Source organism: Pleurodeles waltl, chromosome 7, assembly GCF_031143425.1.
Source record: "Pleurodeles waltl isolate 20211129_DDA chromosome 7, aPleWal1.hap1.20221129, whole genome shotgun sequence".
NCBI lineage: Eukaryota > Metazoa > Chordata > Amphibia > Caudata > Salamandridae > Pleurodeles > Pleurodeles waltl.
The window spans coordinates 930,348,590-930,420,678 of NC_090446.1; the positions used below are offsets into that span (position 1 = coordinate 930,348,590).

Here is a 72,089-nt window from a genome sequence, read left to right on the forward strand (position 1 = left end):
TAGCTTGTCAATACAACTGTCCTGATAATATGTAGTCAGAGAAATCTGCACAGTGCCCATGATTGCATCATACTCTGCCCATCCTGAGGGACAAATCTGATGAAGTGAGAAACCATACACCATCATGCTGCGTTGGGCAAAAGAATGCTTCCTCAGGGGATAACTAAGTCATCAAATATTGTTAGGAAAATGTTGTCACCATGCAAAAATAACACAATAAACATGCCACACTAATCTAAGTAAACACTACAAAAACTGCACAAATGAAGGTGTCTGAGTTAACATACAAATAGGTAATCATGCTGAACTGTGTCACAAATGATGTATGAGGGTCATGAAGACAAGAATACAAGATTGCCAATGAGAACTCATCTTATAAGGGTGTGCATGATCATCACACTGCAGTCAGACCTAAAACTGTTTCTCCAATATCAAGTCTGGAAGCACTGTTAGTGACTTTGAAAACACACTTATCAACAGAAATACATTGGGATCCATATTAACTGTGATTGGTGGTTGCAACAAAGGGTCGACACTTTGCAAGGTATCTCTGGGCTAGCTGCCAATCGTACAGCTCAGTTGGGATTTGTTTGTAGCATAGGACACAGATGTTATAGTACCAAATTGATGTACACTGAATCCAAACCCACGATCAAGTACCATTCAACACATACTATTAAGGGGTAACCAAATATTTATTAAATGCTAACCATAGATGAGGAAACTGAAGGAAAAATCTTACCTACCCTAATCTACCCTGACTACTCATTACCCACAACTGTCCCTAACTAACCTAAGCTACACTTACTTATCACATGTAACAAAACGTTCTAAACATCTACCCCCCACCCCGCTTATGAGACGGGACACATGGAGGACAACACATACTAACCTAAACACATACTATACTATCCTAAACAAATATATATTTTTTGTATTTTTTTTTTTAACACACAAGAACCCCAACATAGCGCCCCAACCACCCACCCACACATGTAATAAGTAAAAATAGAAACAAGCAGGCCCCCCCACCCCACACCCACTAACACTAACTAAACTAACAGCCTATACTAACCTAACACTAAGCCCCCTAAGCCCACTAACTATAAGAACAAGGAAAGAGGAGGGAGTGGAGGGAATCATGTCCCTCAAAAAAAGTGTCTAGAGGTTGGCCCTCCGGAGGGTCCTCTTAACGTCCTTGACCCGCCGGTTAATGTGCCGCACGTCCCGGCTCAGGTGGCTCAACTTTCGCACCACTTTGTCCATCTTATGTTCCATTCTGTTGAAGGCTGCAGGGTCAACAGATGGAGCAGTGGCAGTCTGGGTACCGGTGGAGGAAGTCTGTGTGGGCTGTCCTGCACCAGTGGCAATGCTGAGGCCAGGAAGTCCAGCAGATGTTGGACCAGCAGTGGCAGCTGTGGGTGGGGCCAGCTGGCTATGATTGGTGGTTGTGCTGGTGGTGGCTGTGGTGGGCAAAGTAGGCCCACCCTGTGGGAAGGCTCGCCATGCCCCGGAGGCCCGTTCATGGCGATATCGCCGGGCCATCCTCCGGAACCCCGACTTCACCAGCAGGATGTGCTGATATCGCATGGCCCGACGCTGAAATTCACGGACCTGGTCTGGAGTCATGTTACCAGCTGTGAAGACAAATGCAGATATGCTACATTAGTAACTGCATTGTGTGAAACGGCACAGCAAGTTCATCAGACATTACATCTACTGTACTTGTAACAGCTCATATCACAATACAGAGCATTGAATGTCCCTGATGAAGTATATGGCAGGCCAGACTACAAAGGTCACATCACACAAAGCACATCCATAACCTACAAGATGGGTAATAACTGGCTTTGACTTGCAATCTGAGTTCTGACTGTTATCATCTAAGAATCATGCTGCATGTCCTCCGCCAAGAGCTGGGCTACAAATGTCAGTGTACGGAAAGCAAAACTAAAGCCACATGGTCTGCAAGTTGTAACTGGACTTGCCAGTATAGTACCAAGTGCCAAACCTGAGTGTGTATACTAGTATGCAACCAAACCGTCACTTATTCACATGTATGTGTAACATACTGGTAGCATCAGTACTAGGTACCCCATTCACAAACCCATGGCCGTGTTTGAGGGGGGGCGGTGGACACACAACTATAATTTGCCAACAACATGTACACCGAGGAGTGTATAGGAAACTCCACACATGTTTGTCTCTACAGACACACCACAGGTAAGGTCTATCTACAATTAAGAGTCAGCAAACCCTAGAGCACTCATAGGGTCAGACATGTCAGAAAATGCAGAACTTAGTACACAACATATACTTCCAGTGAGGCCTGACTTACATCAGACACAGAGTTGCTAGAACACCCATGATCATGAATTGCATGCACACCTAGGCCATTGCACTCAGGTTCCACAGGCTTGATGGACTACATGTGGAAGTACATGCTGCTAGGAGGTTCTACCTACTGTTTCAAAATAACGTAGGTAAATAGGGAAGCAGATGTCTATTGGAAAGCTATTAGCTCTACCAATCTTAGAGAATGTGTGTCTGACAGGCTGACTAAATTGGGGCTGACTTCCATTGCGACTCTTGGTGATACAAGTGTCATACACATGACTATCCCCTGTACTAACAGTGGGGCCTACAGGGATGTCCTACAATCCCTACATGATACCATTGGATACGCATTGGCAAACTCAAAACATGTGAGAACTGCATTCCCACTCATGGAACAAGTGAAAAGCTTGCCCAACGCATCACACCTTGCTATGCGTCCAACTCACACGAGTCCATAACCAGCAAACACAACACATAACAGACATATCAACACTTACTGGAGTGGTCGGGGTCCTCAAATGTCGCCACCTCTCCCACAGTGTAGGGTGCCAGTCCACCTGTAAGGTATGGAAGGAAGAAATGTGCTCAAAATGTGTGCACAGTGCAACAATTTCATAAACATTTACAATGTGTAGGCTTAATAATGAAATGGCAGCCATTCAGAGATGATGGTACTGGATCTGATATATCACGGCCAACTTGTACATAGCATGGGTCTCCTGTGACAGTTACACACATATCTGTACGCATACATTGGCCCTAACTATCATGTGGTTGCAAACATGCCCCATAATTGGTGAGCACTAAGAAATATGAGTGTAATCGTCTCATCATGTGCATCCAAGAGAGACATCCAAAGCCTGGTTACTTGAGGACTGCATTACCAGTCAAACATGCCTTATGGCCATGACACATTTATTGCACATAGGCCCAATGTACAGAGGGAGGGGCAGGGACTTTTGTAGGCCATCCTGTTGTTACAGTATAGTCAATTGATGTGGTCCAGCTATGGTGATTTGCACCAACCATGGAGATGTGAAGCCATGTGCATACACTTGGACTGCCATCCATATTTGGATTGTGGCTCAACTAATTCCAACAAACATCTTAAGATGTTAGCTGAGGGCACCTTACACCTTTTCACTATGTTTTCAAATCAAGAACTGACATGTATCCAAAAAGATCAAGGAACACAATAATCCCACACGTTCATAGTACTTCTGTGAACGCTTTCCTTCCACACTCACCAGACTCACATGAGACATATGTCTGAGCCACTTTGCTATTATCAATTGACGTGAAGGCAGCACTCATTTTCTGCATCATGTAGTGATAGTAAAGTCAGTCTAGAAATTGCGTCAACATAGTTGGCCTAAATGTTGGTACATCTGTACTTCTCTGTCAATAGTACCCTATATAGACATGATTGGCTCTTATTTTGTTAGCTGTTCTGACAAAAAGGCCGCACCAATTTCCTTCATGGAAAAGTAACCTGTAAGTTTGCTGAGCACGTGCTACCTGACAGCTAGCAATTGTGATCCTTGCCACAGTGCATCAATGATCCCCTTATATTTCCCCAGCATTACACACAGTCAGCAAGTTAGCTGGCAGACATTGCACTAATCCCCTGATGTCACTACAGAGCATTTAATCGTGCACATTAACATAAGTCGTACTCACCAACAGTGCCACCAATCATGATTCCCAGGTGGTCCAAAAGATCCTGCTCCCTGGTGATGAGGTCAGCCCACCGGTGCTTCAGCTGGTGGTCACTCCTATGGCTGGCATACACACGATGCAGGTGATGCAGCACCTTTCCCCACCGGATTCTGCACGCCTCTGTCGGATACCCCTGTATCACCCTGCCCCCTGCCTGGATCATGAGCAGCAAGAAATGCGTCACCAGCCAGATGAAGCCCCCCAACTCCTCTACCCCCATCCTGCCAAGACGTGGCCTACCAGACATACTTATAAGTGACGATAAGGAATAGGGGTAAAAGAAATAGAAAGGGGAAAAGCGTGAAAGTAGGGGTACAAAGACAGAAAGAAAGTAAACCTAAACACTAAAAGAGCCCAACTATCCCCAAACTAACACTACCCACAACAGACTCCCACAAACAAGAAAAACACAAGATAAATGGACAAATGTAGACAAAACACAGTACTACAGTATACACAAACAATATTTATTTCACAAAAGGACTTTACAGATAGCACACAGGACTAAAACAGCACAAAATATCAGGACAACACTCTCTACACAGCCACACAGTCTAGAAGGATCACCCACTGTACATGATCTGTAAACAGGATATCCTATTACATCACTTACTGTATGAAAAGTCCCGCCTTGGTTTCGTGAGTATGCAATACTAACCAGGGGCACTACCAGTAAGTAAGGTTACGCTAGTGAAGTGATTTATCAAGTCCTATTCCCTTAATATATACATACGGATTTATCTCTATATGTCAGTACTATTTTTACAATTTCACTCTGGTTATAGTAGCACACGATATGGTAACAAATATGCATGATGACACAACGTTGATAACTTTCACATATGGGAACAAACATGCTCTAAGATTCTGCATGACTCTTAAGCCCATTGTGTATATCACAATGGTGATGGTTTCCATTTTTCTAATGCGAATCGAGACTATATTAATGGACACTTACACCACAGTGTGTATCACTTTGGTGGTGGCTTCCATCTTTAATAAATACAATTGAGACTATAATAATAGATATATATGTGATTACATCCCTGATGAAGTCATTGGGAAATTCCCGGACGAAACACGTGTTGGCTGTGAATCCGAAAAGTTAAAACAACACTGACTACGAAGATCATGACTCAATTTGGATTGAAGGATTTGGGATTTTGATTTTGGATCATATCACAAGTTTGGAGCATCAATTCTGATCATTTGACTACATTGGATTCAGACATTGTTACTGTATTGAAGGACATTGACATATATGATTTATACTATTTCGTTTTCTTTCTTTTTTTGTAGCAATATACAATATATGTACATTAAGAGTACTTACTCATGAGCATTCTTTTATTCGTTTCTATAACAAATCCTATACAGTGATTCTATAATATTGAATATTATGTATGAATGAGTGCCTCTTGGAGTTAATGGTATTTACGAGTGCTTAGCACACATCAAGACCTAGGGGTGGGGTCTTTCAAGGGTGCACCATCAGATGATTCAAATAATAATTTTATGACTTTTCCCCATTACCCAGAGCGCCTAATATTCCCTCGGTTAAGTACACCCACACATACTCATACATGTAACAACACCCATAAAGTGTACTTCCAGATTTTAGGGTCACGTAGACACCACATGTGACATAGCATGCACCAGATGGATGGCAGACGCTTGTTCATGTCAATGGTCCACATTTTCTACATCCTATGTCCTAGAGTATTGGTAAGAGTTTCCTAGGCACTACTTGGAGAATCCCACAGTGAGGCATACACATGCAATGAGGAAGTGGGTACCATGTTGTTTGCACAGACAGACAAGGGTAAATCTCATATGTATGATGACACCACAGTTGAGGCCATATAAGTGAGCCCCAACTATCAAGTGGCTGTGGTGGACCAGCATACAAGACAGCACGTGTCCACATATTTCCAGTGATCAATTGCACATAGGTGTCTTGTTCATGTGTGTGGTCCAATGATGATCCTGTAGATTGTTTGGGGTGTAATTTGTCACAGTTGGGTCCAGGACTCATCATGAGTCAGTGGCAGCTATTCCTGTATCTACTGAGTATCCTTGGTTGATCAATGTGAGTAAAGTAGATTTGGACATGTGAACCAACATGTGGATGGTCCCACCCTGTCACTAAAGACGTGTAATGAGACAGTCAACAGGGCAACCTTGGTGTGCTGAGTGAGATAATGTCTCAGGTGTCATGTTCCGGCAGGTTTCATTACAACATTTGTACACAGGTTGGCCTCTGCACTTCCCACTGCATCTGGGAACATCATAGCCTCTGTGTTGATTATTGTCGCAGATATTCACCACACACGGCCCATCAATATGTTGTGCGCACTGTGATGCTGTGTGTGAACTGTCATGGTCCTGACATTTGTGTATTATTCATGGACATTATCAGAGGTTGCTGGTTGTGCTGAAAGCCCCGTACCCAATCCCTGCCTACGGCCCTGGGACACTGTCACACTTTGTCATTCATGCATAAATGCAACCCAGACAAGGGATGGGCCATGAATTTTGCTTTTCCAAGAGAATGTAACTCAAATGGTACAGTTAAAAGGCAGATGATGCTATACAATGTATTTGGGTATGCATGGAAGAAGCCCATGCCCAATGCCCCCTGATGAATGGGAGGTTTGCTAACGCAAGTGTGGTACATATGTAGACACAGGGATACTTTAGTGTGACGCACAGACAGTTCCCAGTCAGGCTGACAGAATGCAAGGTGATTCAGGATCCAGTTACTTGACAAGTTACGTAATCAGTGGTCTGACTGAGACTGTTTTGAGGACAAAGTAGACAGTTGACATATCAAACTGTGTACGTAATGTGTTTTTGAAGGTGACAAATGAACCCAGTGGCTGTGTTACACAGCTTAATTAGTATCAATGGTTGACGGATTATTTGACATAATGGCAACTCCTAAGCTGTTCCAGGCATCATCAGGGGCAGTGCTTTTTTAAATGGGTGGTGTGCATGGAGGTGATCATAGGTGTGGGCTGCAACTGTTTCTCACCAGTCCTGTAGGTGAGACTTGCATTCTAAGGGCCAACAGACATTTGCACAAGGGGAAGCAATCTACATGTGCTAACAGGGCTTTGAAACTAGAAGACAGTGTATAATTTGACCTGACGTCCTTGCAGTCAGATGTACTATGACAATGGCATACCATAGGAAAGGGTGTAGCACACTGGTTTACAAATGTTGGTCCGTGTGTGTAGAGGAGGTATTAACAGGGTACACATCTTAGTATTCCAGGGACCTCTTCCGACAGGTGGGTTGTGACCAGGTGCATGGGTGTATAATGAGTTAGGAAATGGCCTGACATGTACATGGAATTTCATGTGCGCAATGCATGTCATATGTGTGGCACTTGTGCTGTCTATGTTCTGCTTCTATGGAACTCTAGTCACAGATAGTCCTTGCAAATATAGGATGCAGTTGGACTAACTGCTGTCAAGGGTCTGGTCAGGCATTCCTGTTACTGATGCCAAAGCACATTGACTGCCTCATGTATGAGGCTTGTTTTCCCCTTATTGAGTGATGGTGTCTTAGTTGTGTGCCATATGCTGCGTTGGACCTTGCTTTCAACATGTATGTGTGAAATAGTTGTGGTCCTCTGCTACTGGCATTCAAAGGAGATATTTACACGATATATGTCATTAAGAGTGTGTGTGTATGTGACCATTGTATGTTAGGCATCACATTAGCTCTGGGATGTTCCGTGTCCTACTCAGTATCTCAGCAATGCTCCATGAGGCAACACTCTTATTCTGATTAGTAGAGATGAAGGTGTGCAAAAAGGAATAGCCAGACCATGATATGGTGATTAGAATAGGTGTTTATTTAAATTTGTTAACTAAAGTGGTGAAGCATCCTCCTCTTCCTCCTCTTCAGGCATGTGTGGTTCTGGTTCCAGGAGGGGAATGTTTCTTTTGATACAAATGTTGTGCAATATTGCACATGTGAGGATGATCTTACAGACCATCTCGGGTGAATATAGGAGGCTACCACCAGTGATGTCAAGGCAGTGGAACCTTGACTTGAGGATGCCGAAGGTCCGCTCGACAATGCTGCGTGTCCTCCTATGGGCGTCTTTGTATGCACGCTCTGCAGCAGTACTTGGGTTGCCAAATGGTGTCATAATCCATGGCTGGACGCCATACCCCTGATCAGCTGCAAAAGAAAATGAAAGGGGTCATGTTGATGTAGCTGGCACTATTTAAAAGACCTCTCATGGCAGTAGTTGTCTTGTGTTGTCTGTGACTCTTTTGTGTACTAATGTGGCATCCTATGCTTGTAGGCTGTACCATCTGCATTGTGTTGTTTCCTTGGGTGAACGAGTGTTTGTCTGCTAACCGTTTGTCAGCATTATGTTTTGGGATTTGCAGTACAGTGTGCCCTCCCTAGCATTGTGACTTGTGATACAGGTGTCTGTGTGTCTTCACTGGGGGTGAGATGATAGTTCCATGCACAGTTAAAATTGAAAGTGTTGTTGACACGTTCATATCAAAGTACCCTGGACAACCCATACCTTGAAACTTATGCAATGGATTAATGTAAAGGTCATTGGGGCATTTACAAATTGCAAGGTGACATTTAGGCAACCACACTCATTGACGTCTTAACATTAGGCTGTACAGTCATTTCCGATGTGTGACAGGTTCAATGGTGACTTAAGAAACATGGCTAGTGATGTCACGACCTCAGTGTGTTCCTGTTGACATGTTGCTGTTGTGGTGTATGTGTTGTGTATCCTAGAGGGTTGCTATGCAGTGTGTATATAAGTAGGTTTTTGTACTTACCAACAAGTAGTCCATTGCCATACCGTCCATCCTGGAAGTGTTCATGTATGGTGCAGTGACGGAAGATGTATGAGTCATGTACACTCCCAGGATATTTAGCCACGATGTTGGTGATCAATCCCTGGTGATCGACTATGGCCTACACGTTGATGGAATGTGTGTGCTTCCTGTTGCGGTAGAGGTGTTCAGTTGCAGCAGGTGGCACAAGGCGTACATGTGTGCAGTCGATTGCACCAAGGATGTGTAGAACCCCTCTTTTGTTTCCTGCTGCTTCTGCAGTGTGTTAGGGAAGCAGATGTGGCGGGGTGTCAGTCGAATGATGGCATCCAGTACTTTGGGCAAAAAGGCAGAGAATTATGGTTCTGATATTCCGCCAACCAGGGCACCAGTTGTTTGGAAAGAGCCACTTGCCAGCATATGAAGTACAGCAAGCAGCTTTGTTTCTGTTGGGATGGTGCGGGGTGTCACCAAAGTGGGGGCCAACTGCTGCTCAATGTTGCGCAGCAGCTGCTGAATGGCTTGCCAGTTCAACCGGTACCTCTGTATGATGTTGTGTTCCCTGAGGCCCTGCAGGGTGGTTCTTGGGCGGAATATCCTCTCCTGCCTTCTGCGCTGCCTTTGGGGTCCCTGCTGGTGTTGTTGTAGCTGCTGTTGTTGCTGTTGGGCTCTGCGTCTGCGTGCACGCTGGATTAGTATCAGCTCCATGGCTCCCTTTTGCTGCTCTGCTGCTCTGCTGTTTGTTCTGTGTGTTCTGATTAAATACAGGTGTGTTTGCCCCTTTTTAACGCCTGCCCTGACCCAGGCGTTAATTTTTTACGCAAATCGGGCTGTGCGTCATTTTCTGGCTCCGCCTCCCAGCCGTGCGTCATTTTTGCCCGAAAGCATAAATACGACGCACGCCGTTTAAGCCATTTTTGGGACGGGAACGTCTACCTTGCATATAATTAACGCAAGGCGGGTTGCCGCATCCAAAAAATGACGCACACGGTGGAATTTTGTCGTCCGTGGGTTCGGGCGTCAAAGTTTAAATACGGGGCAACGTTTGCGCTGATTGTGCGTCAAAAATTTTGATGCACAATCGGCGCAGACGGAGTATAAATATGCCCCTGTATGTCCACAGGAAGGGGCTTAACATATTCAATTAGGGCCATTTGTGGGTCGGGTATGAGCACTTGTTCTCTCATGTGAGATAAAGTGGAATGAATGTCCTCCCAATGTGATTAGATCAGGACGCAGTACCAAGATAAGTGAGCAAAACCAGTATGTACTGCTGTGCATTTAGGGAAACAGTGTGATCTAGTGGGGTCTATTTAGCATTCGCTTTAGGGGTTGTATAGTCAAAATGCAAATACTAATAATGTAGCAGGTAATAGCTGTGGTTATTAGAAATCAGTTTAGTTTGCATTCCACAATAATACCAAGTTTTATTGGGGATCAGGTACCCCATATCTCGTCCCCAAGCAGCCCTCAACTTCTCTGCATCAATAGGCCTCAGTTGTAGAGAAGTATAATATAATTGGGATATCAGGTGGGTGTTTTCAGGGGCAGAGATAATTAATGTGAGGGGAGAGAATTCCCTCGGTTCTTCAGGGTAAGCAGGCAAAACATCACGCAATGTGCTGTGCAAGCAGTGAAGTATGAACCTATCCATATGTAAGGTATTTCCTCCATCTGTCATGGCAGAAATAGATTGGAGGATGTTATTATCAAACAGGTCACCCACAGTGTGAAGCTGATGGGCGGTAAGCGCGCATTAAATCAATCTCGCTCAGGTAAGTGGGAGCCATGGGTTATTAAGAAGAGGGATATGCAAGGAATAAAGAGTATTGTGACTGTAACCAGGCCATGGAGTCCCTGGTTACTAATGTCAACGCAGAATCGACCATGCGGTATCCCAGGGGCACCGAGGAGCGAGACGACCCAGAAGAGCTTTGCCTAAACCCGGATATCGGGGTTGCTAAGGAAATAAAGAAGAGACTTCCGACACTTGTGGCGTCCGAGAAGTACGCGGAAGAAGAAGGAGGAGCGGAGAAAGAAGACGCGTGACCAAGACTGGAGGACGAACGAGGAGCTCCAGGAGATCAAGACACCAGGGCACTGTAGGCGAAGCAGCAGACAGGAGTATTATCCCGCTACGTCCCTGGAGGGATGTGGCTAACGCAGGTACATACCTACCTTCAAAATCCTTATAGTGCGATATTCGGAAGGGAGGAGAGAGCGGGTGGTGGGGGTTGGGTGCTGGGAAAGAAGTAATGAGAACAACTCAGCACCGCTAGAAGGACGAACGATCTTCAATTGATTCCTTTTATATCTTTCTTGTTTTGGGCATTAGTAAGGGTCTCACTAATAAACACCAGCAGCGGTTGTGACGTTAACAGCCGTATGCTCACACTCAAAGGATAATTTGGATCGCTCGCAGTGAAACACCACAATGGGTGATATTGTGTCACCTGTTAAGAATTGCATGACCCCCCCCCCACCATCCTGCACTTATCCCTCTAACCATAAACTCTGAAGTGCTAGACTATCCCACTTACCTTTTTTTCTGTTGTTTATTTTCCTCCTCCTTCGAAATGGACTTTCCCCAGGGGCATTCCCAACCCTATCTGGACGACAGGGAAGCGTCTCTACAAAGAGAAGGTGCCCAGAGGAAAACCAAACCAAAGAATTAAATTTAATAAAAAGGAAGAGGACGGTCATAAAAGAAAGGCAAAACAAGGGACTTAAAATGAAGAGAGAAAACAATAAGGGAAAGACTGAAAAGTTGACAGAGAAGTACTGTGGACAAAACGAGCACTGAGAGCATAGAACTCATAATAGTTGAAAGTTTTGGAATAAGGAAAAGAAATAAAAATCATCACGTTTCTAACACCAGAGTCCGTCTATTATAGAGTTTGTACATCCTTTCTTCAAGAACGCTACACCTCACCTCCTACAGTTACCTAAATCACGGAGAAGTTTGAACCATGCCCAGCAGGAAGTAGGAAGTGTCTGTATCTCCGCTGGTTCCTGGGTAACCACTGAGGTAGGATGGTAGCAAGGGGTAGAATAAGGGCTTACGTTTTGTCTGGTTTGAGTTACTGGATCCTGGCATCTGAATGGTATCAGTAGTAACCAAAATGTGATTGAGAAACCAAATAACAGAGCTGTAGGTCAGGGACCCCAAAGCAGCCACAATCATTAGGAAGTGTTAATGTGTCCCAACGTACACGGGGGCGGAGGCCAGCCCCTATGAGCTGTGTAAGCAGGCTGCACAGCAAGTTGAAGAAACTATTAGTCAGAGCAATAGGGATATTTAGGAACAAGTATAGAAAACTTGGGAGAACCGCCCTTTTCATTATGGTGATGCGCCCTGCCATTGACAAAGGTAACTTGATCCATCATTCAAATTGGATCGAAAGTTTGTCCACTGTGGGGCCCAATCATCTCAGATCTATCTCTGTGTAAACGGATACCGAGATATTTGGTGGAGTCCGCGCACCATCGTAGGGGCTAATCAACAACACAGGGATGTTGCACACATCAGTGGGAAGAGTTCTGACTTTTTCCAATTAATGGGCAAGCCAGAGAAGGTCCCAAAGCGTACCACCTCTCTTACTGGGGGGGAAGATTGACCGCAGGATCCTGAATGTATAATAATATATCATCTGCGTATATTGAGGCCAATAAAGGACTGTGATGAAACCTGAGACACCTATCTAAGCAAAGTTCTTCAGAGTGATGGACAAGAGGGTCCTTGGCAATAAAGAATAAAAGTGGGGTAAGTGGGCAGCCTTGCCAGGTGCCTCTTGTTAAGGGGAAAAACCTGGATATTGTGCCATTGACTTGCAGATGTGCTAGCGGGGCCTCATATAGCAGTTAAATCAGGTCTCCAGATACCATGGAGATCCCTAGTTTTGTTAATGTAGCATGTAAAAATTACCATTCAAGGGAATCAGATGCTTTGTCAGCATTTACTAGAGCAACTGCTGCAGGGAGATCTGGAAAAATCTGGTTAATAACCACAAACACCATGCAGAGATTAATCGAGGTGGAGCGATGTGGGACAAACCCTGACTGCATGGAGGAAATTATATGATCAATCAAGACGGGGAGGCGTGTAGCAATAACTTTGGCCAGTATTTTATTGTTGTGGTTGAGTAATGGCAAAGGCATTGTTCAGAGAGGGAGGAGTCAGAGGTTTAGAAGCAGAATGGTAACTGCTTCTAGAAGGATGGGGGGCTATACCCAGTTCTAAGGATTTGGCATACACTTCCAGTAAGTGTGGAGTTAAGATAATCTTATATGCCTTATAAAAGTCACCTGTGAATCCATTTAGTCCAGGGTCTTTGGAGCCACTCAGGGCATCAATGGCTTGGGATATCTTCTTGCACGTGATGGGAGAGGCTAAAAATTGTTGTTGGCCACCCTCTAACCACACCATGGCAATTTTGGATAGATAGTCTGCCAAAGCTGCTTCAGTCATACCGGTGCAGGAGGTATATGGTTACTATAACAGGCCATGAATGTAGTCACAATGGTGGTATTATTTTGGTTATCGTGTCATCCACCTGGAGTAAGCTTGATACATATGAGGCTTGGTGAGGCGGGTCCAAAAACTGAGCCAATGTACATCCAAGTCTCTCTCCCTCTGGTGTATTTACCCAAGTATGCAACCTTGTGGGTGGCCAACTCTAGACATTCTTATAGTAGTGTGGATTGAATGTGTAGTGATGAATGGTGCATGGGGGACATGCACTGGCAGTCCAGATCGCAAAGTTTTTTAACCACTTTAGCTATGTTATTTCTTATGCTGGGGAGGTCTCCAGCGTGCTTCGCTGTACATATCCCCTTATGTATGCCTGGAAGGCTTCCCATAGTACTGAGTATTTCTGTGCAGTCCCTGCATTTATCACAAAGTATTCATGAATGGCATCTTGGACTTCATTGCTGAATACTTCATCATGAAGTTAATTTACAGGGAAACACCAGTTTCTGGCTAGTGGGCTTTGGCATGGAACATGTAATGTCACTGGGAAGAGGTCTGAGAGGGTGTGTGGGTTATTTGTAATGTCAGGGAGCCACAGAAGACAGGTGCCAGTGATCTATGCGGGTCCAAACATTGTGTGGGACTAAATAAAAAATGTAATTCTTTGTGTGGGGGTGACGAGTACACCAGGCATCAGTGAGATGAAAGATATCATGGAGGTCAGTATGTGATTGAAACGAATGTGGTTTAGTGATTCTGGTGGAGCCAGTGGAATCAAGGTTAGGGTGGTGTGTAATGTTGAAGTCCCCACCTAGGAGGATATGATCAACCCAGAAGCTACCCATGTGAGCCAAAAGTTCATGGAGTGAATCAATGTTAGACGTGTACAGGTTTATCATTAAAATGGTCTTGCCAGGCAGGACCCCGGACACTAGGAGATATCTCTCCTCTGGATTGGAGATGGAGTCGCAACTCACAAAGGGGATGCTTTTATGGATTCATGTGCACGCTCCCCAAGAGTATGAACTGTAGTATACAAAGAAGCTATTGACGTCCCAAGGTGTAGTATAAGAGACGTCAGAGCAAGATGATAAATGTTTTTTTTGCAGAAATGCTAATTTAATTCCATGTCTATTTAGGTAAGAGAGCAGTTGTTTTCCCTTCTTTGGATTATTTAGGCCTCTAATGTCATACATGATAGGGCAAGAACCGATCCCCATCAATTTGAGGCATCATGTAAGGAGCAGAGTGTGTTTTGCGTGTAGGCAGCATGAAATATCTGGAATGTTATGCAATAAAAGAGTAGCGTAAGTATCTGTGGATACCACAGTTAATTAGTATACTGTTCCAGAAAGGGATGTATCTAAGGGAACCTCAAAGTTCAGGAGCAAGAGCCCTCACACATCCGATAGGATGTCATGCTTCATCATCGGGTTGCTCCTCATCAGACCGGTGCTGCAATGTCTGACAGGTCCCCCGTTAGGGGGCTCTTTGCCGGAGATCTTTTTGTAAGTGGCTGCTGTGGTGGAAAATACTCACTAGAAATAGTACTGGTCAGGCACTTTTTCTGGCAGGAGAGTGGTAGGTTAAAATTAGTTCTCAACCCCACTAAAATCAGTATTGTTTAATAATTCAGAATTGTAGGGTTGAGACCAAGATTAAAAACACAGGGAAAGTGGAAAAGGAGAGTTAATGCTCAACCACTTTCTAACTAGAACTTAGGATGGGAAATTATCACCTATTCCATAAGGTATTGTCAAAATATATAGCATCTATGGATAGACATAGCAAAAACAACAATTCCCATACCCCCTTCCCACATCGGAGTGGACAAACACTGGTAAATCGCATTAACTTCCCAAGAAATCAGATAAACAAACATGATGGTGTACACCTAGTGGGTGTGACGGAGCTCACGGGGGACATCGCCAAATGTATAGTGGGTCTGTAGAAGTGAGAAGTCTGTCTAACAGGGAATACAGTAAAGTTTTCAAAGCCTGCGGAGTTTCCTCATGCGTCAAGTCATCAGATCAATTGCAGGGTCAATTCCACCAAATATGCAGTACACATGTTGGAAGAAAAGTTCAGGGTGAGGGATCATACTGCGAGGGGGTCAGGGAGCCAGCAGAGGAAAGGTGTCCAGGCAAGGACAGTATGAGCTTGTGTTGCTTGCAGAATAGGGCGACGTCCACAGGTGTGTTAAATACATAGGTGGTCATTACAACCCAGACGGACGGTGTTAAAGGTGCGGTAATACTGCAAACAGGCCGGTGGACAAAAAAAGGGAATCATGACCGTGGCGGAAACCGCCAACATAGACAGCCACTTTAACACTCCGACCGCCACGGCGGTACAGACAAGCAGCGCGGCGGTCACCGCCAACAGACAGGCGGAAGCCAATGTACCGCCCACAGTATCACAACCCGCCAATCCGCCACCTTTTCCGGGGCGGATTCACCGTGGATAAAAACACGGCGGAAACAGCTTTTGCAATGGGAAAACGCTCACCTTAGCACACTCCACGAGGAAGGAGGACACCATGGAGCCGGAACTCCAAATACTCCCTGCCCTTGTCTTCCTGCTCATCTACGAACACCAGCAACGGCGGCGCCGAAGACAACGGTGAGTACTGCACCTACGACATAGGGGACGGGGGAGGCAAAAGTCAGGGGGACACACACGCAACACCCCCACCCCCAACCCGACCCTCACCCACTACAACACACACACCAATGCATTTCCAAACAGCACAGTAACAACCCACAACCCCCCCGGAAGAATGCAAAGACAAAAGGAAATCAGTTCAGACATTGTAATGTATCAAAATACAGTTACCAAATATATACAGATATATATACACATTCAAAATTATATACATTACGAGAAGTAGTGCAGGTATTCACATATCAATGTCCGTGCACCACTGGGCCAAAAATGCATGGGCGAGGCCCACACTATGTACCTGTCCACAAAGAGAGAACACTGCAGGGTTATCAGATAGAAATACAACAGGCACCTCAGGGGGAAGGGAAGAGGAGGGGGCACCTCAGCCGGATTACAGCACCACGCCAGATCCACCACGGGGCTCCATGCCCATTGATGTATACTGGGGAGTGCAAAGCCACAGTCTCTCAAGTCTCTACAGTGGGTGGCTTGCCCACTGCTACATCTTGGGGAGTGCAAAGCCACAGTCTCTCAAGTCTCTACAGTGGGTGGCTTGCCCACTGTTCCATCCTGGGGAGTGCAAAGCCACAGTCTCTCAAGTCTCTACAGTGGGTGGGTTGCCCACTGTTCCATCCTGGGGAGTGCAAAGCCACAGTCTCTCAAGTCTCTACAGTGGGTGATTCTGGTGGAGCCAGTGGAATCAAGGTTAGGGTGGTGTATAATGTTGAAGTCCCCACCTTTGGAGGATATGATCAACCCAGAAGCTACCCATGTGAGCCAAAAGTTCATGGAGTGAATCAATGTTAGACGTGTACAGGTTTATCATTAAAATGGTCTTGCCGGCAGGACCCCGGACACTAGGAGATATCTCCCCTCTGGATTGGAGATGGAGTCGCAACTCACAAATGGGATGCTTTTATGGATTCATGTGCACGCTCCCCAATAGTATGAACTGTAGTATACAAAAAAGCTATTGACGTCCCAAGGTGTAGTTTAAGAGCCATCAGAGAAAGATGATAAATGTTTTTTTGCAGAAATGCTAATTTAATTCAATGTCTATTCAGGTAAGAGAGCAGTTGTTTTCCCTTCTTTGGTTTATTTAGGCCTCTAATGTCATACATGATAGGGCAAGAACCGATCCCCATCAATTTGAGGCATCATGTAAGGAGCAGAGTGTGTTTTGCGTGTAGGCAGCATGAAATATCTGGAATGTTATTCAATAAAAGAGTCGCATAGCATCTGTGGATACCACAATTAATGAGTATACTGTTCCAGAAAGGGATGTATCTAAGGGAACCTCAAAGTTCAGGAGCAAGAGCCCTCACACATCCGATAGGATGTCATGCTTCATCATCAGGTTGCTCCTCATCAGACCGGCGCTGCAATGTCTGACAGGTCCCCCGTTAGGGGGCTCTTTGCCGGAGATCTTTTTGTAAGTGGCTGCTGTGGTGGAAAATACTCACTAGAAATAGTAATGGTCAGGCACTTTTTCTGGCAGGAGAGTGGTAGGTTAAAATTAGTTCTCAACCCCACTAAAATCAGTATTGTTTAATAATTCAGAATGGTAGGGTTGAGACCAAGATTAAAAACACAGGGAAAGTGGAAAAGGAGAGTTTATGCTCAACCACTTTCTAACTAGAACTTAGGATGGGAAATTATCACCGATTCCATAAGGTATTGTCAAAATATATAGCATCTGTGGATAGACATAGCAAAAACAACAATTCCCATACCCCCTTCCCACATCGGAGTGGACAAACACTGGTAAATCGCATCCTGGGAAGTGCAAAGCCACAGCCTCTCAAGTCTCTACAGTGGGTGGGTTGCCCACTGTTCCATCCTGGGGAGTGCAAAGCCACAGTCTCTCAAGTCTCTACAGTGGGTGGGTTGCCCACTGTTCCATTGTGGGGAGTGCAAAGCCACAGTCTCTACAGTGGGTGGGTTGCCCACTGTACCATCCTGGGGAGTGCAAAGCCACAGTCTCTCAAGTGGATAACAGTCTCCACTGGTTCTGGAGGGGGACTGGTGCCCAGAGTGCTGCATCCTGTTAAGGACAGACGGAGTGGATGCATGTCTCCACTGGTTCTGGAGGGGGAATGGTGCCCAGACTGCAGCAGGCTCCCCGTGACGGTTCCTGTTCTGTCACTGTCCCAGCTGCACATGGGATAACGATGCTTGATGTAGCGGTGTTTTCCCTGTCCAGCGGTGCTTTGCCATGGCGGTCTCTGACCTGTTCAGCGGTGCTTTGCCCTGTTCAGCGGTCTTCACCATGGTGGTGTTTTCCTTGTTCAGAGGTGCTTTGCCATGGCGGTCTCTGACCTGTTGAGCGGTGCTTGCCATGGCGGTCTCTGACCTGTGCATTGGTGTGTGGCATCCCGGCCGCCGGGGAGGATGGCGCCCTTCTCCACCATGCTGCTCTTACCAGACTGTGCAGACTTCTTCTGGCCCTTCACCACCTTTGGAGGAGTCACAGCTGACTCTGCAATCCCCCTGGGACCCTGATGAGCAGTTTTGCCGCCAGGAGTCTTCACCCTGTCCCGTCAGCCACTTTCCAACTTGAGGTGCTTAACAGGGGGTGGACTGGCAGTGCTTTGGCTCCGTGTCACACTGGCTGCCCTGGTGGCCGGTGCACTCCACACACCTTTAACACGCACCACTGGTACAGGAGTTTTTTTGGCTGAGGTGCTACTACGGGACCTATCAATTGGTGGGGTGGGGGTAGGGGCAAAGAGGTCAGCGTTGCTGAGGAAGAGTTGCTGACGAAGACTGGGATGGGTAGCTGGAGGGGGTCTGGGAGTGGAGGAAGAGGAGGTGGTTGTAGGAGGTGTCACTTTAGGTGATTTGGGTGCAGGTGCAGGTACTGGAGGCTGTCGTGAGGTGGATGGATGTTGGGTGTGTGGGTGCCCACGTTTGTGTACTTTGGGAGGGGGCGTCACAGACACACTGGGAGTGGACACAGGGGACGTGTAAATGGTAGTGGGGGTGGTGAGTGCAGGTGAGCGGGGTGTGGTTCTGGGTGTTCTGGTGCGAGTCCTAGTGCCTGTAGATGTAGTGCATGCAGGTGAGAGTGTAGACGACACTGGGAGGGAGGAGGGAGACGACGAGGAGGGGGGGGACACAGTGGAGGCAGTGGATGTTGCTGTGTCTGTATGTGGGTGATGCTTGCGTGAGTGCCTGTGGGTTGTGTGGTGCTTATGTTTGCCTGAGCTACTTGTGTGTGTTGAGGTGTATGCATGCTTGTCTGATGGTGTGCTTGGGATAGGCTGGGGTACAGGGGATTGGGTCTGGGTGGAGGAAGTTAGAGGGGGGAGGCTAGAGACAGGGACAATGGCTGCCATCAGTGCTGAGGCCAGAGATTGCAGGGTTCGATGAAGGGCAGCCTGACCAGAATGAATGCCCTCCAGGAATGCATTACCGTGTTGCAACTCCCTTTCTACACCCTGGATGGCATTCACAATGGTAGACTGCCCAACAGTGAGTGACCTGAGGAGGTTAATGGCCTCCTCACTGAGGGCAGCAGGGGTGACTGGGGCAGGGCCTGAGGTGCCTGGGGCGAAGGTGATGCCCACCCTCCTGGGTGAGCGGGCACGGGGCGAACGCTGAGGGGCTGCTGGGAAGGCGGTGCTGGTAGGGGAGGTGGCAGCTGTACCTGTAGAAGTGGGGGGCACAGATGGTGCCGCCACCACAAGGGAGCTCCCATCGGCGGACGAGTCCATGTCGCTGTTTGGTGATCCGGTGACCAACGTGAAGCTCCCCTCGCCCTCCGTCCCACTGGTGTATTCTGAGTCCGTGGTGTGGCCCTCCATGGCCATGTGGGATGCAGCTCCCTCGTGCTCCGGTGCCACTGTACCTCCGCCTGATGATGCTGATGCACAAAAGAACAGGGAGAGCAGAAAAAGGGGGGGGCGAAAGAAGAAAGACAGGTTGAGTGCATGGCATTCCGCTACCGTTGGCGGACAATACAGACACAGCAGCCCCCTGCACTACGCCGTGCTCTTGGCCTCTACAGATGCAATTCCTGCGATCTGGCCTACATGGCTATGGTGGACATCTGCACACATGGATGCCACAGGGGCATGTATACCTGTACCTGGCACTCTACTGAGGTGGGGTGCAGTGCCACATGGCCTGCATTCCGGAGGGGCCTAGCCTACGTAACTCGCCCTCGCCTAGGGAAACCCACATCCCTCCTCCCCCACCCAGAGACCTCCACTGCGCGCAAAGTCCCCAGAATGAGAGTGTACTCACCCCCTTGTGTCTGCTGTGATGCCCTCAAGCGCCCATCCAATTCCGGGTAGGCCACCACCAGGATCCGGAACATCAGGGGGGTCATGGTGCGACGGGCACCCCTCCCACGTTGAGAGGCCATCCCCAGCTGAGCCCCCGCCGTCTTCTTGCTCCAGCGGCGAATTTCCTCCCATCTTTTCCGGCAGTGGGTGCCCCGTCTCTGGTGGACCCCCAGGGTCCGGACGTCCTTGGTGAGGGCACGCCAAATGTCCTTCTTCTGGTGGGCGCTGACCTACATGACATGCACAGGGGAAGAAGAAAAGTCATTACCAACTGCACCGTCGATGTGAGTGGCCCCCATCCCTACCCTTGCCATGTGGCACATGCATTCACAGTCCTTCATGTTCCCTGAACTCTGCCCCCTTCCTTCTTACAACCAGCCCTCTCCTCCACACAGGCATAGCCCATACAACATGCTCCCTGTGTACTTACCTTTTGGTCTGGAGGACCGTAGAGTAGCATGTACTGGGGGAGGACCCCGTCGACTAGCTTCTCCAACTCCTGAGCAGTGAAGGCAGGGGCCCTTTCCCCAGACGCAGCAGCCATTGTCTCTTCCAGACCGAGGTCACAGCAGCACTTGCAGTGTAGGTCCTCTCCTGTCGAAGATCAGGTATCGAGTGATTTAACAGATAGAAAATGGCGGTGACGTCCGTGGCGGTGACGTCCGCGGCGGTGACGTCCGCGGCGGTGCGTATCATCACCGCCGGCGCACCTCATCATTGGCTCCTGGGACCCATAGGGTCCAATGATAACCAATGCAGCATTGCGCCGCAGTCTACGACCGCCTACCGCGACGGTGTACAATGCCAGCGCAGGTACCTCACATCCCATTGTCCCAGTTTAGAGGTCAGGCAGCCGCCATTTCAGGGGCCCAAATGGCTTCATTTACTACTGCGTCACACATACCTAGGCCTACACTCAACACACATACAGGAAGAGTTTTGTGTTTGGTGTCGTGTTTTTGTGTATCTGTGGGTACATACCTGGAAATGTGTTGACTCTGTGGTCGCTTAGGCACCGTCAGCTGGGACATTTGAGAAGATGGCAGATTCCTCCGGTGTACCGACCGCTGGTGGACCTGTTGACAATGGAGGAGCGACATTTAATCATCACCTACAGGTTTGACCGTGCCACTATCCAGGAGCTATGTACCCAGTTGGAGCCAGACCTGATGTCACCAATCCGCCATCCCACTGGAATCCCCCTTGACGTGCAGGTGCTGTCAGTGCTCCATTTCCTTGCAAGTGGGTCTTTTCAGACAACAGTGGCCATGGCATCAGGGATGTCCCAGCCTATGTTTTCCAACGTGTTGTCCAGAGTGTTGTCTGCCCTGCTGAAACACGTAAGGAGCTACATCGTTATCCCTCAGGTGGAGGATTTGGCTACAGTTAAAGGTGACTTCTATGCCCTTGGACATATCCCTAACATCATAGGTGCTATTGATGGCACCCATGTAGCTCTGGTCCCCCCCCGCAGGAGTGAACAGGTGTACAGGAACCAGAAGAGTTATCATTCTATGAATGTACAGATGGTATGTTTGGCAGACCAGTACATCTCCCAGGTAAATGCTATGTTCCCTGGCTCTGTGCATGACGCCTACATCCTGTGGAATAGCAGTATCCCGTATGTGATGGGTCAACTCCAGAGGCACCGTGTGTGGCTATTAGGGGACTCTGGTTACCCCAACCTGTCATGGCTATTGACCCCAGTGAGGAATCCCAGGACCAGGGCAGAGGAACGCTACAATGAGGCCCATGGGTGGACTAGGAGGGTGATCGAACGCACCTTCGGCCTCCTGAAGGCCAGGTTCAGGTGCCTCCATATGACAGATGGTTCCCTATTCTACTCACCCAAGAAGATGTGCCAGATCATCATCGCCTGCTCGATGCTTCACAATCTTGCTTTGCGACGCCAGGTGCCTTTTCTGCAGGAGGATGGTCCAGATGGCGGTGTTGTGGCAGCTGTGGAGCCTGTGGATCCTGTGGACAATGATGAGGAGGAAGCTGAGGAAGAAGACATAGACAACAGGGAGTCAGTCATACAGCAATATTTCCAGTGACACACAGGTGAGAACATTTTTTTTTACCATTACATTCACTTTCACACTTCTACCTCTATCCTGTCTGTCATTTAATAGCAGTATTTGGTCACTGAGTTGTACCTTTCCATTACGGTTTCACAAGTGTGGTTACCAACGTGTGTCATCTGCTTGCATCCTTCAAGGACTTGTGATGTATGACATAGGTATGTTGGCTTTACAATTGAGAACGCATTTTGACACTGTCATTGATAATACAAATTTACCAAATCACAGACTGACTCCAGATTGTTTTGTGGTTCAAGGGTGTTTATTTAAGTGCTCAAAAATGGAGGGGGGTTGGAAAATGGTGATGGGGGACGGTGGAGGAATGTCCATGGCATAGTCCAGTCTATTGGTCACACAGGTGCACTGCCCATATGGGCATAGGAAGTGGAGCTGGGGCAGTTTAAGTATGGACAGGGTAACAAAGTGGGACAGTGGGAGGACAATCAGGGTGGTCTCATTTCCTGGCGGGGGTCTTGCCATCTTGCTCTGTCCTGTTCCTGGATCTCAGGGACTGCTTGCGTGGTGGTTGTCCGTCTGCAGGGGGTGGGGTGCTGGTGTGGTGGTCCTGTGGCGGGGCGTCCTGTCCACTAGCGCCGGCGGAGGTGGTGGGCAGTTCATCGTCCAGGCTAGTGTCAGGGGCCCCTTGGAGTGCCACGGTGTCCCTCATGGTCTGCTGTATGTCCTTCAGCACCCCTACGATGGTGCCCAGGGCGGAGCTGATGGTCCTGAGCTCCTCCCTGAACCCCAAATACTGCTCCTCCTGCAGGCGCTGGGTCTCCTGAAACTTGGCCAGGACCGTCGCCATCGTCTCCTGGGAGTGGTGGTATGATTCCATGATGGAGGAGAGGGCCTCGTGGAGAGTGGGTTCCCTTTGCCTGTCCGCCCCCTGTCGCACAGCAGCCCTCCCAGTTCCCCTGTGTTCCTTTGCCTCCGTCCCCTGGACTGTGTGCCCACTGCCACTGCCCCCAGGTCCCTGTTGTTGTTGGGGTGGTGGGTTATACTGGGTTCCCTGTAGTGGTGGACACACCGCTGATTGACGTGTCCTGGGTACAGAGGTAGGGCCCGCTGGGTGGGTGCTGTGCTGGTGTTACCAGAGGGTGGAAGGTCAGTGTTGGGCTGTGCCTGTGCAAGGGGAACCGACTGTCCCGAGGCCCACGATGGTCCGGGCTGGTCATCAGGATCCAGTAGGGCAGAGCTGCTGTCGTCACTGTGGGCCTCTTCTGTGGGTGGAGTGGAAATGTCTGGACCCTCCTGTCTGGAGACGTTCCTTAGTGGTCCTGCAGGGATATAAGAGCATGATTATTGCATCTGTGTGTGTAATGGTGTGCAATGGGTGGGTGTGCGTGTACCCCAGTGCAAGCATTCCTGTGTGTTGGTTTGTGTGATGATGGTTAGGGGGTTGTTATGGGTATGTGCAGTGAGCATGCTTTGGTGAGGGGTGACCATGCTTAGTTGTGTCATGCAGGGCTTGGTGTTGGGATGGGTGGTTTGTGTTATTAGTACATTAGTGAGGAGATGGAGTGATAGGGGAGGGGGTGAGGGTGTGGGTGTTTGATAGCATGCAGGTAGGGTGGGGGATATGATAGTTAAGATTTGACTTACCAGTGTCCATTCCTCCACCGACTCCTCCGAGGCCCTCTGGATGCATAATGGTCAAGACTTGCTCCTCCCATGTTGTTAGTTGTGGGGGAGGAGGTGGGGGTCCGCCGCCAGTCCGCTGTACCACGATGTTGTGCCTGGAGACCACTGAACGCACCTTCCCCAGTAGGTCGTTCCACCTCTCCATGATGTCCTCCCGATTTCTTGGATGCTGTCCCACAGCGTTGACCCTGTCCACGATTCTGCGTCATAGCTCCATCTTCCTGGCTATGGAGGTGTGCTGCACCTGTGAGCCAAATAGCTGTGGCTCTACCCGTAGGATTTCCTCCACCATGACCCTGAGCTCCTCCTCGGAAAACCGGGGGTGTCTTTGGTGTGACATGGGGTGGTGTGGGTGATGTGTGGGGTGGTGTAAGTGTTGATGTGTGTGGTGATGTGTAGTGGTGTGTGGTGTTTTGTGCGTGGAATGTTGTATGGGTGATGGTGTTGTGTGCCTCTGTGTGGTGGGGTTCTTAATTGCTGGGCTCTCTGTCTCACTGGCCTTCGTTCGTGAATTGTGGTCGTAGGGGTTTGTGGGTGATGTGGGTGTGTGTTTTATATTGAATTGGGTGTGTGGGAGTGGTGTGTGTATGTGTATCAGGTGTGTGTATTTCGAATTGTCCAATGTGGCGGTGTTTTGGAGATGTGTGTGTATTTTGAGCGCGGCGGTGTGTACCGCCAATGGAATACCGCATTTGAAAGACCGCTGTATGGATTTGTGGGCCGTGATAGCATGGGCGTGTTTCTGTTGGAGTGACGATGGAGGAATTCTTTTCGCCAGTTTAACACTGACCTTTGGTGTGGCGGACTTGTGTGGGTGTCTGAATTTCGGCGGATTCCGAGATGTGGGTCATAATAGCTGTGGCGGAATTCCGCGGCCGCGGCGGTGTTTTGGCCGTCTTCTGCACGGCGGTAAGCGGCTTTTACCGCCAATGTTGTAATGACCCCCATAGTGTTTGCCGCCCATCTCAAGGCGTAGCCGTGCTGGGTACAGCATACCGTACCGGAGGCCGCATTTCTGGAGGGTATATTTAACTGCAGAATACTTATGCTTTGCCTCCTGGACCATCTGCATAAAATCTGGGAAGAGGGATAGAGCCATGCCTTGATAGTGTAGTGTTCCCTTCTCATGGGCTAAGCGTAGTGCAGTATGGTGTGGGTAAATGCCTCCCTGCCGAACAATTCCACCAGGAGTTATTCTGCAAAAATATCCATGTGCCCTGTGTTGGTGGCCTCCACCACTCTTGCAATGCGAATATTATTGCAACAGTGGCATGACCCAAGTCCTCATTTTGGCGTCAATGGTTTTCAGCAGGGACTCCATTCTATCTAGCCACTTTCTGGTGTCTGTGTTGTCATACTCCATCTCTGATATCCGGCGTTCCGCGCCATCAAATCCGGTGGCATGTCGGTCTATGCATTTATTCATGTGATCGAGGCTTATGGTCAATGTGTCGAAGCGTGAGTCTATGGTCTTAAGGCCAGCTTGCGGTTCGGCCATAATGGTAGCTGCATCATCAAGCGGGAGGCTAATGCTGCGTCAGTGGTGAAATCTATGTCAGCAGGTTCTTCTGGATGTTGTTGTCACACACTCTTAGCAGATTCAAACGATAGCTGCTTCCATTTAGGGTCCCCTCGCTCCATTGCGCCTATGTGGGGAATACACGGTAGCCCATGAAAGCGGTAGGCCAACATCGAATGAAACACACATTGGTGAAAAATCAATGCAACCAGCGCAGCACGCCAGGGTCCTGCAGGCATCATCGCATCGAATGCAGGAATTCAGGGTGACCATTACTATGACCCAGCAGAGAGAAGTCTACAGCCTAGGTGCTGCGTCCGCATAGCGATTATCCGCGAGTGGCAGACGTCTTTGGGACCTGGACGCCAAACAGTAACTCACTGTGCCCCCTCCAGCTCATATATGATCTCTGGGGATACTCGGCAGCGAAGCAGAGGAGGGAGTTGCCAAGCAACGGAAGCAGCTCCATGTAAAGAGGAAGGCACGCAGCCCAGTCTGTGCGCCGCAGGTCAGCTCACTCAGAGGCCAGGTATGCATATGGAGGCAGTGGTATAGATGTGGCTCACTTCCGATCCAGAGTGTGGATATGGTGCAATAGATCACACATCGGGCCATTCCAAGATGTTGTGCAATGCAGCCGTAGGGCCTCCACCTCAGGCCGTTCCCCACGGCCCCGTCCTCAGGCTCACATTCGGACCCTGTCTCCCCTAGGCCTCCGAGGGCTTCATCAGGCCGTGGCAGCCGGCGTATTAGGTAGTGGCTGATCCAGGGGCATTAGCGGCACACAGCTGATAGTTCTAGGCACTGCGCCCCAAAATTAATGAAATCTTGGCGACCGAGCACACCAAGGAGGCAGGATGGCACCCGTAGACAGTGGCATTCAGGCGAGTTCAAGGAGCATCAGAGCCGTGTGGCCATCTTGGTTGCCAGCTGGCCACACCCTAACAACAAACAGAAGTAAGGGCAGACAGAGGGGGTGCACCTGGACTGTCAAAGCAAACTAGAGTGTACTCCTCTACTAGGTCTGTCACTGCTGGTTAGTGTGCCAGATCGAACACAGGCAGGCAGGAGGGGGACCTATGGGCGTCCTGAATGGACACATCCTGAGATATGGCGTTTATGGAAGTGCAATATGAGATAGGAGCTTAGGAGAACCAAATAGGTAGGGTGACCAGAGTTTGAGGAGCAAAAACTGGGACAGGTCAGACATACAAGATATACTTTTATATCTGACCTGTCCCGTTTTTTTGCGTAGCTTTGTGAATGTGTGCCTATACATGTGTGTTTATATATATATACACATACACACATTTACAAGACTACACATATAAAATTAGCTATGGCTTGACCGCTGCAACCCCCCGACCCACCCACCTCTCTCTGCTCCCCACTCCGATGTCTCTGCTGGGAGCAGACAGGGGACAGTAACAGATAAATTAATTTAATTATTGCATACTTTGTAGGCATCTGTTAAAGGAGAGCATACCTTCAATTTATGCTTCCCTAGATAATCTGACCTTTTTCCCAAAAACCGGGACATTTGTGTAACGATCTGACCTTTGTCCCAAAAACCGGGACATTTGTTTGAAAATAAGAGATGCGGCGGGACACCGGGACAGCCCTCTAAAAACCGGGACTGTCCGTAGAAATCCAGGACGTCTGGTCAACCTACACATAGGACACAGCCAGGGTAGGGTATTGCAGTGTTCCCAAGTCAACTGGTTTGGGTGGTAGAGTGCAAAAACTGACAGCAACCCATATTTAGTTCTTAAATCCCCAGTTCTATGAAATGTTCACCCTCTTTTGATTGACTGTGTAGTGTCCAGGTGATCTGCATTAGACTGTGAAAGTTAGACAGGCAACAAATGTAACTGTGACCTAAGTTTGTGTTTCGCAGATGCTCTTATCCAGCCATGGCAGCAACAACTTTTAAAACAAACTACGGAAACAAGGCAAAGGTATTTTCAGTCTGGCATGCCTAGGCGATAACTGTGCTTCCACAAAAAGCCTAGAGCAGGTTAGCCCTCTCCCTACTCCTAGGACATCACTTCATGTAACATAATCAGATTTGCAATCTATATGATGTCAATTCCTGTGAAGTCATCAATAATGCTACCTAATTTTATGGATAACTGAGAATGGGGAATAGGGCTAAACACCAAGGTTTGGAAGACACGTTGCAAAAGGGGACAGATGCTTGTGAGGTCCCTTCCCAATGAGACACAAGCAACAGAATGAGATCAAAGGGGCTTAGAAGCCAGAGAGACTTCCATTCTTCAGAACATTGCTACCGCTACATGAATTGCCTCCCGTAAAGAATGAATGCTTCACAGCAATGATAACACGTTTGCTTTGAAAGTAGTGTACATGACAAAGCCACTCGATACTGACTTCTGAGGGGTCCATTTCTTGAAGGGAAACTGCCATAGGCTTGCCTGAACCACGACCCTCCGGATCCCTGCCTTAACCATTAATTCTTGAAAGAATCCACTCCAATAGTTCTGCCAAGTGACGCTGTGTACCCTGTACCAAAATGAAATTATGCTTGCTTTTATTTTTCAATAAAGCAAGCAACTTGGCAATTTCTAACGATGACACTTTATTAGTATAGTACATATTTACGGTTACTTAATCTTAAAATCATGTAATTGCCAGGCAGTAATCTTACTAAAGGAACAAATTCCTTTATAGGGAACAGAAGCTTTTATTCCGTATTACAGAGAGTGTAAGAAAATGCAAGTTTATTTAAAACAGGTAAGGTGTTAAAATGTTTTTCTTTGAATAGATTCTGTAAGAAATGGCGAGTGAAAGGCAAACAGCCCTTTTTTGACATCCCTTTATTATAAGTGGCACCCTGCTCTTACGTGATGCTGTGGAGTTACACCATGTTCAGGTTATTCAGCCATGAGTCATGACTCCAAGTCTCATCCCCTCATTTCCTGAAGGGCCAAGTATCGGGAGGAGTGGGACTTTGGGGTCTGAGTGGTAGGTCTCATTAGTAGGCTTTTCATGCTCCTGGTGGGGGGGGGGGGGTAAGCCAGAATTGTGGTGGGGGGGGGGAGATGGTGCACCAAACAAGTGGAAGGATAGTTTCAGACATGCAGGGAAGAGTTAGTCAGGCAGATGATGACCGGGTGGAGTGCATGGCTCAGATGTAAATTGTCTCCACCTCTGTGAAGGCTGGCAGCAGTCCTGGCCTCACAATGATTTTCCCAGATATTGTGCCCAAAAGTTGCAAGGATCCTAGGCCCAGCAGGATGAGAATGATGATGGACAGCCAACCTTTACTGTGTACCCCCGCATTGATCATTTTCTCTCCCAGAATTTGTCCCATTGCCTGCCTCTCTTAGCTTTCCCATAGACATCACAGCCTAATCCCGAAAATACATTGATTAAGCATAATGCCGGGATAGTGAAATTAGCAACAAGTACCCTTTGACCCATATATCTCTCGTGTCGGAAACTTTAAGACACACATAGGTCAATGCAATGCTCCCTGTCTCCTTTTTAGCAAAGCCCTCCACTTACCTGGTGTCAGAACAACACATGTACTGCTCAGTCAAACTGCTCTAGCAGGTAAGTGTGGCAATCCGTAGCAGGTCCACCAGCCCCGAGGTCTGCAGTAGTATAGTGGTGCTGCAGCCGTCAGTGGAAAAGAATCCAGAGGCGCTGATGTCAATAAGGAAAATGCCCCCGCCCTATAGTAAAAGACAGCCATAACACGAGCATAGTCGCCCATCATACGGCTTCGCCCCCATGACACTGCACTGACTGCGCCAATGATAGCCACGGTCCTGGCTGCAGTCCACCACCCATGATCAGTTCTTATCTTGAGCAGTTGTTGGGGATGAGCCATCATTTTTGGAGGCTGGGGCTTCTTTTTCATCGTCAGACGTTGACCCAGAACAAGAGAGAGAAAAGCAGAACATGGAGAGGGATGAAGGAAGAGGCAGATAGAAAAATAGTGACAAAGGGAGAAAGTAGGGATGAAAAAGAACCTGCAAGGCGTGAACTGAAGAAACAGAGTGTAGAGTAATATAAGAAAGATGCAGGAGGTGGATTCAAGACGAGGTAGGCTTGGTATTCAGCAATATGAGCGTTTTGCAGAGCCGGGGGCAGGTTTCTAAGAAAAACTTTGGATCCCAGCACTTATATTTTTTATGAATTAAGCACTAACCTTGATAGAGTGCTGGAGGTGCTAGTAAGGAAGATACAGCCTTGCCCAAGATCGGGGAGCCACTAGCAAGCAACCACTGTTGGTAAAAGTACATCACCACTACAAGGTTAGATTCTTATGTTTTATACTGTGCCCTTTACAGCAGGAATCCGTGACTACATTAATGTCAAGTGGCTGATGCATGTAATATGTAACACTTTCAGCCAGAGGAGTTTATGGCCAACAGCATGCGCATTCAGCAAAATATCATTTTGCTTTTAACACTTTCGTGTAAAAATCTGGCTGGAACGTGTCAAACATATTGTACACATATTATACTACAGTAATATGTAACTGACAATTAGTGCTTAATTTGTAAATAAAATGTGCCGGTGCCCAAAGCCCTCCCCTTAATCACGCGGCTGCTGTAATTAAATGCGGGGAACACGGAATACTGAGGCGGCGTAATCCTGAAGCCATCTCAGGCCACTTCTATCTATTTACAGACTCTCCCTGCCCCTTCAGCTCACTCTTGCAGCTTTCTTTCTCCCATTGTGACGCTTTTTCGTTTTTCCCTTCCTCCGTCTTTCCCATATGTGTATTTTGCTCGCAGCAAATGCTTGAGGCAGAAGAATAAGCACCGGCCCCCAAAAATAAGTGCTGGTGCTCAGCACCGGAAACAACAAGCACAAATTAAGCACTGCTGACAATTATGTTAGCCGCGTAATCAAGCACTTGCTGCTTTTGCTGCATAAACCACCATCTGCTGCATAACACGCACTTTAAGATTCAACCTATCAGACCTTAAAAGGAGATACATCTTTTTTGAGATTCTTTCCCGAGTGTTCTCTTGAAATGACTGCTGGTTTGGAAACAGAGGTTTGTATTACAGATTCTGGAGGACCTACATGAATGTGTTTAGAAGTGCTGTATTATTTTGAATTATGGCAATATCTGCCATGTGCTTTCATATTGTACATTTATGAAAACTATGCAGTATATATATTTAAGTATAACATTTTAGTTAGAGAATTTTTGGGGAATCTGCGAGTCCTCTAGCAGGTGGTGTATTATGTGGCACGTGGCAATATACACTTATTAGGAAAAGAGATCAGAATCAGGTTAATTCCACATGTCCTGTGTACACTGCATGATACACATTAGGCGTGGTCCCTATAAAATGCTCCACTGCGGATGGCCGCGGTGGGACATGCAGGTCTCAGTAGTACAATACAGGTGGGAGATGCTGGCACCAAAGAAGGGGTTAAAACTCCACGGGAGTGGCCTCTTTCGCTGCGATCCAACATCCAGGTTAATGCTTGAAACCCTACACTATGAGGTGATGGCACGTTCCTTCACAGACACAGTTTGACAAACAGAAAACACAAGTATCATCTTTCATCTTTTATTGTTCCCTAGCTATTACCAGTGTGATTGGCATCATATAAACATACATCGAGGGATTCGTGACCGCCCGTGTGTGATGGGCCGTGGCAGTGCAGATGTGGTTCAGAGAGCTCCCCTCCTTTAGCAAGTCATCAGTGCTTGCCCTTCTTCTTTTCTCCCTGTGGGATAAAAAAAAATGGAAGATTTACCAGAAGGTGGAAGGTGGAAGGTGCGCTGGCTTTCAAAAACTTCAATCCCCCTCCTCCCCGAGACGCCACATATCACTGCAGCTCGAATACGGCCGTCCCTATTAATTACAATATGTCAGGCAAGAGGATGAAACCCGATCAGGTTAAAGGGATGGAACCAGTGAAGACTTCCTTACACGGGACAGCTGGATTACCTGGTCCCAAACCAGCACTATCATTCTGTACAGCCCACAAACTATTAGTCTGATTGCTAGCAATCCAGTGTAGATTAAATTACTGTTGGCAATTTTAGATTTTTGTATGTGCCATACACTATTTGGTTTTGCTATTTATGCAAAACAAAATGGAGTGCCTTCTTTAGTTGCTGGAGTTTAAAAAAGCCACTTAGGGTGACATTTTGTTACTGTTTGTGTTTCAACATTGATTATAAAATACTTTTGAAGTGCTCAGTACTTTCTCAGTGCCCTGCATTCTGAAAAAAATGCCCCTAGAAGCAGGCGCCTTATTAAGAATTGGGCAGAGAGGGACATCCTCCCAATAGTGGAGGGTGTTCCGTCCGCCATATATTGAGTGGCATTGGCAACAATGGACTCTTAATAGAGAGGATGGGGCTTTGCACTTTTTTGGCAGATGTCCCATATCAGCCCAAATCGAAGTATGGCCCTAGGATTTGAAAATACTCCATGTCATTAGGGCCATGAAGCTGCAATACTCAGGTCCCTCTAACTATTGTAATTTTAAACTATAGTTCACAATTTGTTAAAATGATGTTAAAAAAAGAAAAGCCACACAACGGGTGATTAAATGAAAGCCAGAGACGTCTTTCCATGCTAGAATTGAGTTATCTGGTAGCCTTATTCTATTACAAATGTTCAGCAATAAAACACAGTACAAATCCTTTTATGACAGTGCACAGAGATAACAGCCAGAGTGAAAGGAAGCCGTTGTTGTGAGATGAAACGGGTCCCCAGAGAGAAAGCATCTGGTTTACTCTTGGAAAAGAGCAGCATTCACAATCTTCCAGTCAGACAGACATGAGTTCTGCACACCAAGCAGATTAAAGTAGTGGCGACAATAAAAACATGCGCTTCTTTACCATGTAGATATGATTCAAATAGCAATGCAAGGGTGCAACAGTAACACTCTACATCTCAAGTATGACAACACCTGGCAAAGCTCAAAAACTGCAAACCAAAGTCTTAGGCAAATGTTTTTGTAGCTCACAATTAATTGCCACAAATGGTGCTAAAGCACCTCCCACAAAGCCACAATTAGAAATAACACTCTTGGGCTTTTAAGCGCTTAGTAGTTTGCACTCCATTCCACCAGGGCAGCTGGGGCATTTACTCAGCTGCCCTGGTGGACTGCAGCCTGCTGTATTTAGAGCTCTCCACCTGCCCAGCAGAGATCACTGTGCTTCCAGAGGAGCCCCGGGCACACAGACTCCAACGAAGCCATTCAAGCTTTGCTATGCTGGTGCTAAGGTCAGTGCTCCAGCAAAGCAATGTTTTAAAATATATTCCCAAAGCAGAAGTTTGTTTTTGAAAAATAAATATCCCTGACACGCTGGGAGTTTTCTCCAAGCGTGTGGTGATCCTTTGTTTCCTTGGTCAAGATCGCTAGGCTTTTCCTAGCAGCAGTAAACAGGGAGAATCTATGATGGAACATCCACCCTAAATAGAATGGATTCTCTGAGATACTTTGATTGAAAGGCCAGTGTCAGTCGGACCATCAGCAAAAAGGTTCCCACTGACAAATCCTTATGAGGTTCCGCTGACAGAGACATGACGGTTCGCCGGATGACACCATGTTTGAGCATTTTACTCTGTACGCCTAAATAAAGCTCTCTATCACAAAGCCTTAATTTCCAAAGAGGGAGGGTTCTTGTCTCTTTAGCATTCACGTATGTGTTGTCTGGTGGCAGATGCTAAGTGTGTTACCTCAGAGTCACTGTCGGAGCTGCTGCTGCTGCCATGTTTGTCTCCTTCCTAGCAAAGAAAAGAAAGAGAAAAAAAACTAGTGTTAATGCAAAGTGGTGCTTCTGTACCCGGTTCACTGCCATCCAGCAAAGCAAGAAACAACATCCCTGCAGCAATTAGCATTCTGCCCAAAGCTTGGGGCTTCAGTACAAGTGCCAAAGGCCAGGGCCCAGTCTTAAGAATGCTGCAGATTGTTAAATGTAAAGATTACACTCCTGACTGTTAACTCAGCTTTCATTACCTAAAATGCAGATGTTGCAAGACATGGCGTGACGCTCTGTAGTGCAATGCAGTACTGTGGTGTAGGGGTGGCCATGTTGGTGGGAGTGAGGGTGTAAGGTAGGGAAGGGTTGGGGGAGAGTGTGACCTTGGATTGTTAGATTCTACAAGGCAGCATGGGAGAGAGATTGATTTGTTGTAGCAGATCTGTAAATGATAAGACATGGTGGTATGGCAGAGCATGGTATAATGGGCTATGATGCTAGAGTGGTGCGAGATGGATATGACGGGCCCTGATGATGTTTGATGAGGTATAGCAGGGCAAGATAGGTGTTACAGGGTATAGCAGTACTGGGAGTGTGGGCAATGCTGGAGTGGTTGTGATAGGGTATTGTAGAGCCAGGCAAAGTGCTATATGGTTTAGAAGGGTACACTGGTGTAAGTGGGATATGACAATATCACGTTGGACTGAGTTCTTCTTGCACTTCAGTGTAAGTGGAGTAGGGAAAAGTGAGGGGAAGCATGGAGGACTGCATCCTAGTAATAGTAGCAGAGACATTATAAACATCTACTGGGGCTTGTTGTAATTTGTAATTTTTGCAACTGTATTTTAGTGATTCAAGAACATTACAATTTCTACAAGAACTACTATGCATATTAACCAAACAGTACATATGGTTTGGATCAGGTTGAGTGAATAAATATAGCTGTCTTCAGTTATACCACATTGACAGAAGAAGAAAATCTGCAAAATCGAGCTAATTTCACATTGTATAAGAACTTCAGTCTCTCTGGACAAAGGAACATTTAAGTGCATGATTCATACTCATTGGGGCAAGCACAGGAATCAAATGAGGCTATGGGGGAGGAGGGGATAGACTTAATAGAAGTATTGCCAGTGAGGTGATGAGTGACTAGGTATGAGAAACAGAAATATTACACATGGTGTCTCATGATTTGGAAGGAAATAGCACAGTGACCTGGAGTGATAAGGAGCCACCAAGATTTCTGATATATAATAAGGTTTACTGATCTCTAAATACAGTTTGCCTCTTAAAATACAGTATACAAAAGTAAGAACAGGTGGAACTATTGAAATGTATATAGAGCAAACATAATGAGCGAGAATGTGAAATAAAAGACCTTCACCTATAATAGCTTTTCCAATCAAAAACACAATGTATAACCTGTGTCAGCAATGTATTCTTCTAAAATGCGGTGTATCCTATTATGTATATTGTGTATCTCTGCTGTGAGAAATGTGAGATGCTCAATTTCTCATCGTGTGATTGCTGTAAAATTGTTATTTTATTCTTCCAAGGGTGAAATACAAAACAATTAAAGCATTTTAAAAATAAATATTGTGTATCTGCTGGAAATACAAATTTTTCCCCTGAATCACTGTATAGTTTCATGCAATGTGACCACAACATGATCAGCTATTTCTGCATTATATAAATCCAGTGCTTTCACTTCAGGCTATAGTGTAATAATCTAAAAGTTCATTGAATCTGCCACTGTGTTGTAGGCTGCCAAAGCTTTTACTGAAGGGAGGGCTCCATTTTGATTGCTGGTCAACCCATAATCACACACTGAGAAAACATACACAGTAATTCATTTACAATGGATGGTTGCACAAAGTCCCATGTGTGTCATACAATATTGGCTCCATTCACACAGTGACCCATCAAAAAGCCAATATCACAAAGTGGAAGGGAAGGGGAGCCGGAATCCCCTATACCCAACAGGTCTTCAGAGGCTCTGAGAAGCCAATGTCTATTTGGGGTTTAGAAAACACCCAGTGACAGCCTCAGCAGGGCCTTGTTGTTTTTTAAGGGGAAGGTAAATGGGGGTTGTTAGAGGGAAGGGATAAAAGAGCCACTCAGGCAGCTCTCAGCATGATGCCCCACCCTCTTCTCACACTGTGAATTTGTTTAGATTGTCAGGTAGGATCGACCAGCATCTTTCTTAAACATAAAACATTTAGATCCATGGCCAGCTAATCAAGTACTCATAGAAAGGTATTTTTGTTGCTTTTCATGCAGTTGCGGGAATTAGTGATGTAGCTTACCTTTATAATTGGTACCAACATGAAACTTTGCACTGGGCTTAATAATAAGGTAAAAAAAATGAATGATAATATAGACCCCAAAAATTGTATGGCTTCTTGGCCCATATAACGTCATAAAAGAAAATGGCAGCCGCTATTATTTGTACAGCGATTATGAATCTAATGTTAGGCATCCATCACATAATGTCACAAGTTTTTCTGGTCAGGAATGCCAAAAGTAGCACAAATTCTGCATTTCAGTTGACCCCTGTATGAAGTATGAGAAATTTTTAATGGGTCCAGTAAGTAAATACCTTATGATGTAAATAAAAGAGTATGTTGCACTGCCCTTGTAAACTTACAAATATTTTTTTTGTTGCAGGTTTCTGAAATTGTGAAAATATTTTCTGCTGTAAGTGAGTAAAAATATCTACCAAAATGTAAAAATGTCTACCAAAAGAAGAAGTGAATTTGCGAATAATAATGATGAGTTTATATCTAGTACACAAAATTTTGGAACTGAGATTGATTAGGATCTGTGTCAACAAGATTTACCAGAAGATTTAGTGTGTCGAGCTAATAAACGTTCTGATAAAGGAATTGAGTACAAAAGTTTGCTTGACGATCTGCTAGCTTTTGACAAAATAAAAGGACTTCCACCAATCATCAAGACAAAATTGTTAAAAAATCATGAGGTAGTTGAACAACTGTTAAATGAAAACTGTGGAAAATTCCATAAACTTGTAGAAACATATTTGACAAACAAAAACTTGCAAGGTTATAAAAAAAACGAAACTATTTCAAGACAGTTTTCAAGAGAGTACTTCAAGGTGTACGTGTGCTTCATTTATAGTTGAATTGAAAAATAAGTGTTTCTTCTGTGATGAAGAGTCAGCGGCAGAGCTTATAAATGTGCATAAACTTGAAATAATATAAATATATTCAGTATCTGTGAACAAAATGCTCTTCAGGATGGTGTCGGCCTAGCCAATGCAGCTGCTATTATTCAAAAAGAAATGTTTCAACATGAAGTAGATGGATTTAGTGGACAGTTTGAACAAAATTGCCAAGAAAAGTCAGTAGGGACTGCTATGCTAAATCTAATAATAATGGTTATGGAAGGTTATAACATTTCAAATGACAGCACAGTAAATGATAAGATGAGTGCTGTTTTGTCAGTCTCACAGCTTGTCCAGTAAGTGTAAGAAGGCAAATCCTAAAGGAAACATCCGCCACAAAAAAGATAATGAAACTCCACTACTTCTTTATATTGGATTAATGGTGCATGCTAAAACTCAAAAACGGGAATTAGTTGACAAACTGCACAAATTGGGCATATGCATGTCATAGGAGTGTGTTCAAGAAGTGTCAGCAACAATAACTAACACACAATATAAGCAATTCTGCAATGACAGGGTTGTGTGTCCAACAGGCCTTCAACTCTCCACTTTCACTTGTGCTGAAATAGACATATTGATCACATTCCCTCGTCATCTTCATCCACTCAGTCATTCCATGGAACAGCCATATCTCTGATACAGAGAAAATCAGATGCACAGGGTACATTATCCTTCTTAAAAATTGAAGAAAATGAGTGGACCATGAAATGTACTTCATCCCCACTAGAGTTGTATTTGCAGTTACCATGTACAATAAAAAAAATCCAAATGTACCTGTACGTAATATCAATGCCTTCCAGCCTCCTCCTATTCATAATGAACCCATGTCAGATGAATGGCTGATGATGATTCAAACTCTTGATCTCCATAATGTAACCAATATAAGCCACACCAGTTTGTCTGCTTTCCACTCCGACCGAAGTGGTTCTGTCACAAAAAGCCATAGTGTATTGCTATCTTTATTAAATGAGACAATAAATTATCTTTCTATGGTACGCCACTGCTTTGATATTCTAAAGCGTACACTGGCCATAATTAATCCTAATCAGACTCCTGTGGTGACGTGATCAACCAGTCTATGCAACAGCTAAACAGTTACAGTGGTTACTTCCAGAATTGGAGCCCTTGTATGGAGAAGACAAAATAGTAGCCACGATGGGAGCATTACAAATTGAAATGTCATTCCTTGCAGTCTTAGGAGATTGGCTTGATGGCTGTGGCCGGGCCGATATTTTAGCTGAAGCCAGTGTTACCAGTGAAGGTAAAGTTGGACGATGTCTAAAAGGGCCTCATGTAAAACGATCATGGTACATTCACGAAGTTAGTGTTGCATCACTGTATATACTTTTGAAGAAGGTTTATGCTGTATCTACTGATGGGCAAATATCCATAATCCAGCAAATTTAAGTTTATTTTAACCCTACAGATGATCTGTTTTTGCTTGTTTGCTATGGACCACACACACTATGCCAGGTGGATGCCAGTGTTCCATAAAAGGTTTGTCGAGCTGAAAACATGAATTCCAGATGTTTATGAAGAATTTTCAAACAGATATTTTGTTGCTTGTAAAAGTGGTAGACCTTATTCCTGCAAATCTCATGGTCCGATGCATGAGCATTGTAACAAGGATATAAAATCAGATGACAGGGCAGTTGATGTTCTTGGTAATCCTAGTGCATTGATGAAATGGATGGTGTCTGGACCTCTAATTCCAAACTTACTGGGACAATTCGATGAAGAAATGGGATTCAGTGAAAACTAAAATAACTATGTTCACCATGAAGACAACGTCTTTTGCAACACTCAATTTGTAAATGATGTTAAGGAACTTACACAAGTGTTTTCACATGATAACAGAAATCCTTATGCCTATGGTATTGGCGAAAATCTTATGATTATTGCAACCAACTTGATCATGAGTGATAATGCAAATAAATATGGGTGCATTGCTGATGACGTGGGGAGAACTCAATATGAAACGTTTGTTCAAGAACGCCTGGCACACGGCAAATAACCTGTTTTTTAACCTGTTCCTAGAAACAAGCTATGTTTATTTCATAAGGTAGTCACAAATCTAGACATTTTTTAATGAACCATGATTTTTGTTTGAAATTTCTATCTTTAGCCGTTCAAAAGTTAAGGAGGTGAGCAAGTTATGTGGAACACTTTGTATATCTACTATATATCTACATACTTATCATAGTGTACTATGAGTCAATTAAATTGCAACATTTTTTAAATCCTTGGCTAAAAAACATTAAAATTATATGCTGGAAGACTAATATTACATTTATGATAACTTACTGGCTTTTGTGGCTGCCACTTTGTGTTATGACATCACACGACTAAAATGGGAGGTCAGATTTTTGGGGTCTATATAAAAAATCAATGTTCATATGACAACCTAACACTGTGCCAAGTGCCATATTGGTATCACATTTTGCACGATTACGGTGGTTTTTGAGTCTAAGCTACCTCACTAAATACTCTGTGAGAGCTTGCACTGCAGGGCAAAACACTTGGATTGGATACTCAGCGGGTAAATATACTAGAAAGCTACTCCCTGTGAGGTTGGAAAGAGAGCAGTTATTCTCAGAAGGATAATGGGTGAAAATGGATGTACTGAGGAGAACTGGTAAGTCCTGTGGCCAAACAAAGGCAGAGAAAATAAAAGAAAATACAGCAACGTGATGCATAGAATTAAACCTGTGACATTTCAGCCCTCCAGGAGTGACCCGAGTGCTCTCTCACTCACCTTCTTGTCCTTCTTTTTCTTCTCCTTTTTGTCTTTCTTTCCCTCATCTTTTTTCTTGTCTTTGTCATGATCTTTGTCCTTATGTTTGTCTTTGTCATGATCTTTGTCCTTATGTTTGTCTTTGTCTTTGTCATCCTCTTTTCCAAAGACTAAGAAACACAAAACAAAACAAGAATTAAAAAAGTCTGTGGTTTTGGCTTTTGTGGAAGCAAAGCTTTCATTTGTTCAAGCACATCCTTTTTTATCTAGGGGGAGGGAGGATAGCTGGAGGTGAGGGCAGCAGGCTGAGGTATCAGAGTACATTTCGAAGCCACCTCTGAGTAACTGTAATAAGCTCTCAACATTGGCTTCTATTGGAATGATGGACATGAGGGGCATCTCTAAACGGAACAAAGCTATTGTCATTTTTGTACATAATAGATGTATATAAATTCATCCCTCCATGAGGGGTCCGCTGCAAACTGCCACACAATAAAAAGGTGTACACAATGTGAAAATAAAAGTAAGATGTCAGGGAAAGTAATAATCAATTTGTAGTGGAGTGTCCATGTCTGTGTAAAGACTGCATGTTAGCGTTAACCTTATGTCAATTACAATTACCCTTTTTAAAACTTTTCACCCAACATAATTTCTTCCTAGTACTGCCAATTCTACCATTAAAAGGATTTTTTTTTACTTTCTCTGACCCTCTCGGTATCTTGACCACATTTATGCAGATGCCTGAACCATATACCTGCTATTACACAAATCAGGTATGATTTCTCTGAAGTCACAAGTTTTCCTGTTCTTCAGCTTCCTAACAGACAAACAGCTTCAGCTAACACAACTGCATATTTCTTACGATTACTGAGAACATGATGATATCTTTCGACTGCTTTTCTCATTAGCTATGACCTAGCACACCAGTTCTTTAGTAACTAAGCAGATTGCATTACAATCTCAATTTTCTGGACAAACCAATTACTCTTATTTCCTGCCCCACAACGCAGTAATAACTCTATGTTCTGGAACATTACTTCCATCTTTTTGATCACTGACCCTACACAGTCACAGGCACCCCACCACAAACTGATTATTATTTTCCATGACTTCTTGGTTTAATTGTCACTTTGTGTACATCTTTTTATTGGGTGGCACAGTTTGCAGTTGACACCTCACTGAGTGATGAGTTTATACTTTGTTTGTTACATTTCTCTTCTGTTATTTTATTTTTTCCAATTTGTTTTTTCTTCCATGTGTTATGATTTACTCCTACATTCCTGTTCACTGTATGTCTTTTTTACTTCTTGATATTGATGAATTTTGTGTGCAGCCTCTAGAACAATATAAAGCCTTGAAAAAGCCCCAGGCTTGCGTTTCATACAAGGGGCGAAACACATGTTTTCTGAAGAAAAACCAAGTGTTGACCAAAAATTATTTTTGAGGGGGGTGTGGTCGAAGCTGCAAGATGGCGGATGCATCTTGAAGACATTCCATGGAATTCCTCTGTCACCCACCTACATTGCTAACCTGGGCCCTCACACAACGGCAACTCTGTTTAGGACCCCGGGCACCGGTTTGACATCGGTGACCTGGCCTTTCAGGCATGCTCTTCTCCCCTCCCTCCTTATTGGGGCCTATCCCCTGGAGATCAAAGATGTCAATGGTGGGTGGTGACATGCAAACAAGGGTCATGGCTGCTACTTCCTCCAGGCCTCATGTTGGAGCTGGTGCCGGAGATCCCTGATAGGAGTAGTGGCCCCGATCTCCTCAGGTGATACCTGCTTTCCTGATGGCCCTGTGCTGAACCAACACCACCCCTACACCCCATTTTTGTCCAGAAATCTACGGGCACTGGGGTGCCTCTGCAGGGTTTGGGAGTGGTGGCAGGGGGGGCCAGGCTGCTCATGCTGCATCTCTCGACCCTGAAAGGCCAGTTGGCCAGGGCTTGGTTTTGGCAAGATGTCCCCCCACTCCGATACACCTGTCTGAGGCCTTGGTGTTGCCAAAGACAGCCAAGAAGATGCAACATGCCATTACTTCAGACGGTGATGAAGTGACCAGCCCTGGACGGACTCTTTTCTGTGACTGCCCTTTAACACCTCAGCTGCTCGTGCTGCCTGGACCGACATCACTGGACACATGGGCTGAGAGTTGTCCCTTTTCCACCTCATGTGGCTGTTCATGGCTCGCGTATACTCTAACTACCAAGGAGCTTCCTCCTCCATTGCTGCCATCTGACCTTTACCATTACTTTACCGATGACAGCTGAATCTGTAGCAGATTATAGGTGGTGATCATAGGGAGGGACAAACCTCCAGGTACAGGGCCCCAATCTAAGATTGACAAATACACAACCTTCCCCGTGGACTCTGCTAAACACCAGGTGGCAAACTGCCAGGGCCCAGGGGCACTGCAAACCACAGACGCAGCCTAGATTCTGCAAGCCATTCAGACCTCTTGGGAGGCCCTCTAATCCAAGATTTGTGAGTTGGGATCCAACACTGTGTTCCTGTGTCAAGATTGCTGCAAAATGGCAGAGAGGGTCACTGAGGTGGAGGTATGGGAATCTGCCCTCAAAGATGACTTATCAGACTTTAAGGCTAAAGTTAATTCCCTCATGTCCATTGTTCGTGCCCTTGAATCTACGGCTGAGGATGCTGAAAATCGCTCCCAACGAAGCAACCTGTGCTTCGTGGGTTTCCCAGAGGGGATCGAATCCCCATCCCTAGAGACATTCATTGAAAGCTGGATTCAATTCTGGATCACTGAGGGGATTTTGATGCCTTAGTCTGTTGTTGAGCAGGCTCATCAGGCCCTGACACAGAAGACTCCCCCTGGAGCACTGCCTTGCCCAATCATTTCACAAATTCTCAATTTCCATGACCAACACTGCATCCTGCGACAGGCACGTAACCAAGGTAAACTTAATTTGCAATCTGATCACATTATGATTTTCATGGACTGCACCAAAACCACACAAAACAATGTAAATATTTTGATGCTGTCAAACAGAAGCTTTGAGCGATGTCCCTTTAGTACATTTGGCTTTTCATGGCGCAGCTCAAGGCCCTCCATTTCTTCGATACCGCTGAGGAGACATGGGAGTGGACCATCCAAACAGAAATCCCTGTGACGCTATGCACCCCCGGATGGGAAAGCAGAGCTGGGTCAGGGTGCGCCTGCTCCACCTATCAACCACTCCCAGACCAGCAGGAAACACAGACCTAAAGGGAAACGCACTTGGCAGCGACGATCCCTGGACTCCTTAGACACGAAGCTAAGACATTCTCAGACTGCTGATGACCTGCTCCATACTTCCTTGGTGCCAGACAGTGCCTCTGGATCCACCTGGGGAGACTTTTCTGATGATTGTGGTTCTAATGGATATGGCCGTCCATGCCCCCTAATCTGTTTTGCTTTGCTATGTCACTGCCCTGGACCCAGGGAGCACTCTGACTCCTGATGTTAAGACCCTGACTTAAGGAGGAGGTCCACCTCAAATAGCCTGCTTTGTGTTTAGAGTGTTTTGTTGGAGGATGTTGTGCAACAGATGCTTCTGGGGTGGAAGTGTGGGGGGCGATTGTTGTTGGACGGTGTTTGTGGGAAGTTTAGATTGTACCTTTTATTGTTGTTCTTATCTTTTGTTTTAATTGCTTCCATATGTGCATCTCGCTGTTCGTCGTGGCTCATGCGCTTACCCCAGCCACTACCAACTGATGATACACAACCTCTTTATGACACCCTTTAGCTTTCTTTCCTGAAATGTTAACAGCCTTCTGAACGGTACTAAGCGCACCGGGGTCCTTAAGTTCTTTAAGTGCCACCAGCCGAATGTGTACCTTTTAGGAACTCAGTGTCACATAGATTTGGGTATGATTGAGTTTATCATTCTAGTTTCAGTCGTGGTTCTAGAAGGGTGGTCAGTTTACCCCACAAACATTTCCCCCTGTAATTGGCCAAATTCTGCATTACACCCTAGGTCGATATGTTGGGGTGATTGGCGAGCTGGAGGGGAAACCTAATAATATCCTCAGCGTTTACAGTTCTCCACACCTACATAAACAGGCCTTTCAGGATCTCACCGCGGAGCCCTATGGGAAACTGTTGATCAGGAGGTGGGGGGGGGGGGGTGTTCAATGCTGTACTAGACCCCACAGTCGATATTTCCTGCTCTACTTCGTGTGGATGCAACAAGCTGACTAGGATGCTAGTTTATTGGATGAACTCCTCAGGCCTGTGCGATGTTTGACAGATATGGCATCCCCAAGGAAGCGCATATACCCATTTCTCTGCGTCTACAAAAGCCTAGTTGTGTCTTGACCATATATTCCTCCCCCCCATGACGTTCCCTACACTTCCGCAATTAAGATGTTACTGTGGGGGATATTAGACCATTCTCCTCTTCTCTGATTGGGATTGCCTGTGCACTGTTGCCATCTGGTGTGACGTCTTAATGCCTGTTTCCTTACCAATGACAGCTTTCTTGACCACATGGATAGGGAGCTACAGGCCTATCTTAAAATTAATGAGGGCATGGTCCAGAAGGAGACCACCCAGTCGGTGGCAAGAAAGGCTGTTAAACCAACCTCAAACATGCAGACAGGACTCATCATGGACAGTTAGTGGAACTTAAATCTTGTATATTATCCCTCGAGACAGCAGTAGTGACCCACACCACCAAAACTCTAAGCCATTAGTTGGAAATTAATCTGGTGCCCTTACAACAAATGGCCTTCCAGGAGGCCCGACTGTGCTGGAGTTCATCCACCCAAAGGGTCTATGAGCAAGGGGATAAAAGCAGCACTACCCTTTATTGGTTAGTGACTCGTGATGTAGTCTCACGGCTCGTACCCACGAAAAATTAAGAGACTGGGACCCCGTTGACCACTCCAGTGGCAATTGCAAATGTGTTTGCAAACCTTTACGAAAACTTGTATGCCTAGCGCCTGCTGTCTCCTGGCGAAACTGCGCAGCCCTCTTATCTGAAATCCTCCTTCCCCATTTCAAAACTACCCAACACATGGCATTAGAGACTCCAATTACAAAGGATGAAATCCTTGTGGCCATTTGTGACCTGAAGTCTGGGAAGACCCCAGGCCCAATTACTTTTCTTTAGAGTATTACTCCAAGTTCGGCAACATTGTCACCCCTCACTTGCTATAGCTTTACAAGGAGGCTGAGGTCAGAAGCACCCTAGACTATGACCTTGCCACTATTGTAGTTATTCCCAAGTCAGATCATCCCACCTTGGGATGCGCCTATTACTGCCCAATTTCCTTGATTAATGCTGATGTCAAGATATATGCCAAGATCCTGGCAAACAGACTTCAACCGATCCTTGGAGCCTTGGTCCATCATGAACAATGCGCCTTCATGTCCAACCGGAGTACGAGACATTGTATTCGTCAAGTGCATGAAGCCTGGCACATGCCAGTGACATTAGCTAAAAGATAGTTCTTATGCTGGTTTTCAAATTACACAGGGCACCACGTAAGGCTACCCTCCGTCTCACCTCCTCTTTGTGTTGGCTATAGAACCCTTAGCCTGAGTGATTCGTTGTGATTCCCAGCTGTGGAGCTGGAGGTGGAATTACACAATGAAGGACAGAACACCTTATATGCTGATAACATCCTGCTGTTTCTGAGCAATCCTCAGGTGTCAGGCCCCGAGTGTTGGAGATTTTACACTGTTTGGGGACGAGTCTGGGCTCTGGGTGAGCCATACCAAATCACTTCTGATTCCCATGCAGGATGGTGACACTGTATTGGGTTGGCGGCATAAGATCCTAGTCCGCCATCTCAGTTTCAGGTTTTTGAGGGGTTCACATATCTACGGTACCCAAGCTCCTGCATTCCCTTTACCTTACTCCTCTTCTCTGGGTAGCCAAGGCTCGTTTGGCTGCTTGGTCCACTCTCCCTCTTAATGTTCTATGCTAGGTCATGCTCATAAAGATGATGATACTCCCACACTCCTTATACACCTTATAGAACATTCCATTCCATATTCCCAATACATGGTTCACTGAGGTCGAAGCCCTACTCTGTTCCTTCATCTGGAGGAAACATCCTCCATGTATTGCTTTGCTTTGCCAAGGTCAGTTTAGGATGGCAGTCTAGGTCCATTGGACATTCGATTGTACTATTGGGCATCTCAGCTCCTGGTAGTTAATGACTGGATGACTGATGGGTGGAGTAACCCAGCATACTAACTTGAACTAGGCCGGCTGGGTCTGAATGGGGTGATGTACTATTTGTATGGTAGGCCCATTCCTCTTCAGGCTCCTGAGCTCACCCAGAAACATTTTCTTGTATGGTGATCCCTTGATACTGGCTCAACAGACCCCCATATTGGAGAGAGCGCTGGCTAGATCATACGGCACGATTAGAGGGTTTCTGGCTATGGGATATGGTTGGAATTACCATAGAGGATGACGCCTGGACGAGTGATCAAATGCACTCCTTTGCAGACATGAAGGCCCTTTTCCAGCTGCCCTGCACACAATTTCACAGGTATCTGCAGTTGAGACATGCATTGGGCGATACGCGACAGACCTGATTGACTGACTGGAATATAGTCTTTTGGAAGCTCAGTTACTGATGGGTGGCTTGGGCAAAGGGGGGATTTCCCAATTGTATCATTCCTTGGTACAATGCCCCCGAGGCATTGGACTTTCTGTGAGGGAAGTGGGAGACTTGGCTTGGGGATCTGGATGACGTGGAATGGTGGACGGTGTGTATGGCTCCTCGTGAGCTTGTTATCTCTGCACGGCTCAGACTCATTTGGTTACACTATCTCACATACATGACACCATGTTGGCTCTGGGATGCTGGCCTCTGACCAGACCCTAATTTCCATAGATGCTCTGCCCCTAAGGCTGATTTCTTAACACATATTGTGGGTGTGTCTGCAGATCAGTAGGTTGAGGAACCATGTTGTTAGACCCCTCTCCAGGGTCTTGGATAAAATTATCACATTTACTCCAAAATTAGCTTCTTTGGAGCTTTTAGAGGACCTTGGAGGCTTGAGAGGTGATGGGGATCTGGTTGATTTGGAAACATTGGTGGCCAATAGGGACACAGAGAAATTGGAAATTGCCCCAGGCATCCAGCCTGGTGCTATGGAGATCAGGTATGGACTGGTGTGCCAAACAAGAAGAACCGATTTATAGAGCAAGGGGCAGCCCTCAAAAAGTTTGATAACATTTGGGGGAAATGGTGGCGCTACTACAGATTGTCTTCTGCACTGGAGAATATGTCTGTAGATGATTAGACTCCTCATTGAACGTTAGGGTGGGATGGAGTGGATAGCGTGGGCTGGGCTGATTGGGGAGCAAATGTTTTTGTTGTTCAATGTGCTTCAACTTAAATCAATCTATTTGGTTTATTATAAAAATATACTTATTCTCCACGTATTGAATACCGTAGATTTAACTAATTGAAAAACGTATAGCAATGTCAAACTGTCTATCTTACACATACCTGACATATTTTAAATGGGACATTCATGTGTTGAAGGAGCAACCACTGTGGTGACACCATCAAGACTTTTAAGCCTGGTATGAACATCATTGTAACAGTTACCCTTCTCTTTGCCTCTGCTTCCATCTTAGGGCTATGTTCTGCTGACTCTATGAGGTCAGTGATAAAACATCAAATGTACCTTGAGGTGGTCAGTTTAAACACAATTATATCACATGCATATTTCCACTTATGATTAATGCAAAGGGCCATTTTTGACATATGCAAAAAACATGCCAGCTTTCGAGAGAGTGTTGGAAATGGCCCTTTTTGCAGGGTTATCAACAAACATTTTACCTCTGACCTCCTGTTTTGGACTGTGCTCCACTTTGTTTTTGCTGGGTTTAGGACTCTGGGCACTTTACCACTGCTAACCAATGCTAATGTACAAGTGTTACCTGTCTAATTGTTTTGGTGATTGGTTTATCCATGATTGGCCTATTTGATTTACTAGTACGTCCCCAGTAAAGTGCACTATGTGTGCCCAGGGCCTGTAAGTCAAATACTACCAGTGGGCCTGCAGTACTGATTGTGCCACCCACATGAGTAGCCCTGAAAACATGTCTCAGACTTACCACTGCAGGTTTAAACTGACATTTTGACTTGGGATTTTCCAGTCCCAAACCTTCCCTTTTACTACATGTAAGTCACCCCTAAAGTAGGCCCACGCAGCCCCATGGGCAGGGTGCAGTGTATCTAAAAGGTTAGACATTTACTGGGGTGCTTTACATGTCCTGGTAGTGAAATACTGCTAACTTTGGTTGTCACTATTGTAAGACCTATCTATCCCAAAGGTAACATGTTCATTGCCCGGAAATATAATTTAAATGTAATTTCCCATTGGGAGCAGATAGAGATCTGAAGTTTGGGGTCTCTAAACTAACAATTTCAAAATACATCTTTAGGTGAAGTTGTTTTTTGAATAGTAAGTTTGAAAATGCCACTGTTAGAAAGTGGGCTTTTTCTTTCTTAACCAGTCTGTGCCTCTGCCTGTCTGCTGAATACATGTCTGGGTGACAGTTGGGCTGTTTGTACATTCACTCTAAACAGTCACACAGAGGGAGCTGAGGTGTGCCCTGCATATCCTGATGGCTCATCATCAGGCTGATGGGTCTTCCTGAGCTAGAGTGGTGGGAGGAGCTGGCACTTGCACCTAAATAGGGCCATGCCTGTACTCACACAAAGCAGTATCCAACCCCCTGAAGTGTGTCTGGAACCAGGGCAAGGAAAAGCAGAGTCTTGTGCACTCAAAAGACTTCTCTTTGAAGTTTTCCTCCTTCAAAGACAGACCTCTGACCCCACATACATAGAACACTTCTGGACTGAGGACATTCTGCCGGGAAGAAGAGCTGGATATGGTTGGAGGGACTGCAACTCTGCCTGTTGCTTTATTGTGCTGGCCTGCTGCTTGTGTCCTGGGAGTGAAAGGACTGGACTTTGCTTTCTACATCCTGCCTCCCAAGGTTCTCAAAGGGCATGAACTGAGCTTACCTCCTGTTAAGAAGTCTCAGGGCCATCAAAGACTTCACCCTGCCAGTGCCTCAGCTCTCTTGCTGCCAGTCCTAATTTGCCAAGTAGTGCCATATCCAGTTTCTGCAACCAAGAAGAAACTAAGCACATCAACTCCAGAGTGACTTGGGACAGCTCTCCGACTCCGTGCTGCTGCCTGTATCGGAGCTGTGGTCCGCACTGAGGGCACGACTGTGACCTGCAACACAGGGTTGAAGCCACTGCAGCTCCTCCAAAGTCCCACATCAGCGTAAGTCCTGAGTGCAGTATGCCCAACATCTGGGACACCCGACTCAGACTCCGCTGTATCTGTGGCCCTTTGGTGTGATCGCAACACTGCAAAGTCGACACCACGCATCTTGACCTGTTGGATTCATTGACCACGCCGGATCGTAAAGAACTGACACCTTGCCACCTATGCTGCATCACTTCCCCTGCCTAGCAGTAAGAAACCGATGCCTTGCCTCCCCGGTAACAGTAAGGAACCGACGCCTCATAGGCTCCAGCGATGACTCACCTCCCCGACTCCGTGCAACGTCTTTGCCTCCACATCATATTCCAAGGTACTGTACATAGGGTCTGGGCGACTCCGTGACTGGCCCACACTCCCTCACGAGTGGCGTTGGACTGTTGGGAATGACTCTGTCAAAATGCCATGATAGCCCCAGTTGGAGCTATTGTGTTTATAAGCGCTTTACTAAGATTTAATCTTCTAAAATGTGTATCTTTACTTGTGGATGTTGGATTTTTGTCATTTTGGTCTTGTTTTACTCAGATAAATATTGGCTGTTTTTCTAAACTGGTGTGGAGTACGTCTGCGCGGTTTTCACTGTGTTGCTGTGTGGGCCTACAAATACTTTACACATTGCCTCTGAGGTACGCCTAACTGCTTGAGCCAAGCTACTAAGGAGGTGAGCAGTGGTTATTTTAGCTGTATGACTCCCTTACCCTGAGTAGAGTGAGGCTCCCTACTTAGATAGGGTGCAAACCACTGCCAACTGGAGACCCCATTTCTAACAGAGGGTAGAAATACTCTTGCTATAGTTTTAGTCATGCGGAAAGGAGATGTGACTAAAGTGGAAAAGTCTACAGTAACAATTTTAGGTAATTAATGAGTGTATATTGAAGCTTAAACGTGTATCTGCTTCAAATACAAAAGTTTTGATTAGTGGATGAGTTGTACCAGCTTGTATAGGCATTTTCACCAGTACAATGGCTGGGAGTGTTACTAAGAGGCTAGGCCGTAGGCCTACCCATCCAGCCCCTTTTCCTACTCATTTTCTACAGTGATTTCCCATTTTTACTAATCACTAGATGCCTTTCTATCTTTTAACGTTTCGAAGGATAACGGAATAAAATTAACTGAAGATGTAGCGAAAAACCTTCAATCAACCGACTGGTGTTAAGGGACTCTCTACTAACAAAAGTATTTGAGGGCATTCCAAACAACATATTGACCATGTCTTTATCGTTCTAAGATGAGAATGCTGAATCATTGATTACTAGGTACCTATCCTTTTAGGGAAAGGACATTTATTTCACTCTTGCAGGATTGCCAGAGAAGACTCGAGGATATATAAGCTCTTCAGACATTTGCAAGTGGTAGGAACACCCTTTAGGTTTGATTCAGAATTTTTAGATCAACATCTGAAAACAGGCTGAACAGGGGCGGTTTCTGCCTCAGGGCGATGGGGCGTTGCCCCCTGATATTTTGCCGCCCCCAGGATTACATGTGAGCAAAAAATAGATTGGTTTGAACGTTTCTTATGTGTTCAGTTTATTGAGTTTAACTTCCTCTCGCCCACGGCTGTCACATACTTCAGCCGCGAGCGGTTTTAGCCTTTTCACAGCTAGCAACTTCACAGCAGTGAGTGATACTTCATTTTTTCTTCAAGTACAGTTTCAGGCCTGGGAGAGAACTCGAGTGAGTCTCTGCCTTGGGCTGCAGAGTGTCAGAAAGTAAAGATGTCACTGAATTACTCTCGAACACAGAACATGCAAAACCTACAACCAACAAAAAACAATATGTGAACAAAAGAATCAACAGCACGTTTACTTGTTAGCTGGTAAAATAGGTGAGACGAGAGTTTGAGCTACTGACACCTGCAGTTATGCATCAGACGTATTGTGAAATGTACCTCTGCAAGGTCCACAATACAAAGGAGGCCAGAAAAAGGTGAAAAGTTATTAAGGTCCTTAAACACACCCCAGATCCTTCCACACTTGTTTGGGTGTGAGTTTTTACTTTCCGGTGTGCTATGGCTCTATACCAGGGAAGATGCCCCTTGAAGCGCAGGCTGTTATTTGAATGATACAAAAGGCATAGTGTTTTGCCATTATTTAACCTTTGATCGTGGAGCAGGACTACACTCTTCTGATGAGCTTCAAACAGAACAAAATACGTATTAGTACTTGCAGTCAATCGAATGTCTGAGGAGATATATTACCACAAAAATACTACAATTACCATAATATATTGGATCTCAACATAACCTTAGGATTCCATTATAAGCCCCTATCCTAAACACTTCTGACAGAATGAAGAATTTCCCGACTGAAGAACTTGCTGTTCTGAGAGGATATGCTCTTTTCTACTAACAAGGTCAGGGGTTACTATTGTCACCAGAGTAATTGCCTGGTCAAAGCAAACACGGTTTTCCAGTTGTGTTCTGACAGCTTGTTCTCGACTACTCCGATCTATATACAGCTCCATGATTTGCTCCCAGGGCACCAGTAGAAATGTTCCATTCAACTACTTTACACCATACTAAATAGAGCACGAGGCACTTTGTCAAAAGTATTTCATAAATCAATATAAGCAACAGACGGTTTACCTCACCTTCAACTACAAAACTTTTTGAAAAGAGAAAACATAAGAGACCTGCTGATGAAGACTGCGAGCTTTTCTAAATCCAGTTTATCCAGAATGTAAGGAGTTGCACTTGTCTGACTAATCTTGCAGACAGCCAAACAAACACAAACTTACATTTAAAAACCCCAGACATCTTGGATCCTTCTTTTGTGCCCTCTGTTTGCGTAATCTGTAAAGTAAACAGTTATAATATTATTGTGGGTAACTTCACAAGACAAACTCAAGCACTTCTTGCTGGGTTATTAGTGGATGTAACGAATTTTAGACAACTTGCAAGAAAGAAAGGTTTAGACATCTTTCCAAGGATTAAAGCCAGCTCTTGCACAAACATCGCACATATATATCTTCAGTGGGTGTTGAGTCCACTGAGCCATTCTAACAGTTTAAATGCAGCAGAAAACAAAAAACACAGTCTCAAAGAGTGATCCGTTGGTAACCTGAGAGATGTTCAATTGTAAACCTCCCCACACTCTCTTGAGAAGGCCAAGGCAGATTTGGTTGCCTAACGCAAACTGATATTGGTCTGACAACCACTCATTTTCCCTTAATTCAGCTTTCCCTGTAGTCTCTGAACTACCCATCAGACGGACAACAGGCTTGCAGGGGTCACAGTTTCATGACAGACATCTTTTTATCATCAGCTGCCTGCCTCCTAGGTTGAGGCTACTAGGTAGCACATGTTGTGTCTGTTGCGAAACATGTTACGGCTTACCAAGAACATAGAGGGCCTTAGAGCCGGCCCATTACTTACCATTGTTTGGCTTTGCTTGTCACTCTCATTTATCTGTTTGTTATTTGTGTCCTAGGTTGTCAATCTTGGGTTTGTCCCTCCCATGGAGCATTGCAATCTTTTTGACAGGCTGGCATTGCTGCTTCTGTTGCTTACTTTCAAGCACTACTTTTTTGTGTGAAGTGCTCCATTAAAGCGAGTGTTTTTGAGCCCTCTCCTGTGTACATCTCTCCCCTGCATACCTTGTTTCTCTCTGTTGCCTGACTACTTATCTCTGCCCTTCTCCCTCTTGCTCTGGCCAGTTTGCTACCCCCTACCCCCGTTATTGGTGTTGCTTTCCCCCACTCCCATCTTGCTTTTCTTCCTACCCTCCCTGCTATTGTCTTCACGCCCCCTCCAGCCTCCCCCACTGTTGTTTTCACATTCCCTCTTTTATTGCTTTGTCGTTTCTACTACACCCTCCCTTGTGTTGCTTCACCATTCACCCCATCTGACGCTGTTTCCCGCCCGTGTAACTTAGACCCCACCCATCCATTTAAAAACAACGTGGATGGGTAACTGAAAAGAAAGAAAGCTCCCACGGCATTTTGTAGGTGTGTGCATTTTTTTAACTTTAGCCATGCTGCACAGCATGACTGTTGGCTTTACCAATGCCCGTTTCCCCTGAATCTGTCTTTTTGGCATCACATATGCCATGTTGTGAATATTGTGGGTTGTTTTGTTTGTGCACCTGTCCCCTCATCTCTTTTCATCTAAGCCCCGCCCCACTGCACACTCTACACAAGATGCGCTAGTCCTTTGTGGCGCACCACTGCTGCTAGGTTGTATAGGTGGTCACAGGTTTATACTTTTCTGCATCCTGTTATTATTATCACATACGGTTCAGTCTCTTTCACAAGATGTCCAGGTATTAGATGAGGACACGCAGCAAGAAAAGACTGTTCAGCACTTATCGATGATGGAGCAGCAGGACAAATTTCTTTCTGAAATCTCTTTTGATTGGCTATGTGCTTCTGCTGCCTCGGGAGCATCTGCAGAAGCTAAGAACCCCAGAGGCATGCTTGAATCTTCATGTTGATCGCTTGAATAGAATCTTTCCACTTTCTTTGTCTATGATTCTATGTCCTCTATATTTTTCAGTCAACCACAGATCGATTCGGTCTGCCTTGGCAGGACCTTTCTGCTTCTCCCCAAAGTAATCATTTTCTGTTCTTTTGCTTTCTTCTCCCCTCTTTATGGTCATGAGCAGTCATTGTGGCAGAAAGTATTCTTTAGGTCTCTCCTCGTTTCCCACTGCCAGGCAGTGCTCTTCAAAAGATCAAGGACAATAAGGCAAAAGTCCTGTGGTTCCTTATTAGCCCTGTGACTTTCGTCTCCTGTTCTCCTCCAGCTGTCTGTGAGCCTCCCCTTGGATTTTTCCAACATCATGTTTCCTCTCAAAGCTCTTCTCCGGCCAGACACTTCTCTTCTTCAAATCCGATTGAGGGTCTGGAACTTGCGAGATTAAATATTCAGGCTAAGGGCTGTTCGTCATAAGCCACCCTCCGTATTTAACAGTCTAGACGCCCAGATACCCTTAAGGTTAATCCTATTACTAGAAGCAGTGCTTTAAATGGGCCGGTACTCTCCGGTACTGAGTACCGGCACTTTTTTATTTTGAGAGGGAGAGTACCGGCACATCTCAAGAAAAACGTAATACTTTTAATTGGAGAGTACCGGCACTTCTCAGAAACAAGCAGGTACTCTGGTACAGAGTACCTGCACTTCTATTTTTCCATTTAAAGCACTGACTAGAAGCAATTTGTATCCTGGTCCTGTTGCATCTACTTTGCTCCTGGCTTCCAGAATGTGATCCTGGCTGGTGGCTTCTAGGCTTGTGGGTACCTGTCTCTGTATATTTAAGTTCTATTTGGATGCTTTAACATTTCGGTGATAATGCTTCTTATCCCCTCGCTCTTTTCCCCTACCTTCTATTTTCATACTCATTCTTTCTGTAGACCCACTGCAATTTTCAGTCTCCATCCATTTCCCCCTTCCACCTCTGTTAATTTTTCTTCCCTCTATGTCACTCCACCCATCTCTCCTCATTTTCCTAAACGATGTTGTCACACTCTGTTTTCAATCCTCCTTGCTCCAATACAGTCTCTTTTCATTCTTCCACTCCCCTGTCTCCCTGTAATCAATAGTTTTACTTACTGACACAAGACACTCACAAAAGGCATGATCAATTGACAATTTCAGAAACACCACCTTTGTACTTTGATTGCTCCAAAGAGAAACATGAAGTGACGTTCACACCTAATAACAGAAACTGTGGTTTAGGTTTTGTATCTCCTACTCGGGCAGATTTATCAAACTCTCCCACAGCGCAAAAAGCCACGCTGCAGCACTGTATGAAAGGGCTAGAATGTACCATATTTAACATAGTACTGTGCTTTCTTGTCCTTTCCTTGTGCTTGTACACAATGTGCTGCCTTGCGCCAACGCAGGCACCATAGCGCCATGGTGAAAGGATGCCTGGGTTGTAGACAGGATCGTTTTTGTGCAGAAAGGGTTACCTTCCTAGACAAAACAATCCTCTGAGGCATTCTCCCCTTTCTGTATGTGCTGCATAATGCGGCACACGTTGAAAGAGGGAAAAACAATGAAAAATCAAGATATTTTTCCTCGTTGCCCCTCCACTGGGATGCGTAGCATTTGGACGAGTTCCCAGGTCGACAGGTAATGGTAAATCTGGGAATACACAAAAATCCATGGGGCACACTAACAAAAAACAATGATTTGCGCTGCGTGGTGTTACTCTAAATGTATCATGCCATGCAGGGCCACGTAGGTGGCCTTGCGTGGCTTGATAAATCTAACTCAGTAGTTGCGTCATCCTTGCACCCCCTTGTGTGGCGCAAGGACAAAGCAGTTCTTTTACAATCCGCCTCTCAGTTTCTGAGGCTATACACACCTCCTAGGCCTTCCCCCACCAGCTCACTGGCCCTGGCACTCCCTATCCCATCGCTCTGGCATGTTACCCAACGATAGCTGCTGTTTTGCTCTGTGTCCACTCGTTGTCTGCCTGTCCTCTGTGCGGTCCTATCTGCAGCATTAAATTCACGCAGATTTCTGCTTTCGAGCACGTGCATTCAGGGCACAGGGAAATCTATTCCTGAGCAGGGCTATCTTCCATTCAGGGCCGTAACGGAGGCCGGTGTAGCACCTGCTGTAGGGTCAAGGGCCCCCTCACATTAATTTTTAGCGGGGGCACCCTACTGCTGGCCAGTTGCACAACAGAATAAATTAAAATATAGCAACTTAGAAGTGCACCGTGCGTCTTGATCTGAGCATTAATCATGAACCAGAGGATGAATTACACATTTTTGTAATGGAATTTTTTGCCAAATCTGCATCCCAGAAGAAAGCGCTTTGCAAACACTCTATATCCCATGAAAAGCTGTTCCTTGTACTTTTGAGGGAAATAAGTTGGAGCAGTTCCCCTGACAGCCATCTCGCTCTTATACTGTGACAGGCGGGAGACAGTACACGAGCAGGTAGTACACACGTAGAGCCAGGAATGGCAGCAGAACGGCTTGGACACAGCATTGAAATCTGCATTTGGTCTGGGATGGAGGTGTCTGCTTGATTCCACTCAGTAGCACTCAGGGAAGATACCTGATGTCAGTGAGTGAGCTGTCTGCTTTTACTTCCATACACCTTAATTTAGGAACACAGAGGCCCAGGCCATCAAGGACTGGGCTTGTTTTTAGGTTGAGGCCTACAAGACAGTGCAGCTGTGTGTTTTGCTAAAGACATCTTTGGGACACTCAAAAGCCTCCCTGGAAATGTGTTCCACCCAATGCTTACAATTGGTTTGTAACTCATGTTCTGCCTTTCTATTTGTAGGCTTTGTTTGTTTTAGGCTGTCAAGCGTGAGTTTGTCCTTTCCACTGAGTAAAGCCTTTTCACACTACCCCTCTTTGTATTCTTCCACAAGTGCTCCTTTCTGTAAAGAAACCTGTAAATCTTGTTCTTATCTTGTCACATTTTGCTGTGCATTCAAAAGATAGAGGTCAAATGTCAGGCTCTGTCTTCTGAAGGAAATGACTTTTACTTTTCTTTCTCTGACTTCAAAGGGAGAGGATTTATGTGACAATCTTGATGGATACGGAGGGTAGTAAATGTTTTTTTGTAGCACACAACATATAAATGAACTGTGCAACTATTTCAGAATATATCAGAATTACGAAAGCACAAATGAGGCACATTTGTTTGTTAATTCCGAAGTGTGCTGGAAACAAATACTTTAATATGATCAAAGCAAATCAATACATTAGCTGATGCCCTTTCCACAGATTATTGTTTGCGAGATGTATTGTGTTATACTGTATACCTGTGCAAAAGTAATGGTCATTTCAATTGAAAATGTGTTGCCTGTAATAGCCGTGTGCTACCACACCATGCATACTCCATTCTGTGCCACTCCACTCTACTCCTAACCACTCCATGCCAGTGCCTTCTACACCACTCCACTCTATGCCACTGTACTCTATGCCTATCTACCAACCTCTGCACCACTCTACTCTATGCCAATGCACTCTACGCTTCTCCACTCTACACTACAGCACTCTTTGCTAATGCACTCTACACCACTCCAATCTAGCATACTCCACCCTACTCTACTCAACTCCACTCTACGCCCACTCTGCACAACTCCACTCCACCCCACTGCACTTTACACCAATGCACTCTACTCTGTACCACTCAAGGCCCCCTGGACTCTGTGCCAATCTACTGTATGCCACTCTAATCTACTCTACACACTGCACTCTACACCACTTTACACCATTACACTCTACACTTTACCACTTCACTCTATGCCACTTCACTCTATGCCAATACACTCTACTCTGAAACAATCTACACTATGCTACTCCCCTCTATGCCACTGCCCTCTACTATGCACCACTCCAATCCACACCACTGTGTTCTACAACTCTGCATTGTATGCCACTGAATTCTATGCTGCTGCACTCAGTACCAGTCCTCTCTACACTATGTCACTCCATGCCACTGTACCCCTGCACCACTCCATTCTACTCTACTTTGCACCACTGTATTTAACACTACTGCACTCTACACCACTATACTCTACACAAATTCACTGTACCCCACTGCACTCTATGACTCTCTGCAACACTGCACCTCTACGCCAGTCTACTCTGCAACACTGCACCTCTGAGCCACTATACCCTGCACTTCTGCATTCGGTGGCATTGCACACTATGCCATTTCGTCTCTATACCACTCTACTCTGCATCACTCCACACCACTCTACTCCGCATCACTTCACTCTGTGCCACGCTACTCTGCAGAACTCCACTCTAAGCCACAGCACTCTATACCACTGAACACTACCTCACTATACTTTGTACCACTCTACTCTCTGCACCACTGTACTTTATGCCACTGTACTCTATGCTACTCTACCCTACACCACTCCACATTACTGCACTCTACTATGCAACAATCTAATCTATGCCGCTGCACTCTATGCCACTGCACTCTGAAACACTCTACGCCACGCCACTGTGCACCACTCTACATGACTCCTCTCAATGCTACTTCAATGCACGACACTCTGTGCCACTGCAATACACGGAACTCTACTCCACTCTTTGCCATTACACTCTATGACTTCTCCAAACCACCCTCCTTTACGCCACTAACTTTTAGCCATGCTGAACAGCAGCCACAGTGGTGTACAGCATGGCTAAAACACATTACCAAAGCCAATAACTCTTGCATAGGCGAGATGTATTGGCTTTGCCAATGCCTGTTTGCGTTATTGAGATAGAAAGCCATGGGCCTTGATCGACTAAGAAAAAGTAAATCAGCAGCTTACCTTTCCTTTGCTCTGTCAAAAATGAAAAACACATTCACTTCTGTAGCAGGACTGCCAAGTTGCCACATGCTATGTGTGACTCGGTAACTCCTGGTGGTTTAACCGGCACCACTTTTCATTTTGAGATTTCAAGTGTCATATTAATCATTTTGAGTATGAAACCCTGTAGGCTAAAAAAATTATAAAGCCACATGCCATTTTTACCGAGACAGCCTGGACCTGTTTTTATTTGTTAGGAGCTGTGTACAAGAGTGTCCTGAAAACATTTACAATTTCTTCCTGAAATTCATAGCACAGTTGATATCAAAGAGAACAGACACATTTTACAACAATCATTATGTTTGATTGGTGATCGTGGGGGCCCTCCCAGTACCTTGCAGGGGGGCTCTCAAAGTTTAATTACGCTACTGCTTGAATTTCCTTCTTTTTCAGTCTTTTTCTGCTATGCTTCCATAACCTTTGGCCTACAGGGGATGTACTCCATTTAGTTGTGCTATGTGTTCTTACTCACATACCACAACAAGTATCAGGAGTAACAGAGAACTTTCCATATACACACAGCACCTGGGTTACAGGAAGCGTTTACCATGGGACAGGGCACCTGAATGTTTACTCGAGGTATTACGCATTCAGAAAATCATCGCTTTTGAGTATCTACATAAAATAGATTGAAAGTGGACATCTTAGAATAAGATTTTGGTCTCGCTCTTAAACCATCGACTGTTTAATTAGAAGAGTTGAGGTCTCCGGCTTGCTTACTTGCACCCATGGTGAGATCCTGGTGAACTGATTTCTCTTGGCCTCTCTTTCCTTAGTAACCACAACTGGGTGCCTTTAAAAAGGCGTCATTCTGACGGGGTCCTCGCGCGTGATATGATATACCACGGGATTTATTGCTACGTGTTCTGAAACTGGTGCTCTCACCGGCCATAGAGACGAGTACATTGTTACCAAAAGTGATCTGCAAGAAGCGGTCTATAGTCTTACATGTGCACGTTATTATCATAAACTCCTACTCTGCACAGACTGCACTACCGAGGCCTATTCAACTACGGACAACGAGTGGATTATCGGAATCTCCACAAGAAGGGCTGTAACAGAGAAGGGTAAGCACTCCGTTTTCCTAGAGAACATCTGAGCATTGTGGAAACATAGAAAGTTGGAGACGAGGCCTCTGTGATTACTTTATCGCCTGTAGAACCAGGGGGCCCGAGCCCCAGTCCCTGCTCATCATGATGTTGTAGGTGACATGACGAGCGGTTCTTCCCTTGGTGCCTCAGTTTCCTGGTCTGCCAAAATAATGAAGGACTAAAAACAAGCAAACAACAAGCATAACACCTTCATCAGGTGCGTTTGTATTTGCATCCAAAAGGAACAGAAACGAGGCGAGATAACAATGAAGAAAATTGTGGCCGAGGAGACCATGTTACCTGGGTGTCGGCTGCTCCCTGTTGCTTGTGACTGATGTCTGCCTCCTGCTGCAGCTGCCCGGGTTTTCAGACCTGAAAAGCTGGTCTGTCGTGGCCCTGGGGCCTGAAAGAACACATGGCACTGCCCACACAGCTCCTCCTTCCCTCCACGCCAAAGGTGAACCAACAGGGCGAGCAGGGTGTTTGCCGCCTAGTTTAGGGCCTCTTGAATCCCGCCCTTTCCGATTACAGATGTGCAGTGGAAAGTCTAAGAATGCAGAGCAAAGGGTGTGGTACCAGACTGCACCCAGAGACAAAAAAATATATAATAAAAAGGACTCAGACTGTGGCGCCCCATGAATGCAAGTAGACCCGTTTCACGCGGGAGACTCCCGATTTTGTAAGCCAAAAATAGCTTCATTTTAGCTGTCTCCCGCCTTAAATTGCATCTGCCTCAGTATGTCAGTGAGGAAAATCCATTCCCCCGATTCGTTTTTCAAAATCTCTCACTTTCCTGTTGTAAAATGTGGCCATGTATGGCGCCAGACCAAGACAGAAACTTAAGAGGTGTGTCTGGTGGTGTTGGGGTGACTGAGAGATTCCGGATTTAGCAAATTCTCCCTCCTACTCACCAATGTGCTCAACATATTAAGATCTAGAGCCGCTCGCCACAGGACTTGAAGTTTAATTCAGACACCAGTTTGATTGTCTTTGCCTCTGGACTGTCTCAATTCGTTTTTTATTCCTCCGGAAACGATACATGCAACATTATGTGATTACTACAAAAACGTTTTCTTTTACTGCAACTGGAGTTATTCAAATAAAAAAACTTTGACTGATAAAGCAAACACTGATAATAATCCGGTAACCTGGGTACCAGTTACTGGTTCCCCTGTTATGGATTTTCCATGAGAGCGGAGTTAAGTGGGATAATGGGGGCACTCGCAATGAGACCATTCCTGCCTAAAGGATGTGATAAGCGAGTGACGGTCAAGTTGCCCTTTGCTGTTGATGACTTTGCCACAGTGCTTGTGGTGGCCTATTATAAGAATGTTACAATAACCTAGTCACCTCATCAATAGATTGGAAATAAGGGATTTAGGGCCAGATGTACCAAAGGATTTTACCTATTCTGTGTCTATGGGAAAATGTGTTTGTACATATGGCCCTTAGTCACTAGTTCTATTTTTCAGAAGTTGGGACCTTGATGCAGTGTGGCACTGGAGGATAGGGCTAATTTCTAGAACATGCTAAAACAAACAAATAACACTCCTAAATGTCATGAAATGTCATAAGAAAACCTGACCTTGAATTTCCCTTCGGTCTCTGAGAATAGTTGGTGCACACCATGGCATCTACTATGGCTGCAACAAAATTGACCTGCAATGCAGGCATCCTACCTGGCTGTGTAGAAGGCTATCATTGTTATGTCCACGAGTCATTTCTACTTGAGGTTTGAGTGAGTACTTAAAATGTTATGGGGTACAGGTTAGCGTTTACTATTCCTATATCTACTGACACAGGAGTCACACGATAAACCAGTGTTCTCAGGTTGGTGCATTGGATTCGCTTGTCTTCAATGACTGCATCTCCTGGCACTTAGGGGGTCATTCCGACCTTGGTGGTAAAAGGCGCTTACCGCCGGTCAGAAGACCGCCATAACACCGCAGCGGTCACGGTAAACCGCCACGGTCATTCTGACCCGCAACTGGCAAACCGCCAAAAACCTGACACCAACAAAAGTCCGCCACACCAAAGGTCAGCGGGAAACTGGCGATGACCAAACCTCCACCGTCACGCCAACAGAAATACGCCCATACCATTCCGACCCACAAATCCCCGCAGCGGTCTTTTAACAGCGGTATTCCATTGGCGGTACACACCGCCGCGCTCAAAATACACACTCCTTTACAAAACACTACCACATTGGACAAATCAAATTATACACACCTGAGACACATACACACACCACTCCCACACACCCAATTAAATATAAAACACACACCCACATCACCCACAAACCCTTACGACCACAATTGCGACAGAAGGACAGAGAGAGACAGCACAGCATAGAGTAGACCATCACACAGAGGCAAATCACAACATCACCCACACAATTTCCACGCACAAAACACCATACACCACCACACTCACCACACTCTACAACACATACACCACCCCTCACCTCATCCACACCACCCCATGGCACCCCAAAGACACCCCAGGTTCTCTGACGCAGAACTCAGGGTCATGGTGGAGGAAATAGTTTGTGTAGAGCCCCAGCTCTTCGGGGCACAGGTGCAGCACACCACCATTGCCAGGAAGATGGAGCTATGGAGCAGAATAGTGGACAGGGTCAACGCTGTGGGACAGCATCCACGCAATCGGGACGACATCAGGAAGCGGTGGAACGACCTACGGGGGAATGTGCGTTCCATAGTATCAAGGCACAACATCGCGGTACAGCGGACTGGCGGCGGACCCCCACCTACTCCCCCAGAATTCACAGCATGGGAGGAGGAAGTCTTGCACATCCTGCATCCTGAGGGCCTCGCAGGAGTAGGCGGAGGAATGGACTCTGGTAAGGCAAATCTCCACTACTTCATTCCCCCCACCCCACCTGCATGCCAAATCATACCCCCACCCTCACCCCCACCCCCATCACACCAACTCCTTGCAAATGCCAGGACCCGAACGCCACCACACCGCCACGGAGGGTCCAGAGATGTCCATCCCACCCCCAGAAGAGGCCCCCAGTGACGACAGCAGCTCTGTCTCCCTGGACCCAGATGACCAGCCCGGCCCATCGGGGACCTCGGGACAGTCGGTTCCCCACAGACAGCCACAGGCTACAGCAGACCTAACCCCCTCTGGGAACACCAGCACAGCTCCCACCCAGCAGGCCCATGTCTCTGTCTCCAAGACACGTCAATCAGTGGTGTGTCCACCACTACAGGGCACCCAGGTTGACCCACCACCCCAACAACAACAGGGACCTGGGGGCAGTGGTAGTGGGCACACCGTCCAGGGGACAGAGGCCCAGGGAAACAGGGGAACTGGGAGGGCTGCTGTGTGACAGGGGGGGGACAGGCCCAGGGAACCGACTCTCCAAGAGGCCCTCTCCTCCATCATGGGAGCATACCACCACTCCCAGGAGACGATGGCTACAGTACTGGCCAGGTTCCAGGAGATCCAGGTACTGCAGGAGGAACAGTTCATGGGGTTCAGAGAGGAACTGAGGAACATTAGTTCCGCAATGGGGACCATCGTCGTGGCCCTTAACCAGATAGTCACCACATTGCGGGACCATGTGGCACCACAAAGGGCCCCTGTCACTAGCCTGGACCAGGAACAGCCTACCACCTCCGCCGGCGCTAGTGGACAGGAGGCCCCCACACAACGACAGGCCACCAGAACCCCATCTCCTGCAGAAGAAGAACCACCCGCAAGCGGAACCTGAGATCTCACAAGAAGACAGAGTAGGATGCCAAGACCCCCGCCAGCAAACGATACCCCCTGATGTCATCCCACTGTCCCACATTGTCACCCTGTCCAACCTTGAACTGCCCCTGCTCCATCCTTCCACAGGCATATGGACAATGCACCTGTGAGACTGAGAACTGGACTCTGCCATGGACATTACTCCACCATCACCCATCACCGTTTTACAATCATGTTCCTAAATGTAGCACTTTAATTAAATCACTTATTGCACTTAAAAAATCTGGAGTCTGCTTGTATTTTGAACAAATGTATTAGACATAACGGTGCAAAAATGTTCAGTTACATTGTGATGACAACATACCACTGTCACACAGCTGTAGTCCATGGGCAAACAAAGCAGAGGTCACGCAGTGGGGCCCTCATCTCTGAAAACGGAAGGGAAAGTCACAACTCAGTTAACAGGAACTGGGGGGGAACTCAGACAGTAGAGAGGCAGGAGACTTTAAGTAAATGTAAAATGGCGTGGTTGATTCGTACCTGTGTGCTACTGAAAATACTGTTGTATCACTGTGTCCCTGTTGTCTGTGTCATCCCCGTCGTCTTCCTCCTCTTCACTCTCCACAGGCTCCACAGCTGCTACAACACCACCATCTGGACCATCCTCCTGCAGGAAAGGCACCTGGCGTCGCAAAGCCAGGTTGTGAAGCATACAGCAGGCCACAATGATATGGCACACCTTCTTTGGTGAGTACATTAGGGATCCACCTGTCATATGCAGGCACCTAAACCTGGCCTTCAGGAGGCCGAAGGTTCTTTCTATAATCCTCCTAGTTTGCCCATGGGCCTCATTGTAGCGTTCCTCTGCCCTTGTCCTGGGATTCCTCACTGGGGTAAGTAGCCACGACAGGTTGGGGTAACCAGAGTCACCTATTAGCCACACACGGTGTCTCTGTAGCTGTTCCATCACATAAGGGATGCTGCTATTTCGCATGATGTACGCGTCATGCACTGACCCAGGGAACTTGGCATTTACATGGGAGATGTACTGGTCAGCCAAACAGACCACCTGGACTTTCATCGAATGATAACTTTTTCTGTTCCTGTACACCTGCTCACTTCCACTGGGGGGAACCAAAGCCACATGGGTCCCATCAATGGCACCAATGATGTTGGGGATATGTCCAAGGGCATAGAAATCACCCTTCACTGTAGCCAAATCGCCCACCTCAGGGAAAACAATGTAGCTCTGCATGTATTTCATCAGGGCAGACAACACTCTGGACAAAACCTTAGAAAACATAGGCTGAGACATCCCAGATGATATGGCCACTGTTGTTTGGAATGATCCACTTGCCATAAAATGGAGAACTGACAGAACCTGCACCAGAGGGGGAATCCCTGTGGGTTGGCGAATGGGGGACATCAGGTCTGGCTCCAGCTGGGCACACAGTTCCTGTATAGTGGCTCGGTCAAGTCTGTATGTCAGTATGACATGTCTTTCTTCCATTGTCGACAGGTCCACCAGCGGTCTGTACACGGGAGGATTCCTCCATCTCCTCGCAAGTCCCAGCGGACGGTGCCTAGAAAGGACAACATGGAGCACAGAGTCAAGCAACCCACAGGTATGTAACCACAGCTTGCACAGTACACGATTCGCTATGCATTGAATGTCTTGTATGAGTGGCAATGCAAGGCCTAGGCCTGTGTGACGTAGTAGAAATTATGCCATGGGGGCCCTTGAAATGGCGGCTGCCTGACCTGTGAAGTGTGACAATGGGATGTGAGGTCAATGCGCTGGCGTGGCACACCGTGGCGGTAGGCGGTCGAAGACCGCGGCGCAAAGCAGCATTGGTTAACATTGAACCCTATGGGTCTCAGGAGCCAATGACGATGTGCGCCGGCGGTCGCGGTACGCACTGCCGCGGTACGCACCGCCGCGGGCGTGACCGCCATTTTGTAACTGCTTAATCACCTGATCATCCACAGGAGAGGACCTATACTGCAAGTGCTGCTGTGACCTCGGTCTGGAAGATACAATGGCTGCTGCGACTGGGGAAAGGGCCCCTGCCTTCACTTCTGAGGAATTGGAGAAACTTGTTGATGGGGTCCTCCCCCAGTATGCGCTACTCTACGGTCCTCCAGACCAACAGGTGAGTACACAGGGAGCACGTAGTATGGGCTATGCCTGTGTTGAGTGGGGTGGATGTAAGATGGTGGGGAGGGGAGCGAATGAGGAGTGCAACGCACGACAGATGAGAGCATGTGCCACATGGCAAGGTTGGGGAGGGGGGGCCACTCACATCGACCAAGCAGAAAAGTGATGATATTTCTTTTTCCACCCTGTACATGTCACATAGGTCAGCGCCCATCAGAAGATCGACATTTGGCGTGCCATCGCCAAGGACGTCCGGGCCCTGGGGGTCCACAACAGACGGGGCACCCACTGCCGCAAGAGGTGGGAGGACATCCGCCGCGGGAGCAGAAAGACCGCCGAGGCTCTGCTGGGGATGGCCTCCCAACCTAGGAGGGGTGCCACACGGCAATTGACCCCCTTGATGTCCCGGATCCTGGCGGTGGCCTAACCCGGTTTTCCTGTTCATGTGTGCATTAGCATCATCAGGCGGAGGAGAAGTGGCATCGGCGCACGAGGGAGCTGCATCTCACATGGCCCCGGAGGGCCATGCAACCGACTCCGAGTACACCAGTGAGACGGAGGGCGAGTGGAGCTCCACAACGGGGACCTGTGGAGACGTCAGCGACACCGACACGTCCTCGGAAGGGAGCTCCCTTGTGGTGGCGGCAACATCCGTGCCCACCGCAACAACAGGTACAGCCGCCACCCAGCGCACCAGCTCCGCCCTCCCAGCAGCCCCTCAGATTTCGCCCCGTGCCCGCTCGGCCAGGAAGCCGGGCATCTCCTTCGCCCCTGGCACCTCAGGTCCTGCCCCAGTTACCCCTGCTGCCCTCAGTGCGGAGATCATTGACCTCCTCCAGACGCTCATTGTTGGGCAGTCTACCCTTTTGAATGCCATCCAGGGGGTAGAAAGGGAGGTGCATCGGAGCAATGCATACCTGGAGGGCATTCATTCGGGTCAGGCTGCCCATCAGCGATAGTTCAACGCTCTGGCCTCAGCACTGACGGCAGCAATTGTCCCTGTGTCTAGCCTCCCCCTCCAACTTCCTCAACCCAGTCCCACTGCCCTGTTCCTCTGCCTATCCCAGACACACCTACAGACCAGCCTGCACACACCTCAACACCCAAGGGCAGCTCATCCAGACATAAGCACCACAGATCATACAAGCATTCACCCAAGCAACATCCACATGCAGACATGCCAACAGCCACTGCCTCCTCTGTGTCCCCCTCCTCCTCGTCTCCCTCCTCCCTCCCTGTGACGTCTCCACTCACACCTGCATGCACACCACCATCAGCCAGTACGTCCATCACCACCACACCCACCAGAACAGTCCGCACATGTGCAGTCACCACCCCCACTGCCATTTACACGTCCCATGTCACCCCCTCTTCCAAACCACACAAACGCAGGCAGCCACCCACCCAACAGCCATCCACCTCACGACAGCCTCCAGCACAAGCACCTGCATCCAAAGACACCAGACTTCACTCTCCTACAACCACATCCTCTTCCTCCACTCCCATACCCACTACAACTACCCGTCCCTGTCTTTCTAAATTGATTTTCCTTTCCAACCTTGACCTCTTTCCAACAACTGACCCACCCCCTCCATCTCATAAGACTCCAATCAGCACCTCAGCCACCACAAGCCCTGCACCTACTAGGACCATCGTTCAGGGCTATTGGAGTCCACCAGCTCCTAGGGCAGGGACATCGGCCAGCAGCAAGGGGCCAGCCAGCCCACCCCCTGGGAAAAAAAACAAAAAAGGGAAGGGCCGGCGCAACAGGCCTGAGACGGCTGCCCCCAAGGACACCACCCTTGCACCGTCACCTGGCCCATCCACAAAGGGAGGCAAGGGCCCCAGAGTTTCTGCCAAGGAGGGCCAGGGCAGCAGGGCGGACAAGTCCGGCAGCAGGCGAGCTGCCCAGGAGGACCCCACCAGCCCCATTTGGGGTGTGACGGAGGACACCCACGGGCCCAGGACTCCAGCACAGGAGGGCCCCGCAAGCGAAAGGTCGGATGGCGACTGAGCAGGAATTATTGGCCAGATCTGGTTCCCTAGGAACACAAGACAAGCACCGCTGAACAGGGCCCCGCCGTGAGGAGCACCGCTGAACAGGGCCCTGCCGTGAGGAGCACCGCTGAACTGGGCCCCGCCGAGACAAGCACCGCTGAACTGGGCCCCGCCGTGACAAGCACCGCTGAACTGGGCCCCGCCGTGACAAGCACCGCTGAACTGGGCCCCGCCGTGACAAGCACCGCTGAACTGGGCCCCGCTGTGACAAGCACCGCTGAACAGGGCCCGCCGTGACAAGCACCGCTGAACTGGGCCCCGCCGAGAAACGCACCGCTGAACTGGGCCCCGCCGTGACAAGCACCGCTGAACACGGCCCCGCCGTGACAAGCACCGCTGAACTGGGCCCCGCCGTGACAAGCACCGCTGAACAGGGCCCCGCCGTGGCAAGCACTGCTGAACTGGGCCCCGCCGAGACAAGCACCGCTGAACTGGGCCCCGCCGTGACAAGCACCGCTGAACTCGGCCCCGCCGTAACAAGCACCGCTGAACTGGGCCCCGCCGTGACAAGCACCGCTGCACAGGGCCCGCCGTGACAAGAACCGCTCCGCTGGACCCCGCTGTGAGGAGCACCGCTGAACAGGGCCCCGCCGTGACAAGCACCGCTCCGCTGGGCCCTTCATGTCAAGCACCGCTCCGCTGGGCACCGCCGTCTCTGCACCGCTCCGCTGGGCCCTTCATGTCAAGCACCGCTCCGCTGGGCACCGCCGTCTTTGCACCGCTCCGCTGGGCCCTTCATCTCAAGCACCGCTCCGCTGGGCCCTTCATCTCAAGCACCGCTCCGCTGGGCCCTTCATGTCAAGCACCGCTCCGCTGGGCACCGCCGTCTCTGCACCGCTCCGCTGGGCCCTTCATCTCAAGCACCGCTCCGCTGGGCCCTTCATGTCAAGCACCGCTCCGCTGGGCACCGCCGTGTCTGCACCGCTCAGCTTGGCCCGTCATCTCAAGCACCGCTCCGCTGGGCCCTTCATGTCAAGCACCGCTCCGCTGGGCACCGCCGTCTCTGCACCGCTCCGCTGGGCCCTTCATCTCAAGCACCGCTCCGCTGGGCCCTTCATGTCAAGCACCGCTCCGCTGGGCACCGCCGTCTCTGCACCGCTCCGCTGTGCCCTTCATCTCAAGCACCGCTCCGCTTGGCCCTTCATCTCAAGCACCGCTCCGCTGGGCCCTTCATCTCAAGCACCGCTCCGCTGGGCCCTTCATCTCAAGCACCGCTCCGCTGGGCACCGCCGTCTCTGCACCGCTCCGCTGGGCCCTTCATCTCAAGCACCGCTCCGCTTGGCCCTTCATCTCAAGCACCGCTCTGCTGGGCCCTTCATCTCAAGCACCTCTCCGCTGGGCCCTTCATCTCAAGCACCGCTCTGCTGGGCACTGCCGTCTCTGCACCGCTCCGCTGGGCCCTTCATCTCAAGCACCGCTCCGCTGGGCACCGCCGTCTCTGCACCGCTCCGCTGGGCCCTTCATCTCACGCACCGCTGGCCCATTGGCAGGGCCGGATCTGTGTCAGGCAGGGCTTCACGAAGCACTCTGGCCAACATGCCTCCTCCATAACCAGTGGAGTCTGTAATCCACCTGATGGACTGTGGCTTTGCACTCCCCCGGATGGTACAATGGGCAATCCACCCACTGTAGAGACTTGAGAGACTGTGGCTTTGCACTCCCCAGGATGGTACAGTGGGCATGGAGGCCCCTCGTGGATCTGGCGTCGTGGACTCATGTGGCTGAGGTGCCCCACTTCCCTTCCCCCTGAGGTGCCTGTGTTTTTGTTATCTGATTCCCCAGCAGTGTTCTCTCCAATGATATCGGGTCTCGTGTGTGGGCTTTGCCCATGTGTTTATGCACATTGGCCCACGAACAATGGAATGTAGCCAATATGTGCCGGACTTTTGGACTATGTATATATTGTTCATGTTGTAATATATTTATTTGATAAATTTCATATTTCACTTAAGTTCAAATATGCTTTAATATACTTCAATTTTAATGAACATTTTATTTTGTCTTTGCATTATTCTGGGGGTGTCACTCTGACTTGCTGCTCTGCATTGGTGTGTAGGTATTGGGGGGTGAGGGTGGGGGTGGGTGTGTCGCGTGTGTGTGTGCCTGTAACCTTTTCTCCTCCCCCCTCCCCTGTGTCGTAGGTGCAGTACTCACCGTTGTCTTCTGCGCCGGCGTTCGTGCTCCTGGTAGAGGAGCAGGAAGACAATGGCTGGTAGGATGTTTAATTCGGGTTCCATGCTGTCCAGATTCCTCGTGGAGTGTGTATAGGTGAGCGTTTTCCCATTCGTAGTCTGTTTCCGCCGTGTTTTTATCGGCGGGCGCCCGCCCCGGAAAAGGTGGCGGATTGGTAGGTCGTGATAGTGTGGGCGGTACATTGTCTGCCGCCTGTCTGTTGGCGGTGACCGCTGCGCTGTTTGTTTGTCCCATTTTTATTACCGCCTGCCTGTTGGCGGGTTGGCCGCCGCTTTAACACCAACCGCCAGGGTTGGAATGACCCCCTTAGTCATTGAAGAGTGCTGGAACTGGATACATCTCTCTGAGGGAGGGCAGTCTGAACCCAAATGATAACTTGTAGAATAGCTGTAGGTGCAAGGGAGGCCTCTGCAAGGCAAGTCTCGCCCCCATGCCATCTAACTCTTCTAGCTTGGTGCTGGAAACAGAGGAAACCTTGTGTCTTTGTATTAAACAGTGAAGAAGGACAGCATCATCTAATTCCAAGAGAGACAACTGTTATGTTGATCATTCAGGTGCTTATGCAGATCACTGACAAGAATATTGGAAACAGAAACACTGTGTGGACATAATATTGTGTCAAAAATATTGAGGACCAAAATATTGAGAAGGTAAGTGCAAATAGGTAAGTATAGATTTACTATTCTTAACTCTACATCTACAAACCTCAAAGATATATACATATCATCAAGACACATACTGTATATGTGGAGTTATATATAGTAAAACTTTGCTTACCTATAGAAACTTACCTTCATGATATTTTTGTCTTCGATATTCTTGATGGAGTATTTTGGTTCACAATATTACTGTTTCCGATATCCAGTCTAAATACTGCTTATGCAATAGTCTTGAGGACTAAATCTACGGAGCCAAGTAGACCCAGTGGAACCTTTGGAGAGTGTATGGAATGTTTTTCGGGGTACCTTCTTGTGAATGTGAATTTAAGTGTACTACCCGGTCATTTACACATAGATACTTTAAGGTGAAGCTCCTCTATAGCAACCATCCTTAAGCAAATAAATATGATGAGTTTCATCTCTTTTCTAATACAACGAAGAACAAGAGGCAACTGCTTGTCTATTGTTTAAAGTGTGTCCCATGGAACCGCTGGCATACAAGAGCCTCTAGGCAGGTCTTCCTTAAGGTCCAGAGATGTTTTATCCTCTTCAATCTTTTGCCATAATTAGAAAGGTTTTTCTTCTTCACAAAACGCAGAAATTAACAACTATCTGAATCCTAAGTTTCATTTGAGCTCGAAGACCAGTCCAAACGACACTACTGGGCTACCCTCTAAGTACTTTGATGTAGGAGGGAGTCTGGAAGTGAAAATCTCCCACCTGAGTGAGGCCAGCCTTTCTGATAAGTGGACAACCTGTGGAGGTAAGTGTGATGTTAAACAGGTCAGACATTGCTCCTCGTAACTGCAGAATATATATCTGAGATGAGGACACCTGTAGCAGCTATAAACAAGAACTATAAGAGCACTCTTTTCAAAGTCAAAGCCACCATTACTCTGCTAAACATGTGCAGGAGAGAGCTAAAATCTATGGAAAGTACCAGTCAGGATTTGCTACCTTCGTCTTATGCCTGCAACTAGGAGGCATGGCTTTTGGAACTACCAGCACTGGACAATTGTATACTGTTTTGTTATTCCACCTATGTAATGCTTAATATCCATGACAAGGCATTGAAATGCTTTTTGGTGAGTAGGAGGCTATCCATGAACACAAGGTTAGTGGTTAATCTAGTTGTGAGGTTTAGCCTTATGCTCTAATCCATGCATTTACCTATTTTTTTAACGGCAGTTAATACCATCAATAAACACAAAGGAACTTTTTGGTATTGTTCGTAGATAATGTGAATTCATGCAACTGAATTGTGGGTGAATAGATGGACAAAAAAAATCCCAGGGCTAAAGCACTGTTTCCTTGGTGAAATGAACTCATACAGTACCCGTACACCCACTGTAAAAGATAGATCTCACCCCTACTCGATGCGAGGATGGCAAAAGCAATTATGAAGTAGGTTAACACCTGGAACTTTAATGATAATTGGCATATAGTACACCCCGGAGATAGAGAAGACATACTCCATTCATAGAGCCATGACTTGCATATGAGACTGGATAAACTATGTAACACTCACAGCTACATGTCTCAGATTCTTAAAACCACTGGATCATAATCCACTATTGCAGGCTTACTGGTGGGGTGTGCAAAGGACCACTATCGTGATATGGCGACTAGCGGCATAGAGGCATAGACCTTAGAGAATACCACATTGCAAGAGGAATTAACCACAGAAATACAACATTATTTTAAAGATAATGAAGGCATTCCTTCGAGCGACTTGGTTGAATGGGTGATAAGGGGGCCTGGTATGACGACGGTGTATGGGGCTTGAATGGATATAATTCAGGAACTGTACACTCTTAGATGTTATACAGGATCAAGGTGAGGTGGAAAGCAACTTCCTTTCAACCTTGAGAGAGGTAGGACTCATCTCGGGAATGGCTGAGTTGCTTCCTATTTGGAATGTATACGTCCAAGAAACATGATTAAGGAGCTGAAGCAGAGAAACTACTCGCCTGACTGGGCCATTAGGAGACTAGGGACAGCCAAACAGAAAGCATGCAAAATGAAGAACGAAAAGTTAAATACATGATGTAAGAAGTTATTTACATAGTTTTGACTATTATTCAAAATAATATGTAGAACAGGATCATGCCATACTTGAAGAGGTCGTAGATTATTTGGAAGTTGAGACCGTTGACTGTTGCCAGAAATGTTACAAGATTTATACACGCCATTAACAGTCCAGGAGGCGCAGAAGGTGATAGCCAATTTGGTAAAGAGGACGAATATACATCTTGTCCATCAAGTTTTGTGCTATGTGCGTGGCCATGTTGGCACCAAGACTTACTGAGATGTATAAGATGGCATGCATTGAGGGTGCAATTCCCTCATCTTTGAGGCAAGTCATGATAATGTCCTTTCAAGAGCTGAGCAGCGATCCACAGACAGTTGCTCCATACAGGCATCTGTCCTAAAAACATAACAAAATATTCAGTAAGGCCATCATTAAACCAAAA

The 72,089-nt window shown here is 46.9% G+C and overlaps 1 protein-coding gene across 1 annotated transcript; it reads right to left on the minus strand.

Moving 5' to 3' along the window:
- Positions 1-31,091: 31,091 nt before the first annotated feature.
- Positions 31,092-59,282, minus strand: LOC138245737 (uncharacterized). Its single transcript, XM_069199604.1, has 5 exons — positions 59,128-59,282; positions 51,192-51,246; positions 39,198-39,346; positions 33,236-33,283; positions 31,092-31,265 (listed from the first exon to the last, which is right to left on the minus strand). Exons 2-5 carry the CDS (start codon positions 51,208-51,210, stop codon positions 31,239-31,241), a joined length of 243 nt encoding a protein of 80 aa, XP_069055705.1. The 5' UTR covers positions 51,211-51,246; positions 59,128-59,282; the 3' UTR covers positions 31,092-31,238.
- Between the last annotated feature and the right edge of the window lie 12,807 nt (positions 59,283-72,089).

Coding starts and splice junctions, on each gene's coding strand:
- LOC138245737 (XM_069199604.1), bottom strand. Junction 33,284..39,197: donor AGAAAAAGAAGGACAAGAAG/GTGAGTGAGAGA, acceptor TTTCTTTGCTAG/GAAGGAGACAAACATGGCAG. Junction 31,266..33,235: donor GCTCCGACAGTGACTCTGAG/GTAACACACTTA, acceptor TTTATCCCACAG/GGAGAAAAGAAGAAGGGCAA.